At 34.7% G+C, this 66,818-nt stretch overlaps 3 protein-coding genes across 3 annotated transcripts; 1 reads left to right on the top strand and 2 right to left on the bottom strand.

The window, feature by feature from the left end:
* Window positions 1-37,981: 37,981 nt before the first annotated feature.
* On the bottom strand, window positions 37,982-40,015 carry vrtn (vertebrae development associated). The gene has a single exon (XM_056445562.1). It carries the CDS (start codon window positions 40,013-40,015, stop codon window positions 37,982-37,984), a length of 2,034 nt encoding a protein of 677 aa, XP_056301537.1.
* Window positions 40,016-55,752: 15,737 nt separating this feature from the next.
* On the bottom strand, window positions 55,753-60,770 carry LOC130247369 (uncharacterized). Its single transcript, XM_056480598.1, has 8 exons — window positions 60,716-60,770; window positions 60,599-60,625; window positions 60,093-60,401; window positions 59,978-59,998; window positions 59,670-59,720; window positions 56,833-56,928; window positions 56,061-56,131; window positions 55,753-55,981 (listed from the first exon to the last, which is right to left on the bottom strand). Exons 1-8 carry the CDS (start codon window positions 60,768-60,770, stop codon window positions 55,868-55,870), a joined length of 744 nt encoding a protein of 247 aa, XP_056336573.1. The 3' UTR covers window positions 55,753-55,867.
* Window positions 60,771-62,905: 2,135 nt separating this feature from the next.
* On the top strand, window positions 62,906-65,746 carry zgc:153157 (uncharacterized protein LOC751674 homolog). The gene has a single exon (XM_056481321.1). It carries the CDS (start codon window positions 63,248-63,250, stop codon window positions 64,037-64,039), a length of 792 nt encoding a protein of 263 aa, XP_056337296.1. The 5' UTR covers window positions 62,906-63,247; the 3' UTR covers window positions 64,040-65,746.
* The last annotated feature ends 1,072 nt before the right edge of the window (window positions 65,747-66,818 follow it).

Here is a 66,818-nt window from a genome sequence, read left to right as displayed (position 1 = left end):
TTAAGGAGAGACAGCTGGAGAGCCACATATTTTTGGTCAAAGAGCCATATGTGGCTCCCGAGCCACAGGTTCCCTACCCCTGTTCTATGGGCTCATAGAAAATTCTCCAGCCTCTCTTCCTGCATTCCTCCACCATTTCCTGGTACTTTTTCCTCCCATTGGCTTCCACAATATGCTCTTCCCAAGGCACTGTAAGCTTCAGAATGATTAGCTGTTTTAAAGCTTCAGAGGTAACTATCATATCTTTTTTATCATATATGACTTGTTGCAATGTGATGCAATGTAACATATCACCATCAAACGTCTTGGCTTTGTAAAAGCATGTGAAGTTCTTGACACTGCTGACAACAGAATGTGTCGCTCTGGAATTAATGATTTATTTGTTTGATGCCAATGACACTAACATTTTACACACAACTAAACACAACTCTGAAAAATGAACTGCGATTGGTTACTTATTATGTCAGTCAGAAGACATTGGGGCGATCATTGGACAATGAAAGCTATAATGAAGTCCAGACCTTCTTTATTATGGAAGCCTTCAGACAGCTGACATGATGATTGATGATGAGACATACAGTACAATCACAACTGTACTTATTATTCATAATTCCTCAGCCGTCATGCTGTTTTGTTTTGAATTTATGAAGAAAGCCTGTGATGAGTAGTACTCTGACTGATTATTGTGCTGGTTTTGTTTCTGACTGCTGTACGACAAGGGTATGATGTAAAACATCTTTCAACAGAAACTAAAATCAACCTTCTCAAGCAGCAACAGCGCATTACGCCTTTCAAACTTTGAGTCTTTGTGCAATGATGGAGTGAGCTGTAATTGCCTTTTATTTGTTCCTTCTTTTATCATTGTCTTGCTTTCATGGATAACTTCAAACTAATTAATCAAGCAATGAGAATGATGGAAATGGTCATTGTTTTGTCCTATCTTGTCTTTTCCCCTGAACGTCCCTTGCAGTGCTGACAAAGGCCTTTTGAAAGACACTCTGTTATGAGCAGATAATATTTTTTGAAAAAGGAAGGAATATTCTATAAACATATCTTTAGGGAAGTGTGTTTATTTCCACAACCTCGATTACATTCACTTTGCCTTGCACCAAATTTGTTTTCATATCATCTCATCCAGGCCCCAAGCTGTCTCACAGTGAGGCCCCATTTTCAAAGCGCTTGAATTTCTTATCCAAAAATTTAAATAAATGAATAAATGAGTCTCACTTTGCACATCAAAATTGCATTTAGATGTTTTATATGTAAATTCGAAACACTGTGGACTTAATGCTTCATATTGTCAGTGCAAACGCAAGGAAACAAAACATAACGATGTGCCTCTCTCCATCTTTTTGCCCATTCGATTGGAGAACATAATTTTAGTGTGATTATAAACTTGCGTCCCAATTAAGCTGCCTTTGGAGATAAGATTTGCGCTCCTCCTCAACCCCTCTATTAAGAAAGCATAATATTGAAAAATAAATGTGTTATGCAATATCATAATAAATATGCGGTGTTTGATTGGCTTTGATTGATCTATGGGTAATCTGGAACTTACCCATGCCACATACCTACTATTCACAGTGTTTCTTTCAGTGTCAAATTTAAGACTTTTAAAGACCTTTTTAAGACCAATATAAATGAAATTTCATACTTAAACAGGGCTAAACACTACGGATTTCTTCTAATGGACCAATTGGGCCATCAGAAAATATTTTTACTCCCAAATTAATAATTTCTTAGCCACGTTTTAAATAATGTGTCAAAACAAGCTAACCCTGGTTTAAAAAATGATTGACAAGCTTTAAAAACTAATAAGCTAAATGTGCAACAGTCTAAATACATGGAGACCTTTAAACAAATGTTATTGTAAAGAATATAATTAAACCATATTGTTAAGTAGTTTAAAATAGAGTTTTGTTTTATTAGGAAGGATTGCTGGTGGTTGGATGGGTGTTGGCCTTATCGGGTAGCTTTACATGGACATAGAAAAATTAAGACCAGTTTAAAATCATTTAAGACCTACAAGACAATGGGGCCTATCATACACCCGGCACAATAAGGCGCAAGACATGTTTGCCCCAACGTGTTGCTATTTTCAGATCAACGCAACCTTAATTTTCCCGTTTTCTGTCACGTTGTAAAAATAGCAAATCCATTTGCGCCACTTTGTGAACTCACGGGAGTTTTGGTCTAGATAAGAGGTGTGTTAATGTGCATTGATGGCAAGTTGCTATTTTGAGGAACTAAAATAGACTGCACAATTGACTAGCTGAAAGCAGGTCTAAAGTCTAGCGCAGAGCGTGTTAGTTGTGCGCCTCGCTTACACATTGCTTAAAACACGAAGGATGTATAGCAATACACAAATATCTTTAAATGAAAAATAAATAAAGGAATCAAATATTACAAAAACTATTACTTTCTGCATAAATATAAAAACCACTGCCTCTATGTCTTCTTCATCGCAGTTTTTTTTTTTAGTTTATTCATGACAGTTTGCTTTTATATAATGTTATCATAGTAGTATTTATTATATTTATATTTGTTTTATTAAAAACAAGTTTATATTTGTCCACCTGTCGGGTTTTGGACCATATGGGGCATAGCATGTGTATTTGGATATAACTCCATTTTTTTTACTTCAGTTTTTTGAACACACTTCGTTATTATTGTTCATCTATTCGTTTGCTGGAAATTAGAACTAAATTTAAAAATAGTTTTGAAACAAAACTTTGCGCTTAACAAATAAAAATATTTATGTAGGCTAATGGATGTCTGTGCGTAGCCTACAACACAGTTTCCTTAATCCAGGAAAGAGTGAAAGTAAAGGCCGATTGGAGGAGGCTCATTCTCTATCCTTGCACCGCAGATGGTCTGTTTAACTGTTTTCTCAATAGTGAAGCATTCGGTTTTTCCACTTACAAAGTTCGCCATGTAAATAGCAAAAGCGTTCACCGCCTCCCGGTGGCTTTAGGATAACAGAGACCAGCGTACAATATTAATTTATAAATTAATTAAGATATATATAAAAAAAAACTGAGAAAATCATAGATTTATGCCCAACTTCCTTCTGTCAGCAGGTGGTGCCATAACTGTGTCTCAATATTGGCATGTAGATGTCTTAAGGAGAGAAATCTCATCTAACCAGTGGATTTTCAGGCAGATCGAACATTGTTTGGCTGAGTTACAAGTAATTTCCTGTTGCCAACAGGTGGCGCTATGACTGTGACTTAATATTGGCATGTAGATGTCTTAAGGAGAGGAATCTTATCGATCCTGTGAGTTTTTTAGGCAGATCAGACATTGGCTGCGTTTGAAACCACGTACTTCTTTACTATTAGGTACAGAAAAAGCAGTAGGCGAGTGTATGTTTGAATCCCCAATGTTAAAAAAAAGAATAGGCGAGAATAACTTTAATCTTCGCGAGATTCGGCCGTACATATACTCAATTTGCCTAGATATGTGCATACTCACCTTCAACATAATAGGAAAAAACAGTACGTGAAGAAAGAAGTACATTTGAAACTTCAGTAATCAATAAAGTGTAGGTGGGAAATCCCCGGATGCCCTACTGCTTCAGCCCAGATACCGGAAAGCATTCGGCATGGAGAAGAAAAAGCAGGAGAAGAAGAAACGTCATAATATTGAGGAAAAACAGGATGCGGACACTTTGAAACGTAAGTTATTGGAACGCAAAGAGACGCCCATCTTCAGAATCAGTTTTTCAGGCATGGACAGCTTCATGTCTCAACCCTGTTTTAGTCTGACTGCAGCAGTGTTGATGCTGATGATGATGACAAACACAGATGAAGACCTGCTGAACATCTGCAGAACCAGCCCCGCTGTGTGGAGATGCAGCAGAACATGCAGTTCTACATGATTGTAGAACAAGTTTGAATAAAGCTTTGTTTCATGTGTTGTGGACTTATTTGTCTTGGTTGTTTTTATTAATTATTTAATCATATATTAATGTTTCCTTTTATGGTCAATAAATGAAATAATAATTTTTCAATAATGTATAGATTATTTAATAGTTTTTGTCTAAAAATTACGATATACTCAAATTTGCTACATTTGTCTAGTGACTATTAATGCATAGCTGTGGCATAGAAAACAAATGTTAATTTGTATTTTGTTTCATTTATATATATGATTTGTTTGATTTATATAGATATCCTTCATTATTGAAATTAAAATTATATATTTTAAGGTTTTGAATAAATTAAAATGTTAATTCCCTGCCTCAGACTAAAGCACTACTGTACACAAAATGAACATCTTGGATACCCTAAAATAAGTAACAGCACACTATTGATGCCAATATAATAAAATATTACAAGAATTCTCCAAATCTTCAGGTGTATATATATATGAAGAGTGCAGATTCAAAAACCTTTAAATGCCATCTGTTCTAAAAATTTGCAAGCTCCAATGTGTATGTTCATTAAATCCACTTTTATGGCAAAAAATAGGTCCTTTGCATTGCCTTTAAAGTGAAATGACTACAAAAATATTGGAGGCTGAGAAAAATGCTCATTTTAGAAGAAAATTTCAGATGGCACAAGGTTTTTGCATCTGAACACTATATATGTTTAATATATATAGGCGTTGAAAACTATTAGGTAGATTTGTCACATTACTGATGCAAGATGCTTCTGTTCCTGTTGTCTTATTTTTTATATTATTATTATTGTTTTAATTATTATTAATAATTAAAGAACTTATCATGAAACAAGTAAATGTAATGGGTTTCTTGTGTCATATGAGATTAAATGCACAATGAGAAGGTTAAATATATCTGCGTTGAATAATCAAACAAGTCAGGAAAACAAACAAAATTTAAGCAGGTTACTTGTGGATAAATAATGTTTTACAAACAATAAAAGACAACAACAAATTCATGTGAACTTTTTAAAAAATAAATATATTATTTTAAATTAAGATTCATTAAACCTGCAATTTCTTTAAAGTTGTTGCGCTTCTAATGTCAGTCACATGATAACGTAAACGTGGCGGATGAGGTACGATCCTACTCATTCTTAACAAGATTTGGTTGTCGAGTGCCTACTCTTTTAGTCCTCGTTAAGTAAGTACTTCTTGAAATTGAGTACCTACTAATTGAGTATGCGGTTTCAAACGCTTACTTAGTTATAAGCCAAATTTATAATATATATATATATATATATATATATATATACACACACATACACATATACCGCATGTCTTTGGACGGTGGGGCAAACCAAAGCACCTGGAGGAAACCCACGCGAAGGCAGGGAGAACATGCAAACTCCACACAGAGACGCCAACTGACCCAGCCGAGGCTCGAACCAGCGACCTTCTTGCTGTGAGGCGACAGCACTACCTACTGCACCACTGCATCGCCCGGTCTAATTCAAATGCTTTTAGTCATACAGAAGTAGCGCATGTTAGCATAATATCTTAATACGTGAATTCAACTGACATGACAAATTTACCAATTCTGTGGGATTTTATTGTGCACAAAACATTCAGTGTACTCTAAATGGCATGTGCTGTAACCATAAAAACATTTAAAACAGACTCACATTATAATCATACACACAAAAACAATTGAAATTTTCCAGAAAATTAAGACTTTAAATGTCAACTAAATTTAAAACCGCGAGAAAAGAAAGTTTAAACCTCAGGTATTGTGGAAGACATTTTGATTTCTCTGATCTGAGTGAATGGTGGTCTCTTAAATGAGGCCTCCTGCTAACTGTCAAACACTTAAAGTGGATCTACGTGGGCTAACATCAACGATTTAAAAATCCCAGACAAAAGTTGTCATTATCACAGCATAAATCTCTCATTTGATGCAGTCGCAGCAGGCTTTGAGACATAATGACTGCTGCTGGATTTACAGGCACTGCATGCTGCCACTGTAAAGTGGCTTAACTGTCGACTACTTTTATAGCCCCAATGGTTTATTTTAGCAGGATGTTAAGGTACCCAGGAAGGCACACAGGTCTAAAGCAATAACTCTAAGTTTATAGCAGCGGACCATGACCACATAACCTGTAAGATGCCAGAACAGGTCTTTTTCACAAATCCAGTGAGGGTCGAAAAGGATTTCATTTGTGTCCTCAACAGCATGTTATTCCATACACCTTATCATTTACAAAGCAGGGATGCTGATAAAAATAGAATTACAAATTATTTTAAAAAATCTGGAGTATTGATTTCTCCCAGAGCATGTGTGAGAACTGACCCATTTATTATGTGGTCTGAAATAGCCAGAAGGAAAGTGGTAACTGCAAAGAAACGTTTTTCCTGCTTTCCCCGAGCTTTAATTTAGTGAAACAACTCTAGAGAGCGACTAAATGTGCTGCTTTTTACCAAGCTATACTTTTTCAATGGGTCTAAGACTGAGTAGCAATACTTTCAAGATCTCAGCAAAACGTCTTGATTTCTTGCTAGTAAAAGCAGTTTTTGGTTCCAGAATGCATAGCGCAGCTCATGTGGCCACTAAAAAAATGGCAAAAAACATGAATCCAAAAAACTCTCTATTTGCACGTTTAATTTTTAATTAACAATCTTGCCTAAATAGCAAAACGGACTGCAAAAAAACTGATTGTTGTTATGTGCATTACTACATAGAATAATGCTACAATAGTAAGGGTAGGGTCAGTGATGAAACCGATTTCATGCATCCAAAAAAGTAAAATTGTATTACCATAATACAATTTAGTCTAGATGTCCAGAAGACTCATGCTCATATGTCATTCAGTGTAACAATAGTTCACTTAAATCAGGGGTCACCAAACTTGTTCCTGGAGGGCCGGTGTCCTGCAGATTTTAGTTCCAACCCTAATCAAACACACCTCAACAAGCTAATCAAGGTCTTGCAGGTATACCTGAAACCCCCAGGCAGGTGTGTTAAGGCAAGTTGGAGCTAAACCCTGCAGGGACTCTGGCCCTCCAGGACAGAGATTGGTGACCCTCTAATATAAATAAATAAATAAATAAATAAATAAATAAATAAATAAATAAAAAACTTGTCAGGAATATTTCGAACAAGAATCGCAGTAAAGCATTGTACCGGAGCTTGATTCGTTTTGCCATCATCACGTGATCAGCAAAGTCCGAAGCTTCATTTTCACCTATACCCAACGTGACTGCTGCGCATTATGATCCAAAGGTTTAACACCCTCATAGGTTAATAAAGTGTATAACGAGACATTAGGTGGCGATTACATATGTTTCTACTGTTTCAAAGCACTGCACCGGTCCCATGCACCAGTAATTCAACTAAAATACAAAAGTAATTTATAAAAGTTTTTGCACCATACTAAAGTGTATTATTTACAACTATTTTTAAAGAAGTAAAACAAATAAGACTTTCTCCAAGAGAAAAAAATATTATGAGACATACTGTGAAAATTTCCTTGCTCTGTTAAACATCATTTGGGAAATATAAAAAAAATAAAATAAAAAAAGAAGAAAAATTCAAAGGGGGGCTAATAATTTTGACTTCAACTGTATAGTCCTGGTAATTAGTTAATCATGAGCACCCAGCTGTGTGTGAGTAATCATGGGAATCAGGAACTGGTGTGTGTGAGATGCATGATAATATTTGTAGTCCAGTTCATTGACAGAAGTGTAGTTCTTTAACAATCTGCAAGGATTAGATTGCTGGTGATCATGACAGTCGGGATCATTTTAAAAATGACAGCATTTTGTATAATAAATATGGTTTTATATTTTTATTAACTACCTATCAGAATAAGTGTATTCAGTTTTACATAAATCAATTTCTCTGAATAGCTATTAGATAACCAAAAGCAATTGTACTTTTGTATTGTGTTTGTATTGTGTTGTATTGAATTTTACTGAATGGATCATCTTAATGATAGTTTTTCTGTCAAATCCTAGTTGATTGACTAGATTATTAGTAAATTATTAGATTGTAAATTAACATTACATGGTAAATTAATAGCAAGATTATTAGATGTGTTATTTTGTGTGTATTTTCTTAAACATTAACACAATTTTATTTAATGAAAATAATACATTTCTAAAACTGCTAAAATGTTCATTTAGACATCATATCACTACACAATATACTATATATATTGCTTTTAGAACACTGTTAACATTGTTACAAATTCAGTAATTATAATTAATAATAATTAACATTAGGTTAGTTCTGGATGACTAGCAAAGGTAATCTAAATGTAAAAATATAGGAAATTATCACCCCATTTAAATATCCAATTTAACTCCTACTCCAGCTGATAAACAATTTAATACTTCAAATGATTAACAATCGATCAACCATTTATTTTAGTTCACAGACAAGTGATTCCTAAAAGTAGCATTACAGAAATTAATCAAAGAATGCCTTATATAGTACATCGGTGGCTTGTTCAGTGTAAATGTTGTGATAAGCATTACAATTATTCTCTGTGTGATCAGACAGGAGAACTAATCAGGAGGGCCTGTCATGCTTAATCTCTGAACTGCCTCTCGACTGCTTCTGGCTCAGTGGTCTAAGAAGCATCTGCTTCCCAAAATAATAAAACAAAAGTGAATAGGGAAACCAAGTAAACACGCATCCGAGAGAAAGAAATTTCGAATTCCTTATCGATGGGCCTATAACTGGCAACGTATCCTCGGTTTAACCTTCTGTCTGCAGGATACAGCATCTGGTGTTCAACCAGAAACATGTAACAAAACTACATTTAGGAAACGCACTTCCGCTAGACAGTCCCCAGGGAAACGATCCCAGGGGTCTCATTAGTTTGGGCTTATCGAGAGCTGAATATATCTGGGAAGGTCTGTGCTGTAGCCCACTTACCATTGAGTCTCACGGAAATTGAGGTCGGAGCCTGCGAGAGGCAAGGAAATGCTTTTTATTAGAGTGCTTATGAATGCTTGCCAATGCGAAAGCTTAACTGTTTACAACAGCAAATCCTTATGTTCTGAAATATGACTAGGCGTGCGTGCATTCAGACGCTTTCTATAAAACAATTCCCTCTCCATTCATTCCCTTTTGTTTCATCTGTGATTCCTGTGGCCAAACCTCAGGGGACAATTAGCACTAGGCTAACATTAAAATGTAATTATCACGGCAATAAATTATGATTAACTGCAGGGCTGTCATATTCTCGACGGAGCCACTGCCGTCTCAGAGTGGAGCTGGAGGTACACACTCGTCCCTCAGGGGCTTCAGTCAGCACTGCAAAGGGCAAAACAGCGTTCACTCAACCTTAGCCAACCACTTTCTGCGTAATGTAACCGGGCGATGGAAGTTTATGAGTTGTGAAAAGGGCTGTAAAGTTGACCCCTGAGAGAACAGCAACAGTTGCAGACGTTTGGGCATCTTTTTTTCCAGGGCTGGGTAAGAAAAAAGACTTTATTTATTTAAACTTTCGGACTTTTGATTAATAAAAAACACAATCTTTTACTCCTGGAAGAATTGAATATGTTTTCAAATGATAAAGATGTGGGGTTAGTTCCAAAATTGCTTAACTGCATAGATTAGAGTACTGATATTAATTATTTACATTAATAATTTTACAATTTATCTTTTTATCTGTTGTTAAATTTACAATTTCTTTGTTAAATCTAAAAATAAAAATCTCCAAATTCAAAATCTCCAAACTCTCTCTGAGGAACACACCAAATTTGCATAATTTTTTGGGATTGTTGTTTATATATTAGGGTGAACTCGTTAAATGCTTAATGTAATCAGACTTGAAATTATCTAATTAATAATTATATTCATATGCCATATATTGGTTATCACTTTCTAAATATTTATCAGTTTTGAAAAAAATATCCATATACAGTGCATCCAGAAAGTGTTCGTAGTGCTTTTTCCACATTTTTTATGTTATAGCCTTATATCCAAAATGGATTAAATTCATTTATTTCCTCAAAATTCTATACACAATACCCCATAATGACAATGTGAAAAAATAAGTGGCTTCACAACAACTCTGTGAGTGTCCTTGAGTGGTCCAGCCAGAGCCCAGACCTAAATCATATTGTACATTTCTGGAGAGATCTGAAAGTAGTTGTACACTGTCGCTTCCCATCCAACCTGATAGAGCTTGAGAGGTACTGCAAAGGCAAAGAGGAATGGGCAAAATTTCCCAAAGACAGGCATGCCAAGCTTGTGGCATCATATTCAAAAAGACTTGTAGCTGTAATTGCTGCCAAAGGTGCATCAATAAACTATTGAGCCAAGGCTGTGAATACTTATGTACATGTGATTTTTCAGGTTTTTTATTTTTAATAAATTTGCAACAATTTCAAACAATCTTTTTTCATATTGTCATTACGGGGTATTGTGTGTAGAATTTTGAGGAAATAAATTAATTGAATTCATTTTGGAATAAGGCTGTAACAAAAAAATTTGTAAAAACTGAAGCGCTATGAATACTTTCAGGATGCACTGTAGCTGTATCCCTTGTCAATTTGGTTGTTCATTTTTTAACGCTCAATCCTGTTCTGTACAAACAGGCAGTGACTTAAGAAAATTCGTAGTAGTGATATCCATATTAACAAAACCTCTATACAGGATGTTTAATAAACCAACAAGATAAGCATTTGTGTATCCAAATGAATAATTAACTAAATTATCAGTGGGGTAAGTGAAATAATTGTGTGTTCTCTTTAGTAGAACCAAGACAAACACACACCAAAAAGACTTTTTTTGCATAAATCATATAAATTCTGTATAAATACAGTGATTAAATACAATTCTGTAGCTCCTACTGAACTAAAATTCAGACTCAACATTGCATATCTTTGAAATGTGACTATTGCGGATGCGCACATTGCAATATCAATGCTAAAATTATATATTGTGCAGCCCTGGCACAAAATGGCTCATAATAAGTTGACATGGAAAGGTCAAACGTCTTCCAAGCATAGTGCCACATCACAACTCCCTCTATTGTTATTTAGTTAGAAAAAAAATAGACTATAATGAGTTTGTGGTCACTATGGGTATCGGTAAGGTTTTAACGGTAATACTACTTTTATTACCACTTATTGGTTCGGTACTTTAACGGTTCTCTTATCAGTACTTTTAGTAGGGTTTTTTTTAATGAAAAAAAAAAACAAAACAAAAAACGAACTGAACAGAATTAACAACACTGTTTTATTATTACGTTTTTTAATGTAAAATAATACAAAACCAACAATTGTAAAACAAATAATAATTTTTTTTTCCTGTAAAAGAATGGACAATGGTTTGAAGGAAAATGACTCAGTTTTTAACCATTCTTCTGGAGAAAAATCAACATGTTTTCCTTTTCTGGCAGAAGTCGGGAACTTTCTAGGTTTATTGTACTCCCTGCAGTTGAAAATGTCTTCTTTGAGTTGCAAAATGCAGTTAAATAATCAGATAATGTTTAAGATTTTTCAGTAACACATTCACATAAATGAGTTAACAAGCCGAGAAATGTGAAGGCTTTTGTACTTCATGCACTCGCCGTTGTACTATTGGGCAAAAACAGAAGCATTTCTCATGTGAGATTGCCAACTGTGCTTACAAAAATCAAATATCGCAAATTAGAAAAGGTTGGTCAGTTAAATTATGCAACTGTAAGTAATGTTTATTCAGCAATAACTACTCAGTACCGATAGCAGAACCGTTAATATCAGAGCACTGATACCGATAAAGTTCAGAGTTTTGGTACCCATCCCTAGTGGTCACTGTAATATTAATTTGGTCTTAAATAGTTGATGCCAACACAAGGAACGTTGAGACATCGCCAATATAGTAACCATCATAGCACATTCTCACATTCTAATATGCAGATTTGGTGCTCAGCAAGATCTCATCAAAATTTAAAAGACTTGTGCTTTTTAATGTATTTTTCTGTAAAATGTTATCATGTTTTTCAGGATTCTTTGATTAACAAAGAAACATTTACTTGAAGTAGAAATCTTTTGCAACATTATAAATATCTTCATTGCAACTTTTAAATTAATGCTATATATGTAGCCCAGTGACTCAAACCAATAGAAACTGAATCAAATCAAAATGAAAACTCATGAATAAGAATCAAATCAGGAAATCGGATTCAACACCCATCCCTACCCTTTTGTCACAAACCAATCAAACACATGCACATCTAAGCCTTTAGGAAATGGCTTCAATGGCAGGATGTTTGGATCCAGACTTGCCACACCTAACATCACCCAAAATTCTATTGCTCATTAGGAACAAAGGACCCAGCAGGAGCTACAGCAACAAGCTCTCTTTTAATCCAAGGTGTACAGATGCTCTAGACTAGCAGGCCCACCTGATCAGCTACCTACATCCGCAATGGCTTCCCCCCAGACGTGTAGTCCTCTCTCCCTAAAGAATCAGTCCCATCCCCAAGAATCAGATGCTGTGTCGCCTGCCAGTGCTGCCAGGCATTGAAACCCAAGCGCACAGCTCCAAATGAAGATGTGAAAAGCCAATCTACGTTCCAGCAGGAGAGGGAAGTAATTTTCTCTTCCCGCCTCTCCATTGATCTCAGCATGGCTGATTCAGAGCCCTGCTGCTTTCTGGCCACAGAAACTAGAAAGAAATGCCCTCATTGGGAGGAGAAAGCAAACAATTGAAGAGAGACATATTTGTCTTACCTTCATGACATATTTAAAATCCTGCAGAGGACAAACAAGCCTTGATATGTATTGCATTGTGAACTATCTCTTGTATTTCATGGTTCCCCTCATCGAGGGATCACCTCTCTGGCATTGATACTCCATGATATATGACTTCCTGTTTCAGAGAATATCCTTGGTTACTCTCTCTTAGGCATATACAAAGGTGTTTGGTTATTTGATAAAGCATAATGCATGAGTTTACACATCCTTAAGGAAATTTCTACTCCTAATATTTTTTCTGACCTTATCATACATATAATAGACAAAAAACCCAAGGCCAGAGCAACAGGTATTTGAATTAAATAGTCTGTTTTTCAAGTTTGGAAAAGACTTGCTAACTTTCCTCCCAGAGATGACTGGAAGCGCACAAACAGTCATCAAATATCAATGTGTGGCAGTAAATCTTCAGCTCAGTGCCCAGAGGAAAACGGCACCTTACCTCGGTGACAGATGTGTTGCTGAATAACTTTGGCAAGATGAGGAGTAAACAGCCAATGGGCTGGTGCCACATTAGAGACAGATTATCAAGATGCCATGCTGCAGGGAAGTTGGTCCTCCTTGAGAACCTGTTGATCCAGCCATAAGGGTTTAGTCAGTCTGCATGCGTAAGAATAAAAGCTACAATCTTTAGTTATTGCCACTCAACCAGATTTAGGAAAATTGGCATTTATTACAGTAACTCTGGAACAACAAAGGTGAAGTGTTTTGCTTGATTGCACAGGACTGATGGCTCATGGTATTATTTGTATGTTAATTGACAAAGCAATTTTACAGTAATGTGCCTTGAGCTTTAAAGATGAAGTAGTGTGTAATTTCACCAGCATAGCCACACTGAACTGAAAAAATCATGTATATTCAAACAGGTTTGCTCGAGAGCAGGCTTATTTCATATAAATAGGATTATATCAGGTCTTATTACGCAAAGGTAATATTGAAAGTATGTATCGAGTGCTGATATTTTCTTACAGTAGTAGCTGTACTTGGGAAAATAGTAAATAGTTTTTAAAAATTCTATACTCTAAAGGTTCTCCTTCAGAGTTTCAAAGAGAACATTTATTATTATGGACTTTTTGGACACAAACGCCTATTATTTTAATATACCAGTTTAGTATAATCTGTGTATGATAATAGACATGCACAATATTCGAAAGGTGCAGACACCTTTACCGATATCAAAATGCTTGTTGATACAAAATTTATTTAAACGGCCTTACGACAATTAAGGGTGATTTTACACTTGGTTCTTTTGCCTGGGCTGAACCCAAGTTCGATTGCCCCCCCCTTGCCACTTTCTCGGCTGGTTTGTGTTCACACTTTCTTTTTTCCTTCTGAACCCTAGAACACTTGCATCATCAAGCTGCTGTTTTGTGTACAGCTGTTACTAGGTGACGGCCATGAAAGCAAGCAGCAAAATGGAGACGTCCGCATCATCCTGGCCAGTGCTTTTACTGAATGTTTTGGTTTTGTTACCAAAACCAAAATACAGAGAGCCACTTGCGACTATCTGCCACAAAACAGAACATCACGCAATGTCTGCAGAAGTCGTTTTTGGTGGAGACAAGCAGACATTATCACTGTTTGCACTGGGTAAGTCCCGCTTGTCACCAAGGTAGGTGATACACAGACGAATGAACGTTATGAAAACTAAAGTTTGTTGTACAAGTGGTAGTTCACTTCCGATATTTGGTACAATTGCATTCATATCAGAAGTGAACCGTACCAGAGTTTGCGCGAACCATACCCCAGACCACCTCTTTCATGCGGACTCAGGTACGGTTGACGTGTACGCACCAGAGTTCACACTAGCTAAACGCACCGTACTTTGACGTCAAACGAATCTGGGTGCTAGTGTGAAAAGTGTTAGTGTGATGACACCCTAAGAAACTTGAATAGGCCTAGGCTACTATAATAATGAACATCCATGCTAAAAGTAAAAGTTAATAAACTGCTAAATACTCCTGGCACGTGAAAGTGTTGTTCCACAACAAAGGTGGAAAGTTATTGCAAATCATATTTAACAAACCGTTTACTACAATTTTATGTAATTTTGCTGACATGGATAATTAAATATTAATTAGATGATGTCATTCCGATGCTGTGCCGTCAGCCAATCATTGCATTGCTGGTCATGATTTTGTGGATCCTTCACAACACATACAACAATCTGAGATCAGTTGATCCAGGCATTTTAATCTGATTCGCGAACTTGTTTGAAGAACCAAATTAGCCAGAGATCAGTTAACAAGATTAACAGATCCAGGATCTGTCAAATCATATTGGACCATTTAAGCGAGGTACAAAGAACGGACCCCTGGTGTTTTTTTTGTGTCTTTTTTGATCTTTTGATCCAATATTACCAAAAAAAAGCTTGTGCGATTTATCTTAGAACTGTGAGAGAACACTCTGCTTTTGGCCTGAAAGAGTTGGGAAGTGGTCAAAATCAAAATGTTGTTATTGTAAAAGAGGGTCATTGAAGTACTGACTCTTTCCGTAAGACAACAATCCTACAAAATTTCTTCATACTTGGGAAAGTGGTTGAGAAGAAATGTAGTTTTAGATTTATATATTTGGAGTCTCCTTCAAGAAATTTTGATATTTGATGTGTAACCCTTAACAGAACTTCGTATGGCAGGTTCTGATCAAACAAATACTTATGAACGTAAATAAGATTGTATCCGGTGACCTTGGTACTTTTATTGTATGTCTTTTTCCTTTCTTTATATTGTCATCTGAAAGTGTTTTTTGTTCCGATTAATACTTGTTCATCCTTGTCCACTTGGGACCAGATCAACAAAAACATATCTTACATCCAGGTGTAACTGTATTGTATAAGGGTACATTTCCATGACATCAATGCAAACATAAAAGTTCTTATGCATCTGTATTTCAGCATTGTATAGCAAGAGGATTTATCCTGAAAATCATATTCTTAGCACGAGCAAGCAGCTTTGATCAAGTACTGTACTGAAGTACACAGACATTTGACTCTGCAGTTCTCTGCCATCCTACTCACTCTCCATAAGAATAAAAGCGTGTTGGAGAGTCCATTTGTATACATGATCCATTAAATTATACATGATGCCCCCATTGAGCCAGGCAAAGTTAAGGTTTGTATATCACCGCCCTCAGGGTCTGTAAAAGGCTCTGATGGAGGTGAGGAAAGGGCTTATTGTGCCGCCTGAAGAACTGTGAGATAGACTGCACTCATTTGCAGCTACTCTTCAGCGGACACCGTCGACTACATGCCAAGTGGAGCTGTGCATAGGAGGTGTCAATGTGAGCTTCCATATGGTGACAGGCGCCTCTCCACTCCTTACTCTCTTTCTACCTCACACGTTCAGAAACTTTCCCAACCTGCACTAAAGGAGCGAGTGTCAAACAGTGAAGCATGACCAACTGTGAAATTGTAACAGCACATATTGATCTGAGAGCTTAGACTGACCCAAAGTTTCGCAGGACTCGATGAGTCTTTCATTCTGCCTTAATGGTGCCTTTGGGTTTGTCTGCACTTTTAAATTAAAATGTTCACTGCCAACAAATACACCTGTACAGTGCTTGTCGATATTTAAAATGGACTTTTCCCAAAGTGTAACCTTCGGACTGGAAGAGCTTAAACAGGTCTAGCAACAAATAAATGCTTCTTTTTCTATGTCTTTCATTTCATCAGATAAAAAAAAATAAATAATAGAGTGTAAGGATGGGTATTGTTTAAATTTGAAATGATATCACTTATCAATACTGGTTCTTATCAATATTTTTATCAATATTATTGTTTGAAGTGTGACGCAAAAAGATAAATAGGGATGCACCGATCCCGACCCTACCGATAACCGATCAGATATCGGTTCGATACCGCATATTTTTGCTGGATCAGGTATCGGCCAGCTGGTACCAATCCAAATCCGATCTTGTGCGTGCAATATATTCTGTGTTTATAAGCCAACTAAGATATAAAAGAAGCCTATTATAAGGCACTAGAACGTTGTAATGAAGACCTACTATATCCCAAATGTTCTGAAGCCATTCTACAGTTTAATGTGAAGTACAGATGGATATTCACGTGGTTAAATTCATGTTCACTTTAGCGCTTCGCCCCTCTGCGCCTGTCAATCATTCTCCATTCATTCACAATTCAAACTGCTTGTCGCATTTATGACAACAGGAAAAACTTTCTCCAAGACTATTTGTTCATGTTAGTTTAAATAATTAGTGGAGAAATACATTAGTTTTGCATTAAACAGGCTCATTTTGACCTGCAGCAGGAGTTTTTTTTTCATTGCTGTTGCGCTGTGTCTGTTAAATCAGATCGCATTCGCAATACTGGAGTGGAGGGTTATTACCTGCTCTTTACACACAAAGTAGGCCTACCTGAAATGTTTAATTAGAAAAACCTCAATAATACATTGGACAGATTCTCAATGCACTTATTTTTTCCATTTGAGCAAAAGTTTTGCAAAAGTCTGCAGATACCGAAGCGCTGTGCGCTTTGTCTCCAATGCATCAAGCGCTTTCATTCACGTGCCGGCTGCATGCGCAGAGGCGACGTGAACCGCTCCATAAGATTATTCTTACAATGAGTTTGTTCTTCCATCCTTCAGATTGAGTTTATTCTTCCAAGGGGAATATTTTAAGTGCTGCAAATAGTTTTAAAGCCTGGCCCATTGTGGTCAAAGTAGTTGATTAAATTAATAAAAGTGAAACTGACAGGCGGAATATGGAATGTCATTAACAGAAAATTATTTAGCCTAATATAGGCTACTCTGAAACTGAATACTTCACTGTAATTTTAGATATGAACATTTTATTTAACAGACCAGTTTGTCTTTTGGCGCTAAAGCATATAAGCGGACCTTGTTTTGAACTTTCTCCGTCTCACTCACGGTGAGTTTTGCAGAGGGATTATTAAGTAAAACGGGCATCAGATGGTTTAGGTTAGTCTGCATCAACCCTGCAGAAAAATATCAGGCTTTCATTTAATAAAATTAGGAAATTTAATAAAAGGCTGATTATTTTACCAACGATGTCAATAGTAGCCTATTGCAAATTTTAAAGAAAAATCTTAATATTAAATATCACAATATCACAACAAATGCTCAAAGAATGCTCAAACAGCAAGCATGTTTTAGTTAGATTGTGCTGTCTGTCATGTATACCCAGGGGTGTGTCAGACATTTTAAAAGTGGGGGGGACGGCTGTATGAGATCAGATGTTCATATAATTATTAATCACCTGTTTCTAAATGGTCTGTCTCTAAAAGTGAGGGGGACGCATCCCCCCCGTCCCCCCCGGTTGCTACGCCCCTGTGTATACCTATAGGTCTGTTATTTTTACTAAAGAAGATATATATTATTTGAGTTTAACACCAGAGCTATAGAAACTGCTCATTTTGGTTAATTTTGCCAAATGACAACCGCTGCTCGTTAACCGTTAACAGATTAATATTAAAATATTATTGAATTTTAAAAATTTGACGTGCCTATTTTGTGTGACACATTAAATATTGCCTTTTTAAAATACTGATTTATTTTAACATGCAAACAGCATAAAGAGCATAACAGAGCATCTTCACGCACCTCCAGTGTTTTCAGCAGCATAGAAAGACAGAAATACCTAAACAAATAAATAATAATAAATACTACTCTAGATCTTATTCACTTAAATGACAAATTTGGATTACAAAACTAAAAACACTGACTGAATCTTTTTTTAAGAACCGGCATAGGCTGTTTATCCAATCACGTTTTTTTCTTCCGTCAAATAAAAATATCAGGCTACCTCAAATAGATTGCTCCACGGAAAATATGCATTTAATTAATCCTCCGCTGTTAGTATTATATTACTAAACATCTTTTAACATTTTAAATAGAATTTAAAGATTGTCTTAATTATGATTTTGACTTATTTCCTCTATCGTACTCGTGGTTCATGCATGCGCGCACAGCGTGTAATGAAAGACAATAAACCTTAAGGCTCTATGTTAACTTTTTGTAAAGTATTGGCTATTACAGAGCATATAACAATTCTGTTGTTTACATATGATATTGCATTAATTTGCATACATGTTTATTATCCAAGTTAATTATGCAAAAATCAAGAAAAACTTTGGATTTGTTTGATTGGTAGATTAGGCTTTGTAGGCTATTTAAAAATGTATATTATACAAGAACTATTAATAACTATCATTTTCCAAATGGAAAAATAGGTTGGTTTGTTGGTTGAACACTAAATCATCAATAGCCTGTTTATTAAGTTTCTGACGTGATGTTACAAGGAAACAACTGAATCAGCTAAGCCTTATTGTGCGCAAATGTTGCTGTCAATGTTGTTATAATTGTAATTTTTAATAACATTGTGATATTCAAGATTTGTAAAGTCATACAGCTTTGAATGACTTGAAACAGCGACCACAAGTCTCTCCTCCATCATTAAAAGCTTGCTGTAGTCATCTTGACAACACAAACACTGCTGTCACCTCAAAGGAAACCCCGCTTCTGGTTTCATTTGATTGAAGATTGAAAAAGAGCGACTGAGGTAACAAGCTTTTTCCACTCGAGTGCACATAGCGCACAACGGCAAAACGTTAGTAAATCAATCAACAGATGCGCCTCTCAGTCTCTACGCAAAAAACGGCACAGTATCGGGATCGGAATCGATCGATACTCAGAATTTTGGTATAGAAATCGGATCCAAAAAAATTGTATTGTTGCATCCCTAAAGATAAAAGATGTAAAGTCTCTATGGCTGCATTCGAAATCGCATACTTTCATACTATATAATATGCTAAGAACAGTATGCAAGCCGAGTAGTATGCCTGAATTCATAGAATTCATGCGAGAAGTACCCGATGACCTACTACTTCCGGCGAGATTCTAAAATGAACATCCAATGCACGCTGCGCTATCCAATGATGCACAATGAGAGGATTCAGATTGAAGTGTCGCAACTGACGCTGTTAGGTCACATGATCACAAAAAAATAGCAGATGTAGTATGTCCGAGTTCCATTCATACTGCTCACATTCATACTGTAAAGCAGTGTTTCCCAACCCTGTTGCTGAAGGCACACCAGCAGTACACATTTTCAACCTCTCCCTAATCAAACACACTTGAATCAACTCAGCAGAACATTAAAAATGACCCCAAAACCTGACACGAATGGGTCAGATAAGGGAGACATACAAACTATGTACTGTTGGTGTGCCTCCAGGAACAGGGTTGAGAAACACTGCTGTAAAGAACGAACTTTTCTGACAGCTGAGTATTACATTTAGATTCAAATTCAGTACCTACTGAGTAGTAGGCAGTTTCAGATGCAACCAATAAGACCTACAAGCTGCTATGTGCAAGGATACGTACAAGGATACGTACATGGGCTACATCATATTGGAAAAATCTAACATTGTGATATTTTTTATTCTGCGATATATTTTGCAATATGAATACAAGATGAGTTAGATATTATAAGCTGACTAGCTTGGAAAGAATTGATAATTTTAGATTGATTGGGATGATTTTGTAGGGGCCTGTATAAAATATAATAAGCAATCTACAAGCATAGATAAATTCAATAAACATTCATTCATTCATTTTCCTTCGGCTTAGTCTCTTTATTAATCAAGGGTCGCTACAGCGGAATGAACGGCCAATTAAGCCAGCATGTGTTTTACACAGCGAATGCCCTTCCAGCTGCAACCTAGTTCTGGGAAACATCCATACGCACTCATTTACACACATACACTACAGCCAATTTAGTTTATTCAATTCACCTATAGCGCATGTCTGTACTGTGTAGAAAACAGGAGGACCTAGAGGATACCCACGCGAACACGGGGAGAACATGCAAATTCAGAAATGGTAACTGACCCAGCTGGGACTCGAACCAGCAACCTTCTTGCTGTGAAGCGACAGTGCTACCCACTGAGCCACCGTGTTGCCCATACAATAAACACAAAGGTGCAAATTAAATAAACAGTGTTTTATTGTTTTCCTGAGGAGTCAAACTGTATTCAGATACACAGTAATTAAATAATTTAATGTAAAATAATACTGCATAGGCTTCGTTTTATAAACAATTTAATAAAATTAATCATTGTTAATTTGTTGTTAAGTTACAAATGGTACAATTTATTATGCATGAATGGTTTTAAAACCATCATACAGTCACAGGCCTCAAAATGATAAATTATAATCCAGACTCAACATTGCGTATACTCGCGATTTGACTATTGCGAATAATACCATTGTGATATTGATGCTGAAACGATATACTGTGCAGCCCTAATATGCACATCAAACAAACGTCAGCCACATGATGATGTCATTCAGGCAGATAAAATGTTACACAGCAGCTTCTAGTTCACTATTACCACTGAAGTATATGTAGACAAAGCAGTATCGTCAACAGTACCATTTGTTCATTAAGGCTACTGACCCAATTACGTACCCATCCCTAAAAGAGAGAAACAGAAAAAAAACTAGATCTAATAAGAAAGAAAGAGATCAAAATATCTGCCATTATGTACAACATAAATAGACTAATCATTTTAAGTATCATTAAGTAATCTGTTAAATTTATTCAGTCAGATTATTCGTTTACTCAAATTAACTCCTTTATCATCTGTGCAAATGTACTATTAAATGTATGTTATGTGTTTGTCTGATAGGTCTAATTTATTATAAAATATTGTAATGTGTTGTACACAATACAGTAGTTTCAATAATACAAGCATTCATAATACAGCATAAGAGACCATTAAAATATATATAAATATATGATACATAACATCACCCAACATATTATATTTGTGTGTAATTGATAATTCTGCTGTCAGACAATGGTGCAACTTCTGTGAATGATACATATTAAATATAATTTCCCTCAAAAGACAAACATTATGCCAATTATGTAAAAAGTCTGACACCTTGTAACGAGAATACTGTACAGTTTGTATTCAGTAAAGGGTTTTGACACTTTAAGAAGTGAAAGGCTCATTTAGACATCTCCACAGTCATTTTGCTGAAGTCAGTATTTTTGGAGATACAGTTCTGTATCCTCCCACATCCCCTGCTCCCTCAGGCCAGCAGCACACAGATAGAAGAGGTTGTAGAAGTTGATTAAAAAGCCGTAAACCCAGAGAGAGTAGTGTGACTGCACTGTGACCCCTAGAGCTCAAACACAGCAAATTGAAAGCTGATAAACGCGAGAGGAGCCCCTCCACAATAACCAGCGATGGAAAAAGAGGGTCAGCGGTTATGATGGAGCCTGAAGAGGAATTAACTCAAAGTCCAGGTGGGTGTGTACAGAGGCGTATACGCGAGAGATGCCACAGTTCACCTTACTTCTGCTGCCACTGGAAATGTATTCTTTTAGCTCCAGATCTCAGTGGACCACTGACTGCCAACTGTGCGACAAATGGAATGAGTTCTAAAATACTTCTATAATACAATTTCCTGAAATCACAAGCAAAGGTGGGTGATAAAATGCACTTAAAGGTGCCCTATAATGAAAATCTGGGTATACCAGGTATAGTAGAATAATAAGAGATCAATATATGGAAATGGGCATACTGTGAGCCTCAGACACCACTCCAAGGTTTGAACCTTCCCACTTCCCAGCTGTTTTTTTTTTTTTTCTCCATATTGTGGTAATTTGCACGTTGTGTCAAAACGCTATTTGTCTAGATAACACCTGTATACTCTCCGTTTGACTAGTGTACAATAATTTGTCCTCCAAATGCGATAATTTTGAGGTTCTGGTACGATAATTTGACATTTCCAATTTGGCAACACTGGTGCCAGTAATTGCACTATTTTTGCAGCGAAATCTGGACACAGAAAAAAATCTGGCCTGTTACGATTTAAGATTTAAGAAATAGCTTCATCAGTCTCAGGAAAGTTCAAGTCTCGCCTTGATGAGCACAACATTTAATGTGTGATAGACTGCATCGATACCAATTGAAATTGTTCTCTGATATCTAAATAGAAGGTATGTGCCTCTCCAGAAATAGTTTAACAGGTCCATTTCAAATGATTCTGAAATAGAAAATTATGGCACAACACGAATGCTGTGACCTCATCAATTGCTCTTTATTTTAAAACCACTGTCAGTAACACTACACTCTGAAAAGTGATGTTTTTTCAACTTAAATTTGGGTCAAACACAGGCAACCTTTGTTTTAAAAATAGGGATGCACCAATCCCGATACTTGGATCGTATATCAGTTTGATACCGCATATTTTTGCTGGATCGGATATGCGCCAGCTGGTACTGATCCAAATCCGATCTTAGGCATGCACTATATTCTGTGTAATTTATAAGCCAACGAAAGCCATGAAGGTAGCCTATTATAAGGCACTAGAAAGTTGTCATGTAGGCCTACTATATCCTAAATATTTTGAAGCCAAAATATTTCCAATTCAAGTGCTTAAATTCATGTTTAATTGAATTTAACATTAATTGAATTTAACATTACATGTCAACAATTTGATTTCAATGCTTAACTACTCTTTAGAAAAAGCAAAGTGAAAGTTCAAATCAAAAGTTATAAGACTTCAAGGAGAACATGTAACTCCCTTGACAGAAACTACACGCTCACCGAGTGCCAACTGGTTTGGCAACAAACTAATATAACATGTGGCTGTACACTATGAAAGATGACAGGTGGAAAGGGAATGACAGGGTAATAATTCACCAAGGACAGGGGCAATTCTGTACTTACCTCATGCACACTGTATAAACAGTCTGCTTCTGTGCGAGACTCTACATTGCATGCTAAAGGCACAATACGAGAGTGTCAAAACAGCAAAATGTGAGGCTAACGAATAAATGAGACTTAATTTACTCCTTCTACATCTGATATGCATTTATAAAAGAGTCTTCCATTCGCTGGGTCAAAATGCCAGTAAAGTTGCTGTGAGATCATTATCGGCTGAACAGCTTGAGAAATAACTCAAGTGATGTGAGTGAATAATAGAGGTGAAAGGTGAATAATGGACTTCAGTCATGGCTAATTTACCTACTGTGGCCTTAATCATTACCATAGCTACCACCTAAAAATCTAATTTAATAGTCAGATGAAATCACCATTGGCCATTCCTACTCATGCCTGGTGCAGAAATGTAGCAGAAACCCAGACAACACAATGTATGTTATATCATAAAGTATTTAAATTGCATATTAAAGGTCCCATGAAATTAAAATGAAACATTTTTAGATTAGTTTCAGTCTGTTAGTTTTAAGTACATCTATTAGCTTGTGTGCTCCAAAGCAGTGACAAAATTCACGTTTTGAAACATCCAAAACTTCAATGATTTTTTCAACCCATACTAGGGATGCACAGATACCATTTTTTTTGGAACCGATCCAATCTCGATACCAAAATTCAACTGATACAGATCTGATCCCAATACTGTGCCTTTTTTTTAATTAACATAATACAGTTTCTAAAGTTCTGGTGATAAACTCAAATAATATATCTTCTTTAGTAAAAAAATAACAGACCTACAGGGCTCTGTATATGATAGATGGCACAATCTAACTAAACATGATGCTTGCTATAATCCAGAGGCTACATTATTTGAGCATTCATTTTGACATTGATATGATCTGTTGGGGTCCAGCTTATGTTTCCTCTTTAATATTAAGATATTTCTTAAATCGTTGGTAAAATAGCAAGCCTTTAAGGAAAGCCTGATATTTTCCTGCAGGTTTGACGCAGACTAAACCATTTAAGGCATTTACTTATTAAATTTTTTTTGCCTAAACTCACTGCGAGTGAGACGGAGAAACTGAAAGCATGTCTTAAAAAATTCTTTTTTGTTTGAAACAAATTTCGTTGGGTATAATTTGTTGGTTATTTTAATGTATTTTTGTTGGTCAGTTATCTACAAAATAAACAAGAATATTTCAGGTGAAGTTCAAAACAAGGTCCGCTTATAGGCCTACATTATAGGCCTACACTTGGTCTACATTTTAATAAAAATAAAAGGCCATAATTGATTAAAATGTAGGCTAATATGATTATAATTTTGATGGATCAAGCAAGAACAAGTTTGTATTTATATTGTATTTATTTTCAAATAAATGAAAAATAAAAATATTGTCTGTAGTATAGACTGATGTAATGAGCCTTTTTTAAATTAGGCATTTTGGTGGTTTTTAAATAAACGAAAAACATAAAATTGTTGTAGTTTTCAACTAAACCACACAGTAAACCATTCACTTTAATTAATCTTATCAGTATTGTATTTCAATTAAATTTACTTATTTAAATATATATCTTCTGTAAGATAAAGGTTCCATTCATGAAACTCTCCTCAGTCACTGTCATTAGTTGTCATAACTTTATTATTAATTTAAAAAAAAAAAATTAAGTTAATATATGCACATTTCAGAGGGGGTGCAATTTACAGCAGGGGTGGATTCCTTGGCACAACACTGGTTCATCTGCTATTTCTCTCTATAATGCGAGTCTATAATGCATAATTCTAGCCAACTTTTTTTTTTTAGTAGATTGATTAATTCAATAGATGGGCTTTGAATGAGAAAGTCTGACCTCTCTGATTTATATGTCTGTGGGTGTCAAAATTTAATTTTAGCTTATAATATATACACAGTAAAAAAATCTTTTATTTGCCAATTTTTTTCTGGCAGCTGGGGTGCAGAAAAATAAAGGCACTTAAATTACAGACATTTACCATAAAATAACAGACATTAACTTACAGATATTTCCTGAATTGAAATTTCTGGTAAACTTTTGTAATTTACCGTCTGTTATTTTACCTTTTTTTTTCCCCGGCACCCCACCTGCCGAAAGAAAGAAAGACAGAAAGACAGAAAGAAAGAAAGAAAGAAAGAAAGAAAGAAAGAAAGAAAGAAAGAAAGAAAGAAAGAAAGAAAGAAAGAAAGAAAAAAGAAGAAAGAAAGAAAGAAAGAAAGAAAGAAAGAAAGAAAGAAAGAAAGAAAGAAAGAAAGAAAGACAGAAAGATATATATATATATGCTGAATAAAAAGTGCATGTATATAATTATACTTTTGACATTTATTTAAAATATGTGGCTAAGAAATAGCTATTAACTTTTTTCTTTTTTTAGTAGGGCCAGTGAAAATTTTGGCAGGGCAAGTGAAAATCTGAACCAGTAGAACAAAATCCTTAGCGTTGAACCCTGATTGTGTTCAAATGGTGAAAAAGTTTTAGTTTTAACTAAACATTTAAAAAGAATATATTTTAGAGCAGTAATCACAACACAGTGAAACCGTGTTATCTTTATCCAAGGTTATCATACCGTCAGAATCTTATACTGGCTTAGGGCTGGGCGATTTGGCCTAAAATCTAAATCTCAATTAATTGAACACTAACTCAGTTGCGATGATTTTATTTAAATTTTTTTGCGCTCATTGTTCACTGACAAGTTTTGTACAGTAAATACTGTATATTCACATATTGCCAGTGAGAGATTTTTAAAAGAAGGGTACATTACTTGATTTTAAAATAATTGAAAGGAACACACACTATCTACTGTCTATGATTACTTATTGAACATCAATGCTGAACTATTGAATATAATCTGTGCTGCCTACGCTTGTCACCGATATCAAATTGACCAATCACAAAACCTCCGCTACAAGTCGTCACATACGCGTGTGTAGTTAAATTTTTTAAGAGGACGAAGGCTGTGCCGCACCATACACGTGCGCTCGATGCAGAAGTATAAATCAGTCTTAACAGAGTGGGGTCACGCAACTCCACACACGGTAGGGAAAGTATTTTGAAAAAAAAAATGTTTTTAAATAAATAAATCGACCTAGAAAATTTTGATCGATTTTAGGTTATGAATGTCGATTTCGAGTACTTTTAGATTTATCGCCCAGCCCTATACTGGCCCATGCCTAATAGAAAGCTATCATTTTAAACCCTTTTTTTAAATTTCATTCACTCGCTTCATCAAACCCCTCTCTTAAGACAGAACACATGGAAGACTGAAAACCAACAGACAAAAAACAGACTATCCACCCATTTCAGAAGCAAAAAAAAAAAATAGCCCAACTAATGCATCATGCATTTAAACTGGGATAGTCCTCCTTTTACATAGCTTTTGGCTCTCGGGCCAGTGAAGATGTGCCAACACTGAGAATTTATTCAATTTAATGAATTTCTGCTCCATAAATTGCTCATAAATTCCAGCGTTGTGTGAAATACCTGCCAGCGATACACTGACCCCTTTCCTAGTGAGTGCTTCCCAGGTTTGCTTTCCTTAGAGGAAAGAATCGATCCGAAAACAGTCAGAGTTAATTATAAATAAAAACCAGCAGACACTGGCAGGGATACTGACGAAAATCTCCCACAGTAGAGTGCAAGTCTGTCTCAGACACCTTACTTTCACTTAGAAATGTTGCTCAAACACATAACAGCTCTCTTAGAATAGACGCTGTACAAGAAAAAGAGAAAGGAAATGCTTAAAACCGAACCAGGTCTTTGCTTTAAAGAATCTTCACTGTAAGAAATCCAGGGTTCCACACAATTCATTAAGCCCCAACACAAATCGATTAAGTTAGCATAACAGATTTAAGTGAATTGAACATGAAGCATTAAGTTTCCCCAAAAAATCTCCAAAATTTTTTTAAGCTCGTTTTACATTAGTAGTTTTAACAAGCAGCAAAAAATTGCGTTTTTTGTGTTCACAAACTTTCATTTTCTTTTGTTTATTTATTAATTCATTCATTCCATCCTAAACTAAAATGCTAAAATCTACAACAAGGTTACATTAAAAAGCAGAAGCTGAATCTAAATTTAGAGCATCACAGCTAGAGAGGGTGACCTTCAAAAGCTAAACATCAATACAACTGCCATTCTAAAAAAAAGTATATTCTCTTCATCAGGTATAACACTAACGACAAAAGGAAAAAAAATCTAACTATGTCTATATAATCAGATATACCTGGCAAGGAATAAGGTTAATTAAATGTTGACTAATATAAGACAACTCTGCATTTCTTCTGCAGTTTAGTTCAAAAATGCTACTAAATCAAAAGGCATACTTACACAAGAGATAAAGATTATAAATGAATATCATTTATAAATAAATACTACTTATTGGTGTGTAACCTTGTGAACTCATTACTACGAATACTGTACATTCTAAAGGCATATTTGAGATGAAGTTTGAGCATGGGAATATTCCAACTGAAATATCCAAATTCTGACCTCAGCAAGTTCCAGTCAACCACACTTCACATTCATATGTTGACCACATGGTGTCACCATGACGAAAGTAGAGAATTCACATTTTTTGTCCATTACGGCACAAACAGAACCAAAATATGATGCAATGTTGCTATTCGTACAGTGAAAAGCATACTTTAAAGTATTGTTATACTTATTGTCTGTTAAAGTGTTTAACATCTGACATAAGCTATGTTCTCAGAAATTATTTTGTGTGGTGCACCATATATTATTTCAACCAGAAGGTAAAATTAAAACAAAAAAAGTCTTAGCTGAACACAAAAACCTACGTCAAGAAGTTATATTTTTTACCTCACTGAAAGGTTTAAAACTTTCACAAAAAGAATTCTCTCTCACTTAGGTATAAAGAACTGAGTGATTTCACTGTAGTGGTGGGTCAGGCCTCTAGTGATGGGGGGGTCAAGCTGTATATGTTGCTGAGATGAGGTCTGTGCTAATGGATATTGATTGTGCTATTTATGGGGATTGTCTGTAATCATTTCACTCTATAATACATTTAATTTTATCTTTATTATTATTACCTTTGCTGCCACTACTCACTTCCATACACCCACTATTAATAATCAATTTTATTTCTATTCTTATTTATTTAATTTTTTTTTTACTTGACTTACCTATGTACCCAATGTATATACCACATAAACACACTGTTAAAAATGCTAGGGTCTACGCAATTCCTTCATGTTGTCCCAACACAAATCGATAAAGTTAACTTTTACAAATTTGCAAGAATTGAACATAAAATAATTAAGTTGTATCCCAAAAAACTTAGGAATTGTTGTTTCAGGTCATTTTAATTAAGTAGTTTGAACAAGCAGCAAAATTCATTTTTTGAGTGTACACAGGGTTCTCACACTTACATGGACATCAGATTCAAGGACTTTTTGAAGCACCATTAATTTAAAATGAAGCACCTTTAATTCATACCCCAGCATATGAAGCGCTTTAAAAGGTATTATGGGACTTAACATTTACTGTACAGCTAATATTTGCATTAAAAATGTCAGAGCAAAATTCAAACACATTTTAAACAGTCATGTTCAAAGAACTTAATATAAAATAATAATAAATAATAAAATGAGTTGGATTCAATACTGGTAAATTCAAGTGCGGTTTACATTTCAAATGCCTGAAATAGTAATAAAATACGCATTGTTTGACAGTGTTATTGTACATCAGATTTAAATTTAAGTTTTTTAATTTAAGAATTTCAATTTTTTTTCTTTCTGTTATTGACAATTCAGTACAATTGTTGAAATAATTCCATAAACTAATTTAATTTCAAATTTAAATCAAGCACTTTCAAGGCTGTTTTTAGGTTCCAGGCCATGAATTCATAAGTCTGAAATTCAAGTACTTTTAAGTACTTTCGAGAAGTGTGGAGACCCTATTTACATCCTTATTGTATGTGCCCACTGTGTCTTTGTTCTGTTTGGATTTGCTTGAATTTTTACTTTTTTTTTTGCAAAATTTAATTTTAGCTTATAATATATACACTGTAAAAAAAATCTGTTATTTTCCAATTTTTTTCGGCAGCTGGGGTGCCGAAAAAAAGGCACTTAAATTACAGACATTTACCATAAAATAACGGACATTAACTTACAGATATTTCCTTGAATTAAAATTTCTGGTAAACTTTTGTAATATATCGTCTGTTTACCCTATTTCCATCCTTATTGTATGTGCGCACTGTGTCTTTGTTCTGTTTGGATTTGCTTGAATTTTAACTTTTTTTTTGTTTGTTTGTTTATTTTTTTGGTTTGTTTTAGGACGACAGTATCTCAAGCAGAAATCTTACGTCAGATATGTTGATGCTTTGCACAATAAAAATTAACAAAAAATGTTTTTTTTTAATTACAACGAAATTTTAGAGCTGTGAACCTACACTGGTCTCACGGTTCGGTTCGGTTCCGATTATTATGCCGTCGATTCAGTTCAATTCGATATTATGGTGCATTGATGATGCATTGCATACACAATTAGATTTTTTTCCTTCACAACACAAGAAATTACAATCTATTAATGTACTTATATCTTATTTGAAATACAATTTTGTCTTTTAAGCAGCCAGATATGAACTGTACCTTGAATTTGACCTGCTCAAAGAAAACACTCTTTTTGAATGTTTTAAACAAAACTCAAATACATGCACAAAAGGCTACATGAGCATTTATAGCAAATAAATAAACTAATAAAAAATATATATTATGCAGCTTTCTTTTTGAGCACTGTCGAGCAAGTTCTTAAACTCATATGATTGGACATTGTTTTCACCTGCTCAACAGAAAACGCTGCTATTGGCCCTAATGGCCCGTTTACATTGAGTGGTACAGTACGGTACGGGTTGGTACGGCTCACCTGTATCACCTGGCTTGCGTTTCTACTTCCTAAAAGGGTACCAATGGCGTGGTGTACAGCAGAAAGTTTCGGTCGACGTCATTCTCGCTAAAGGAAATGTCAAAGTAAAGCTGCAAGGGTCGTTCACATAGCGTATGAGAAGCACTTCTCACAAAACTGATGCTTTATACACATAAATACTTGTGTATAAAGTATTTATATTTATAAACATTTAGACCTTATCTGGGTTTAAAAACAGCATGCAACATATAGCCCACAGTCAGAGCAAACCTCTCATCTGTATCTTTAATCTTCACCAACACATGTAAACTCTTGTTAGAGAGTAATTCCGTCATAACGAGTTCATAATAGTGCAAAAGCATGGCAGTTTGTTCATCTTTTAGGCTGCTGAAACAATCATATGCTCCTTTGTTTTTCTTGGCTTCTCCTTAGTTTTTTCACGCATCACTCTCACAGTTGTCAGTGTCTGAAAGGATCGCGTGTCAAAAGCACTTCAATAATCACGCGCACATTATTATCATCATCATTTCAAATATAGACGCGTGGCGAGCACAAGCAAAAAAATGGAAACCGCTCACGCTTTAGACAGCCTTGTAAACAACTATGGGGCACAGGGTAGTTTTGCTCTTCTTCTTGGCTTTGTGGCTGTTCATCAAGACGATGACAAGATTTGTTTAAGCTTGGGTCAACCATGGCTCGTTATTATATGTATACATTATTACGGTGTAATGTCTCAGCTGTGTTTTTAAAAACAGCTTCATTCTCCTGGCTTGTTGCACGAGTAAGTGACGCATCACTGTAAACCAATAGCATTCAGCTGCGCGTCTAGCTCCGCCTTTTGGTACCCTTTTGTTGTTGTATGTACCCTTCCGAAAGGGTACCCAAAAAGTGGTATGGTACGATTCGCTTTTAGGTACCGTGGAAACGGCTATAAAATCGTACCGTACCGAATCGAACCGTACCATACCGTATCACTCAGTGGAAATGGGCCATAAAACTGTCAGCATTGTTCACCGATGAGTGACACAGGAAAAACAGATACGGAGAGAAAGAGAGAGAGAGAGAGAGAGAGAGAGAGAGAGAGAGAGAGAGAGAGAGAGAGAGAGAGAGAGAGAGAGAGAGAGGGAGAGAAAGAGAGAGGCAGAGATGGAGTTTAACAGCTTTCATTTTCTCCCTAGTAGTAAAATAGCGGCTTGTGTGCTGTACTTTTTTCAGTGTCAATGAAAGACTGTCACAAGTAGCAAGCAACTCACAAGCAGTGAATTGTGCACAATTATCTGCTTTTAAGTAGTTGGAGCGTTTTGTTTACTCCTTCGCCATAGTATTCTAACGCAACATAGCGCATAGGAGATAAATGGCGTAATGAAATAAAATGAACAGTAAAACCGGTAATGATTATTACTGAACCAATATCAAATTGTCCGCGTCTGCATCGCATCGAAGAAACAATTAATTCTGACACCTCTACTAAACTTGTTGTAAAATCTAATTTACATTTAAAATGAAATGTCACACAAATAACAAGAATAAAAATTAACAAACATGATAAAAGAAAAAAAATCTAACACTCTCATTAACTGTCTCCAGGCAATCCTATTTACAGAAAGGCATTTAGAATAATTACGCGTTTGCATTGCAGGTTTTCGTGATGGTTCTCTAGTGATTACTTATAACCACAATTATCCTTTGTCCTTCTCTTTCACCTCCTCTACAGCAGACAAAAGTCGACATGGCTCGCGTCTGTGGCTGTTTGCCTCTTAATCACAGAGGAGAGAGGCCATTAGGGAGGTGCAGCAGTGAGCAGGATTCCACAATGGAAGTCATTTGGTCATTATCAGGGATGAGGTTAAATGAGAGAGTTGGGTTTACTAATGAGGCGGCCTTATTACAGAAGAGACACTAAGCATTAGCATGCAGTGGATGGTGCTGATGTTTGCCAATTTCTCTCTTTCTTTCTCATCCACAATCTCATGGTTTATCCTGCTATGACGACCCATGCGGCCTCAAAGCAATCTCAGTGGGGTGTTATCAAATTTCTGTAATGGAAATGCTTTTAATGCCATGAAGCATTATATTTGTGATACGTACAACTACGCACAGGAGGCAAACAATTACTGCAACGGTTAGTAAATGGTAAATTCAGCTGCAGTGCTGTCTTTGTGGATTATTTCGCCGTAAGTGCCTCTGAATGAAAGCCGGCAGCAAATTGACTATCAAATGAGTTAATTAGACACAGCAGTGATGAAAAATATTGAGTGGAGAAATTAGACAAATTTGTGGAAAAAGTTTGTCAAAGCTTCAGAAAAGCATTTAGGGCATCTGCGGGGATTTTCTCACGTATATGCACCTCACGCATTGTGAGCATTACAACTAATTAGTCAAAATGAGCAGGAGCAAAGCGCCATGTCTAATCTAGCAAAAGAGTGTACAATTAGTCAGAGCTGACTGATCACCTCAAACAAATTAAACAATCGTACACACGCAGTTAACAAAATCTACAGTCACTGTTTGAACCCACTGCCATAATATTGTCCAGCTGATCCAATCATTGACGTATCTGATGATAAATAAATGGGATAGCCATGATGAACTGATTTAGTTCATGATCTGTCTAATATTTTACCATAGTTTTAATCAACTTATTAATATACAATTTCTGTAAAGCTATTTTCCGAATAACTAGGGATGTCCAGATTCGATCACGTGATCGGAAATTGGGCCCGATCAGGCAGTTTCAGACTCGATCGGAATTGGACGTTACCTCCTGATCAGGACTCAAATATTCATACTGTTGAAATCAGAATTATTAAACCCCCTTTGAATTTTTTTTCTTTTTTAAATATTTCCCAAATTATGTTTTAGGGCCGACTCGCACTGTGTGATTTTTTTTATAATCCTGAACGATTGTAGCATGTCAGACTGCATGAAAATGGCTCCTATGTCACACTCTAAGATCTCAGCTGTCTTAAAGTCAGACCGAACGACAACGAAGACGACACGCCAAACATGAGGGAAAACGCCCCTGGAGTTTGACGTCATCCACCTGTCACACTTTAGCTATCACGCATTCTGAAATGATTCCTCACAGCAAACGAAAAAAATCTGTAGTGGCAATTTTGCACACAGCATGTCTCAATAATAAAACCAGGAAGAAAAAAACTGTTTTGACATTTCCCAGCGATCATTTGAATTGTCACATGAATCGCATCCTCAAATTCGGAGTTCCTATTGGTTCCTGAATTGACGCTCATCGCAGCTGTTGTCACACTGCAGGAAAGTGTCTGAAATCTTCTGACACTGCCAGAACTTCATCATAGAGAAAATCTGATCGCAACGGGCACTAAGCGGCTTTCTGTGAACATGTCAAACTGATGATCAAAGATCACCGATTTTAGCAGAGAATTTCAGGAATCTTTTAGGATTTCCCAAATTTGTCTCAGATGACAAAATCGTGGCTGAAATCTCACAGTGTAAGCAGGGCTTTACAGAGCAAGGAGATTTTCAGTTTGTCGGATAATATTTTTTCTTCTGGAGAAAGTCTTTTTTGTTTTATTTCGACTAAAACCATTTTAAGGTCAAAATTATTAGCCCCTTTAAGCTTTATTTTTTTCCATAGTCTACAGAACAAACCATCGTTATACAATAGCCTGCCTCATTACCCTAACCTGCCTAATTAACCTAATTAACCTAGTTAAGCCTTTAAATGTCACTTTAAGCTGTATAGAAGCGTCTTGAAAAATATCTAGTCAAATATTATTTACTGTCATCGTGCCAAAGATAAAATAAATCAGTTACTAGAAATGAGTTATTAAAGCTATTATGTTTAGAAATGTTTTGAAAAAAATCTTCTCTCCATTAAACAGAATTTGGGGGAAAAAAATAAAAGGGGGGGGGCTAATAATTCTGACTTCAACTGTATATATTCTCATTATTTTTTAACACATCTATAGTTGTATGTGGTGGCACAGTTAGACCTCTTTCTTGACTTAACACAGAAACAGCAACGCGTGCAGCATGACATCACTTTATTGCAGAGACGCTATTGGTTAAATGCTGGCAAAGTTGAACACAGAAGCAGCTTGATGAGGAAAAGGGCAAGTATGGCTGTGGTCTGGAGGTATTATAAAGTTGATGACGTCAACATTGCCATAGCAAACTGCGAGATCTGTAAACTTAGGATTGCCAGCCGGGTATTTTAAGTTCAGGTGCTTTTTGTTTTTGTATTAGATTTTTTTATATATTTACAGCTGCACTAAAGTCCAAAAATAAAGAATTGATGCTATTTATTACTTGATTGTTCAAGCTACCTCACAGAAGTGCTCTGTTTGTTAACAGAGTTGTTGAATGTTAAAATGAGGTGAATTAAATGTAAAATAAGGAACATCCTGTATCTGTTTCTTCGCCCTTCTTTATTTTTTGTATGTATTATAGAAGTATCAGATTGGGTTTTGGTATCAGTAGATACTCAATCAAATGACTCGGACTCGAGGGCGAAAAAACCTGATCGGGACATCCCTACCTAAAAGTATTGTTTAAAATTAATTGGTCCCTATGCATCCCAATTTACTTTTTTTTTTTACTTTTAAGGCAGTAATAAAAATACAGTAAAGTTCAATTGTGTTCTTCATTTTGTTCTCAGTGGTATTTAGATTAAAATACAAATATGTATGAACATGAATACTGTAATATGTGTGTGTACTGTAGGAACACCATGGGATTTCTGTCCTTTGTCTGCACAGGCTGAACGTGCACATTTAATTTTTGTAGTAACAAGATGCCAACCATGCCTTGGGGACGTCTATTCGCAAGGTAGTCAAAGAAAAAACTGCATGAACTGAACAGACTGGAACAAGTGCAAGCTACAGCAACAAGGAATGTTTACGTAGACAAGAGATTGCAGGAAGAGGATAGAGAATACCCATTTGTACAACCGTAGCACTAAAAAATACCAAGCTCCATGAGTTATACTCATGGTGAGAGACAGGTGCCTGTAGTAAAATAAAAGTACAAGTCAAATGAAGTAAAGGTTGTGTTTGACTGAATATATGCAATAACGAAAAAATGAATACTTGCAGTAATTCAAATCAAAGTAAAAGAACCCAGAGTCCAGGCTTCCTATTACATAATCGCCTTAAACCAATATTAGCTTGAAGATGTTTTTTTCCTAAACTTTTCTTTAAAGTTTAAGATTTTGTTGGAAATTACTTCACACCAGTGCTTTCTTTGATTTCATTTGAAGTACATTGAGGCCTTTATGCTTTGTACCTTATAAAGTCGCAGAGTAACTATGAGGAATAATTACATGCATGACCAGGAACTAAGCTTTAACAAACAAAGACTGAGTGCACCTTTAAAGTTTTAAAAGTACAACCAAAAAAGATATTCAAATATTCTGAAAGAATGTATCTATTTCTAATCCGCAAACAAGTGCATTTACTATAATTGTATCCATCCACCTTCTCTGCAACACATAGTGAACCATTTTCTGTGAAAAGTCAGAGTCTGATAGCATAGTATAAGCCCTATAAGTTTTCAATATTAAAAAATTGCAACAAGCTATATTCTACAGCTAAAAATAAAAGGAACAAGATGAAACTGGAAGCCTTGCGCATTAAAATACCAAATCTACTGAAGGTTAAAACACCGTGTAATTTCATCTATAAGGACTAAACACTGTGAACATAATAACATAACTAATTTAATTATGCTTACTGCAACTGACAAGTGTTTCACTTTGCAACATACAAGTTCAGATCAGACAACAAAATTGCACCTTGACGGAAAACCAGTTAAACAGACTTTAAGCTTTAAACAGACCTTGCTGGGGAAAAAGACAGCTTAGCATTACTGGTTTTAGAGGGGTTTTGGCCATTTCCAGCCAGGTCTTAGCTGGTCAGGCTAGAAAATGACCAGCTAAAACCAGTTTGACTAGCCTATGCTGGTTTAAGCTGTTTATTTTTTTCAGCAGGAGGACTTATTAACGTTTTTATTTATTTAACCTCGCTAAATTTCCCCAAACAATAAAACAAACAATTACCTTTCTCAATGGGCAAGCCACCTGCTGAACTTCCGACTCCAATCAGTTCATTATCGCTCGGTTTCCCCGCGACGTAAAAGTGATGTCAAACTAAAAGTCTGATTAATGCGTCAATAAAAAAAAATTAAAAAAACAATGGAGTGCATACTATTCTATGACTAAAATAAAATGGCATTATTAAAAAATATTAAGACATTGCTTCATGGGCTATTTGTAAAATCATCAAAAAAATCTACTGAAGTAGTCAACAAGCAACATCGATGGGCCTACGTCTATATTGAATTAGGAGTAAAAACCATTGATCTATACAAGACACAACATGGAAAATCTCAGAAAGGAGCTGAATGCTCTCTAAATTACAAAGGATCCTAAAGCAGTTCACCACTGCCATCTAGTGCATCTGTCTCTAACAACTAATCTATTGGACTTAAATACCGAGAAGAGGTTTTTGTTTTGTTTGTTTGTTTGCTAACCCTAACCCAACTCAGAGTATTTATAACCTTGTTAAAAAATATTTAAGAGCCAGTCACACCATAAGAAATTTCATACAGATATTATGAAGGTATTTATTCAAACATGCATGCAAACATGTACTTTTAACTAGGCCAACATTGTTTAAAAAAAAAACAGCTTCCTCCATGATCCTGTTGTAATAAATGATTTATTTCTCGATTGTACAACTCTCAGTTCAAAAGCTCATTATCAACAACTTAAGTTAATACTTGATGGTTAAAGCTCATTGCATTCCATAAACGCTCACCTAAAGAGAACAGTGATTTTATTGCACAGAGGAACTGGCCTCAAACATGAGATGCTTTACATGATAACATTAACAAAGTTAATGGTGCGCTTATTAAATTCACCAAAAGAAGCACATTGTAAACTCATCATTTTTTGGACAAATTAAACTGAGTTACAGAACACCATAACAGTGAAAGTGAAAAATCAGCTAGGTAGTTGAACAATAACTTTACAATACATTTAAACAATGTCAGGATTGCAAATATTTACACCTTTAGCAGCAAGAAAAAAAGGAAATGTGAATTGAAACATGCTAAAAATAATGTGCAAAACAGCAGCAATTCTGTATCATTCAAGTTTGAGGATTCAATTTTAAATTGGCCATATTAAAGTTGCCCCAATCAGAGATCACATTCAATTGTCAGTATAAAAATATATATGTATAAAAAAGAAATAATGACACTCCAGTGTATGAATTAAAATACTATACATTAAGAAAAAGATCATAATTGTAAATTCCATAGTTTGAGCTAAAAAAGTGAATAAAATAAAACAACAAGAACTATTTAAAGAAAAAAAAAGAAAAAAAAATCTGTTAAAAGCTCTGGCTTAAGTTCATTTAAATTGTAAATATTCAGGGGGTTGGGGTCTAAGAGAGCCATTTGAAAACCTGATAATGTCTTTGAACTGCCTTTTGCCTGGGGGCCACCAGCACTTACTGTAGGAGGACACAAAGACTGTCTGATTTCACACACACGCAAATGTCCTTGAGCTAGAACCAAGTGGTCAAACAAAGGAAAGGGACAGATAATTAAGATGCATGAACTGCAATTATGTAGGTGACTCAAAAAAAAAAGATGAAAAAAAGAAACAGTCAGATTCAAATAAACATTGCATTGTGAACCACAAAAACTAGTAGTGTCAAATATGGATTTAATAACTGGATTTTACAGTGGTGATGAAAGCATTCAGGCATGAATTAAAGGCACCCCGTGATGCAGAGCCCTTTTCCACATGTAGTAGGTGGAACGAGGAGTGAGAGGAAAGTAGGACCGGAACTCTTTGAATGTAGGAAAGGCCTTTTCTTCAAAGCGCTGTTGCAAAAACAGCTTTGCTTTGGCCTTGAAGTTGGCCAGCGCCACAACATCCATTACAAACATATGGTCATTACTGGACTGGTCAGGCGGAGAGTACTCAGGCATTGTGAATTCTGTCTGTCCATTCAGGCAATCGATGTTCCCATCAAAAGAAAACATTCCTTGAGTTTTTATCTTTTGGAAGACGTCTGGCAAAACGGCCAAGCTCTTGGATTCCTCAGAGTTAGACATCACAGCAGGCTTTTCAGGTTTTCTTTTCAAAGAAGCTCTCCAGAGCCAGTAGAAAGAGGAGGAAACCGAAGGGAACTTGAGCTTGAATTTGATGAAGGACATCTTTGACCTTCGAATGTGCATTTTGGCTTCTTCCCTTAACATTTTCCTGTGGTGGTACGCCAGCCTCAGGCTTCTGTGTTTGCGTCTGGAGATCCTCACTCTTGGTGACAATTTCTGTCTGTCAAACTTAGCAGGGGACACTTGACTTCTGGGACTCTGGGATTTGTCAGCATCCGAGCCTTCTTCACTGCTACCAGAGTGCTCCTTGAAAGGCATAAACAGCATGGCTTCCCTCCTCCAGTTGTAGTATGTGGATCTAGAGATGCCCGGAAACTTTCTTTTGAAAATTCTGTAAGGGAACGAGGTGTTGGCAACAATACAGTCCTGCAGACTCTTCTTCGCCTCTTGCATTAAGGTCACATTTTGGGTACGTTCTCCTTCCAGTTTTTCATATTTGAATGCCAACATGTTAGCAAAGCTCCCTTGGCCTGGCGTCTTCTTGACTTCTGGTGAGGACCAGTAGTCTTGTTCAGTGCTCTCTCCAGGACTCAACTCCCCCGTAGAGCCGCCTGAGAGGCTACAACAGGAAACAAGCTCTTGCTTCCATGCGTAGTACGTGGACCTTGGAATTTCTGGGAAAAGTTCTTTAAACTGGCTGAGGGGAATGACCTTTCCTTGTTTGTAGGACATCAGGAAAAAGTGTTTGGCCTCATACCTTGCCACTGATTTCTTGTGGTACTCGATGCTTTGCCTCTTCCAGCGGTAAAAGGTGCTTTTGGTGATGTTGAACTTGTCTTTGAGGTTGGAGTAAGACAGCTGAGCATCTTGATTCTGAAGCTCCAGGGACTTCACCAAGGGCATACGCTGCTCGCTATTGGGACTCCCAATCTTGAGGTCACTTGCATGAATTAGGGCCACAAAGTTGTGGGGTTTGAAAACGGAGCCTGCCTCTAGGTCACCAGACCACATGATGTGAAGGGTCAACGGCTCTGTATCTTTCGACCATATCCTTGGACGAATGAGCCTGTTGAAATAGGGCCGAATCTTTAAATTGTACATGGGATAAACCGAATAAATGTTGCACTGCAGGACAGAGGCCAGAGCATACACATGCCACATGTTTGCAAATGACCCGTGAAAGCATGAGGCCTTGACATCGGCATCGAAGATGGCCTCCAGCACCTGAATGGGCAGATTGAGCATATCCTGAGATTCCTCAGCACACAGGGAAAATCTGGCAGCTTGCAGCATCACTTTCGAGTCGATCATTCCACACAGGTAGTACCTCTTCCAAATCAGCATCTCCACCACCGTCCTGACCTGCAGCTCCAGACTCAAACTAGTAGAGCCCACCAGAAGCATGCTAGCTGCATCAAACAGCAGGTTTCCTTCTCCTTTGCAGACCAGAGGCAGCAGACCTGTGGGTGCATCTCCTGGGTAAAGCCTGTGAGCCACTGCGTCAATGCCCTGCCATGAGGAGATCTCAGAGCAGGGTGTTGTAGGAAGTTGGAAAGGGGCCAGGACCTGCTCCACCTCCACTGCAACTTTAGTAAGGGCATCAAGACCCACACACTCCGTGGCCTCCTGCAGCTCCCCCAGGACCGAGAGCACCGCCTCTGTCCTCTGAATCATAACTACACAAACATACAAAAAAGAAAGAAATATGACTGACATAAATAGATTTAAACATACTGAAGTACTGAGGGACTAAAAGAGTGTATTTAAATTTATGCTAAAAGATATGTTTTAGTATTAAATGTTTAGAATGCATAATAGGGATGGGCGATTAATCAAAAAGTAATTAAAATCGACATTCAGAACCAATAATTCATAAAATTTTTCCAGGTCAATTTTTTCAATTACTTTTCCTACCGCATGTGGAGTCAAGTGACCCCGTTTTGTTAAGGCTGTTTTTACTTCTGTTTTTACGAACTGATATGGTCGGGTGCAACCTTTGTGCGGTCACATACCCACACACCTCTCGAAAAATGTAACTACACGTCGCACCTTTGCACTACATTGATGACGATTGGAAGCTACACCAGAGATGCCTTGAGACGGTAAATTTTTTACATTACATTAAAATAATTATTTACATTAAAATATTTGTTTAAAGAAGATTGAAGAAATGAACTGTTTAAAAGATTATTTACAGCAGCGGTTTCCAACGGGGGTCCCGGCCACAAGGGGGCCTCAGCGAGCTCTGTGGGGGGTTGCGTCATATTTTAAAACATTTTTAGCAGTGGACAAATAGGAGAACGATCATGTTGCCTTAGTTCATTTTATCCCCTAGCTGACCACAAAAAAAAAAAAAAAAAAAAAAAAAAAGGACAAATTTGTAATTCGTACTCCACAAACGATTGAGTCTCACTGATTCACCTTCAGCAGCTAATAGTAATGACCCAAGCATTCTGGACCCAGGTGAGAAAGCTCCACACAATTCGGGTCACATTGCTACCAATACACGAAACGCAGGAAATACCAATAAAGTTACCTGAACTATGGTTTTGTTCCATTTTCTCAAATCAAAGAGTCCCTGACCCAGCCACAGTGCATTATCTGCACCAAAGTTATTGCTAACAAATGCATGAGGCCGTCCATAACAAAACATTTGCAGATGACTCATCCCCAATTCTGCAAGTTGTACCCAATACAAATGGCTTACTGATGTTTTGCTTTTATATTTTACATTAGGCTATTATTTGTGCATAAACACATATTGATACAGTAATAAACATACCGTTTGTTTGCAAACAACCTTATTTTTGTCATCCTTACTGCAAACTTATATGAGTGTCAATATCATTAAATGTGGAGGGGGGCATTACAAAAAGAAAAGGGCGTCTCAGGCAAAATAAAGGTTGAGAACCACTAATTTACAGCATATACACAAGTTATTTTATTTAGAAGAGATACTGCGGATTTTCTACTTTTGAAAACATTAAAAATAATTAAATTTGTTTCCAAATATGCAAGTTATTTCTTTTCATTTCTGTATAAGAAAAAAAGTGACTGTTCGTTTTAGTTAATGTGTATTTTAATTTCAGTTGTTCAACGCTGATGTTCAATAAATAATCATAGACAGTAGATAGTGTTTGTTTCCTTCAATTATTTTAAAATAGAGTAATGCACTCTACATTTAAGAATCTCTCAGTTGTAATGTGTGAGCATATTTACTGTACAAAACCTGCCAGTGAACTATAAAGGCAAAAAAATAAATAAATAAACAAATAAAACAATCGTTCATTAATCGTAATAGAATTCAAATGTTCAATCAATTGAGATTTTAGGCCAAATCGCCCATTTAAAAAAATAAAATGCCCTTTAATTCATCAACCAATTTCTGTGCCCAAAGTTGACTTTTTTTTTGTTTATTCTACTCAAGTGTCTAAAAGGCTTATGGATGTGTTGTAAACTCAGTTGGTAATAAATATACAAGTTAAAGAATTAATTTCATATGAGCATATTTACATAAATTTAATTTAGTTCATTCCCCTGAAGAGATGCAAAGCTCCCAAAAAGAATATCAAATTTATTATAGAGTATTTGCTTGATCTTTCGTAGAAATAAAGATCAAAACACGTATAAATCAGTGGTCACAATTAAAACCTGATTGATTCATATTGTAAAAGATAGATAATTAAATGTAAATTTAAATATGAAACAACGCAAATGTGCATTTACTCTTAACTTCTGCAGCATACTTTACCAAAGCTATGAGGCAAATGTAAGGTACTGAAGAATTTTCATTGGAATTTTGGTCTTGGCCATTAGGTCAAACTAGACAATTTGACTCTAGATCCCCATTCTCGCGCTTTCTTTTTTAAATCTTATTTTATTATACATAAACTAAAACGTTGTTTTTTTGGCCGGTCTAAAGAGTAAAACGTAGCATATTAGTCTGAAACAAAACGCAAAAACAAAAGGCATATGGGAAAGAGTGATTAGAAGATTGCACTAATGTAACGGACAGTGAAGTAAACAAAACACGCAAAGGGTCTCCATTGCACGCGCGGAAATCACAACTCGGTTTTACCAAAAGTAAGCAATTCGTCCAATTTTAGTGTGTAGTGATTATCGTTTTTGTTCTAAATTGAGGTTACTAAACACAATATAACCGAGAAAATACACGCAATCTGATAAGTCACCTTACTCTCCATGACCAAATTATTTCAAAGAAAAAAAATGACAAACGGTATCGTGCAAAGTAAACAAACCTCACAATACATACTTAGCTAACCTACCTGGTTTGTTGTGTTTTCCACCTCTGAGATTTAAATCAGTTTCGTAAAGTAGTCAGGTATGGCGAAACTGAGAACTTCTCACAACTCCAAGTTTAATCCATTGTGTGCGTTGAACCAGCGTGCTCATCACAGACGACTGAACGCGAGAAGTGGACATTTCACATGATAAGAGAGACCCTCCTCCAGGAAATTGTCAATCAATGAGCCCCTACACTCACTCACACACCTTTATCAATGGAAGCTGTTTTTGTGAGGACTACTGATAGACACAAAAGTTTATTATTATTATTATTATTATTATTATTATTATTATTATTATTATTATTATTATTATTATCATGCAGACTAACCCAAAATGTAAGCATCCATCACATGCTAGTTAATAGTACATTCAAATTAAAACCCAGTTGACTCGTTTATGAGACCCTCAAACAGGGAGGGCCACTTCAATACAGGCAACAGTTAGTTTGATATTTTTAATCATTTCAGCAGTCTTGTGAACACACTAGCTTCAGGTCACTTCTAATTTATATTTAAGAGTATATTCAGTGAACAATGATGAACTTTTATCAGTTTAACCTTATCACAAAATTCTCAATCATCAGACAGTAGCCTATATAAAATTTGATGTAGCAGGTCAGTCAGACCAATAATACAAAATAATTTTTTTTTTTTGCATATATGTAATTGTTTGCTTGCTTGTTTTTTGCAACACCTTCTCGTTTTCAGCCTGCAGTGATTTAAAACCCTGCGGTGTTATGTAATATGTACAGTTAATTATTAATGTAAATAATGGTGCTGAAAATTGACCAGCAATTTTAAGAGTACACCAGCTGCACATAAAATAAATAAATAAAACAAATAAAACAAGTAGTAATAATAATAAATGAAGAAAGAAGTAAGTAAAGAAAGTAGAATTCATTCATTAATTTTCTTTTCAGATTAGTCCCTTTATTAATCTGGGGTTGCCGCAGCAGAATAAACTGCCAATTTATCCAGCATATGTTTTACGCAGTGGACACACACACATATTAGCCTACCCAGTTCACCTTTAGCACATGTCTTTGGACTTGTGGGGGAAATCAGAGCACACAGAGGAAACCCACGTTAACACGGGGAGAATATGCAAACTCCTCACGGAAATGCCAACTGACCCAGCGACCTTCTTGCTGTGAGGCAAACGTGCTATCCACTGCGCCACCATGCAGCCAAGAAAGTAGTAATTTCAGCTTCAACTACCATCTGAGGGTACTTACTTTTGTGTATTGGTAAATAAATAAATAAATAAATAAATAAATAAATAAAGTTAAAGTCAGAATTATTAGCCCTCCTTTGAATTTTTTTTCTTATTTGAATATTTCCTAAATTATGTTTAACAGAGTAAAAAAATTTTCCCATTATGTCTGATAATATTTTTTTCTTCTGGAGAAAGTCTTATTTGTTTTATTTCGGCTAGAATAAAAGTAGTTTTTAATTTAAAAAAAAAACATTTTAAGGTCAAAATGATTAGCCCCTTTAAGCTATATATTTTTCGACTGTCTACAGAACAAAGCATCGTTATACAATAACTTGCCTAATTACCCTAACCTGCCTAGTTAACCTAATTAACCTAGTTAAGCATTTAAATGTCACTTTAAGCTGTATAGAAGTGTCTTGAAAAAATATATAGTTAAATATTATTTACTGTCATCATGGCAAAGATAAAATAAATCAGTTATTAGAAATGAGTTATTAAAACTATTATGTTTAGAAATGTGTTGAAAAAATCTGCCTTCCCCTAAACAGAAATTGGGGGGAAAAATAAACAGGGTGGCTGATAATTCAGGTAGGCTAATAATTCTGAAATTAACTGTAGGTTCAATACTGTTTAGAATGTTTTAAAAAAGACATACATTTTTATTTTGAAAATAATATGATCATGTTTATTTTTTATTTGTAATGTCTGAAATGTATTCATGTTAAAAGTTTACACTTATTTACTTGTTCCTTTATTTATTTTCCGATGTGGGATATTTGGTGTATCACGTTCAGACACGTAATATAAAGTAAGAATCTTTAGATAATCACTGCAAATATATAGTAATACATCAATTATATTATGGGCTCAAACTGATGGGCATTTCTCATTTGAGGATGGCACATAAATTAATAAGAGAAAATACACACCTGCTAAATAATTATTTTGAGTGGATGCCCATTGGGCCGACTGGATCAGAATCAGAATCAGAATCAGAAAGAGCTTTATTGCCAGGTATGTTCACACATACGAGGTATTTGTTTTCGTGGCAGAGCTTCTACAGTGCAACAGGATTACAGAAACAGGACAAAAACAGATAATAAATATATTTAAAAAAAAATAGAAGTAGTGAGTGCAAATATACAGATTTACAAGTGTATGTACGTGTTTATTACTATATACAACGTTATATGTGCAGCTGTTATGTGCAAGTTGGCATGTAAAGTGTGTGGTTAAATAAGTGTATATGTGTATAAAAGTGTATGGCAAGTAGAAATCATTATAAATGTACTTTTGTGGCCTAAAGCAATACAGATTTGTAATACATTTAGATGTTACTTGTTACATTTTTTAATCTATTTAATTTTATTTAGTATTAGTATTCTTGTTTTGTATTTTAGTGGTATTAGTTATATATTTGTGAAGCACCACAGAAGTCTGAATTTATTGCCCCAAGGGGATTTTTTTTAAATGAATAACCTAAATACAACATAACTTGCCAACATTGTCACCAGTTAATAAGGATATTCATTGTTCGTTTTAGTGTTAGTGTAATCTTTACAGTGATGTGACTTTATTTAGAAAGAGCCTTAACTGAAAACAAACAAGCCGTCTTTCTACGTGGAGGTTTGAAAAGAACTTTTGATGCATGGTTCCCTTATATGTTTGTATTTTTGTATTAGCAGCACCACAACAAAACAAAACAAAAAAAAAAGACCTTAAACCGACAACAAAGTCTAAATAGGCTCTGCAGCTTCCTTAGTAATTAAAGATAAGCTTGGCTGCACTTTTGCAGTTGGCTAATTATCATTGAGGAATGCTGCAAATTTCCATTTCCATAGCTCAAAGTGAACTCCCTCACACAATGGCTTTGAAGTGTTTTCTTTCCATGCCAAAGCCCGGGCTCCAGTTTCAATCAGATGTAGATAGATTTTTCAGTATACCTGGGGATGTTTAGTGTAATGCCCTCTTTTATCGGATTAAGCCCTTGTTTTTCACCCCCACACCCCCATTTTCACCCCCACACGCAACTTGTGTCCTTCTTAGGGTTCAGTAAATGCTACAGGTACGCAAACGTTGACTTATATCACTGTGTATGTTCTCAAACTCTACTTATCTCAGACCGCACAAGGTCAAGCTCAGTGTTTGTTGATTGGAGTTGTGCTGAGGCAGACAGTGTGTGCAAATGGCAAAGAGAGGTGCATATATCTGCCTCTTGTTTCTTCAGGGTATCACTTTTAACACCTCTGCACGTCCACCTTTTGCAGGCTTTTCACAAGACCTTTTGTTTCAACCCCTCCACCACTCCACAATAACACAAGCCTGACCTCATCCACCCTTCACTCCCTCTCAGTTCATCCTTTACAGATTTGGTGTCAGGCTTAAAACAACTGAGAAGCATGTTTTATTTAGATTTACAGCTAAATCTACTTTTATATGGTGTAATTGATTTGAAAAGCCAGTCCCAAAGAAACTCCAAATTAACCAACTTGTTTATGGTACATAATCAGACATTTGAGGAGCCTGGAATGTAAAATCCCACTTAATAAGTGTGATCTGTCGATTTTACGGGTCTGTATGTTCAATCCCATCTCCTGATATACAGAGAATTAAAATGGGGTGAAGAGTTAATTACTAATATTGATGAGGAAACATGGGATAATATTTGGTCTAATGCTAAAAAAATATCTGTTTGTACATGTACAAGAGAAATATAATATAAAATAATACACAGACTCCATATCTCCCCGCAGACTAACTGCAGACATCTTTTTAGCCTTTCTAATTCGCCTATGTGTTTAAAATGTAAAGCTGATGTAGGTACTTTAACACATTGTATGTGGTCATGTAACAGACTGCAAAAGTTATTGGTTTTGGTGCTGAGGGAAATGGAAAAGATCTTGAACATGCCGTTGGATTTTCACCCAGTTTCATTGATTTTGGGTATATCTAATGGATGCATTTTTTCATCAGCTAATAAGAAATTGAAGAAAACGTTGCCGTCAGAAAATTTTTTTCACTTAATTGGATTAGTGATAAATCTCCATCTACAAATAATTGTTGACTTAATACCCCTGGAACATCTTACCCATGTTTTACACAAAAAAAACTGAAGTTTGGACTCCATATTTGGATTATTTAAAATCTAGTCTTTACCCTATCATGCTAAAAGTAATATTGTAACCGTATTATTATCTGAAAATAAGCAATGTTTTTAGCCCTTTTTTCTGATCTGTTTTATTTGAGGTAGTCCGGTTTTATATATATTATCTTTTATATATATATATATATATATATATATATATATATATATATATATATATATATATATATATATATATATTTTTTTTTTTTTTTTTTTTTTTTTTTTTTTTTTTCTCCATTGTTTTGTGTTGATATTTTTCTATGCTTGTCTTTTGAAGATGTACTGTTATTTCTGTATTATTGTGAAAATCCAATAAACATAATTATAAAAAAAAATAAAATAAGTGTGATTTACACAGTTAAAAATGTCCGTTAATTAACAGTTTTCATATTTCGTCATCCAAAGGTGTTTTTCATGTATTTATTTCAGTTATGAATTACATTATGGAACTTGTTGAAGTCAGAATTATTAGCCCCCTGAATTATTAGCCCCCCTGTTTATTTTTTTCTCTCCCAAATTTCTGTTTAAAAGAGAGAAGATTTTTTTCAACACATTTCTAAACATAATAGTTTTAATAACTCATCATTAGCAATATCTGATTTATTTTATCTTTGCCATGATGACAGTAAATAATATTTGACTAGATATTTTTCAAGACACTTCTATACAGCCTAAAGTGACATTTAAATGCTTAACTAGGTTAATTAGGTTAACTAGGCAGGTTAGGGTAATTAGGCAAGTTATTGTATAATGATGGTTTGTTAAAAAACAATTGCTTAAAGGGGCTAATAATTTTGACTTTAAAATGGTTATTAAAAAATTAAAAACTGCTTTTATTCTAGCTGAAATAAAACAAATAAGACTTTCTACAGAAGAAAAAAATATTATCAGACATACTGTGAAAATTTCCTTGCTCTGTTAAACATCAATTGGGAAATAATTAAACAAGAAAAAAAATTAAAAGGGGGTTTATAATTATGACTTCAACTTTAGGAATAAGTCTGTAAATTAACAGCAAAAGCACTGGCAGTTTATTACCAGGTTTTTGTACCCTAATTTACAATGCCAATACAAAAAATAATAATAATTTCAAACTATTAAAAATGTCAATAAAAGTCACACTTATTTTTACTGATCCTCCAACCAGAAAGATCAAGGTCCCATAATGCAATTCAAAAGCATACATATATTATTACATATTAGCAATTACAATAATAACAGAATGCAGAAATCTGTTATTATTTATAGATATTTTATAGTAAATTTAAAAAAAATTAAGGATCCAAAAGAGAAAGATTCACAGTAATGTCATAGAAGAACCATTTTTGGTTCCCTCAAAAAATGTTGCAGTGTTTTTAAAAGAACATTTAATAATATAAAAAGAACCATTTGTGGAATAACAATGATCCATGGACATTAATGTTAAATGGTCATTATGGAACCATCAGTAAATCAGTTTTTAAGGATGTTGAAAAATAATTGAACATATTTACTTTATTACTCTACACATTAAAAATGATATGATCAAAATTACCAAAAAACGTTCGTCAGCCAAAGGTGTTTTTCACGTATTTATTTCAGTTATGAATTGCATTATGGAACTTTGATGATGAAACAAGAATCTCATTCACACTTTATATTTCATCACCTTAGAATTATAAGGTTCTATCTGACATTTTTGTCAAAATTGAGTTATTCACGTATTCTCATGAAATGACATCTTATTTACATTATGTGATGTTTTTGTATAAGCTATTTACATTTTAAGACTTTTTATTTAAAAAACAAAAACAGTTTATCTACAAAGTTGAACTCTAGCTTGGCTCTATAAGGTTATTTCTGTGAGCCAATCAGCATTTTGAATACATGCACGAGGACCAATCAGGATCAGCTTTCTTTACCATTTCGCCAGGCTGCTCTATTGACAGCAGGAAAGACCAGAAAGACAAAATCACACAAAATCAGAGTCGACTAAATAATACTGCACCACACAAAATTGAGAAGTGTGTAAATATGATGATTTAGAAGCATTTTTTGACATTGAGATGAAATGTTAAATTTGACATTGTTGAAAAAGAAACAAATATTTTTAAAAAATCTAAATTAAATGTGAAATATTTTTATTTGTGTATATATGCTAAGTGAAACATTTTAAGGTGTTCATTAAACTCATTTGCGTATTGTCTGTTTTCTTTTAAAGTCTTTAAATTTAATATTAGGCCTTGAAGGGTAAATACTTAATTTAATCAATGTAATTCAATAATTCATATAAAGCATAAAATGTTACACATATTAACATATTAATTAGATAAAATTAACATCTGCACAGGACAAAATATTTAGCAGAGCCTTGTTTCCTTAATTTAAACAAGAAAACAAATATTCATCCTTAAACATGAAATAAATGTTATAGAAAGCAAAACTGTAACTTTCTCAAGCATCAACATATTGTTACAACACCATATTATATATATATATTTTTTTGTATTTCTTGAAAATTAATGCTTCAATGAATGATCTGCCAGATAGAACCTTATAATTCCAAGTGGAAAATGACTTTTTAGAATTAGAATGTTCTATCTGCATTTACCCGTTTTTTTTTACTCCAATTTGCAAATATAAGAGAACTTTGATAATTTACATTTAGAGAGCATTTAGGGCCTCTCTCATGTTAATGTATGAAACAGAACTGTTATATACATATTGTTTGCTATATGGAATTCAAAAACTTTGAAGCTTAATATCTCAGAAGCATGTAGAACGCAGATAGAACCTTATAATTCTAAGGTGACGATTTGTATTTATGCATTTGGCAGACACTTTTTTGCAAAACAGCTGGCTATAAACATTTCTTGCTTTCCTTTTTTTATAATGTAGAATCTTGTTGCTAGTACCAAAATCTACAATTTCAGCTTTCTGGTTTTAATTTAAACAAGTTATTTTTAATTTGTATATATTTAAAAGAGATTCTTCACCCCAAAATGAAAAATCTGTCATCATTTACTCACCTATGAGGTTCTTTTTTTTATTGAAAACAAAAAAATGCTTTAATCTGGTGGAAATGGACTTATATATATATAACTAATGTTTCTACTATTTATTTCTACTAATTATTTCCACTACAGTCACTTGCTACAGATTACCAAACATTTTGGGGTTCAACATCAAAAATATACAATATACAATGCAAAAAATGGTTTCCTATATAGTATTTTATCTTGTTTTTACACTCAAAAAATATTTTTGCAGCTTAAAGTACTTATTTGTTTATAACATTTTTTAAATGCCAATGATCTGGCATTGGTTTCCTGCAAATTAACAGCTCCTTATATTTTACATTACATTTTAATATTGGAAAAAACAAGAGTTATGTCTGGGGAGTCAAACAAGAGTAGCAGATACTACATTCATTATAAATGAAAAAATAGTGGAGCAGGTCTCAAACTTTAAGTATTTAGGCACAATTATTGACAATAAACTGAATTTTGATTGTAATGTAAAGGCTGTTCATAAGAAGGCAAGTCAGCGTCTCCTGCACGAGTTGAGAAGTTTTAATGTTAGTACACAGACTCACATATAATATTGTTTCATGGTTTGGCAACACAACACTTAAACAATTTGCAATAATTTCTTCTTCTATCAATCAGGCAAATAAGATAACTGTTAGAAACAACATTCCCTGCAGGTTTTATTTGACTCCTATGGAAAAAACTGCATTTGTGATTTTTAAAGACAATACACATCCCACTCACTCAGTTTTTGAAATGTTACCATCAGGACGCAGGCTCAAAAAATCCTAGAGCCTGAAGAAATGTTTATAAAAGTTCCCAATTGCAGTCCTATTAAATTGGATCAATGTTTAATGTGAATGGTGTGGTTGTTAAGAATGATCTGCAGTAATATGTATGGGGCTAATACGTTTTTAAGTTTTAAATTCATGTCATTGTCTTGATGAGTGTTGCTATGATGTGATTGTTGTATGGCTGTATGTATGCTACCACTGTTAAAGACCAATTTCCTTTCTGTGCCAGAAGGGACAATAACGTTGAAACCAAATTATTTAACATGAGCTGAAACAACGCAATTCTTGAGATTTTTTTGTAAAGATTGTTTTATGTTCAAACTACTTAATTATTAGTACTTAACTTACTCGATCTGTGTTGGGACTCCATGAATGAATTGTGTGGAACCCTGCATGCTTTACAGCGTAGTCCAAATATAAAAAAAAAATCCTTCAATTGTGAAATGATTAAGATAAAAAAAGATAAGCTAAAATATTGTTTTGTTTTCAGAAATAACAGATCAAAATTACATTTTTTCCCTAAAATCAAACAATCAGCCAGTGGTTTAAGTAAAATAAGGTTGTTTTCAGCTTGAAAACTTCCTCAGTTCTGACTATTTTTTACGTGTCTAGAAAATTCTTCTATATTTAAGAGTAATTAGATATTTGTCCTAGAAACAAGACAATTACTTCACATTATATTGAATAAATGCTAGAAAAATGATAACTTTTGAGGGAATTAAGTACAGTTTAAACGAATATTTTACATTTACTCACGTTTTATTTGAGTAAAATTCAGTATCAGTAATTCAACATAATTTTCAGCACTTTTTTACACTCCTGGATCTTTCTGAACTGTGTAGCTGAAACACTGATGAGCCGTTGTGCTCTACAACACCTCCAGTGTTTTCTCTCCATCCTGTGCTTAAAATGCTAATAGTGCAGCATTGGCCCGGCTCCGGCGGTCTGCCTCATGCTGGGCTTGTGTGTATGTGCTGGTCAATGGGCCGTGCTTGTGTATGTTAAGGCGTTTGAGGGGGGTCGTCAGAGATCTGTGGGACACAGACAAGGACAGTCTTGTGGCCTTTTGTTCTTGAGCTTGGCCGTGTGGAGTCAAGAGCAGGACCTTCACACCTACTGCCTCAACTCAACATGAAACATCGCTTCACCTCATTAACCACCAAACACTAGCCAGAGGTGCAGAGAGATAAGGAAACGCTTTTCAGATCACACTTTTCCTCATTTTCCGTGCTAAAAAGTCTCACCCTGGTGAGGTGGATGTGCATTTGTTTGGTTGTTGGTTTATTTCCATGGCTGTCACAATTTCTTTGTTTTTTTTTTCTTTTTTTTCTTTTTACACTCTGAAAAAAAATCAGTTTTTTTTACTTAAATTGAAATTTCCAGTATTTTTTTGTAATTTACTATCTGTTATTTTACGGTAAATGTCTGTAATTTAACAGCTGTTATTTTATGGGTTTTTTCCGGCACCCCAATTTTTTTTTTACAGCTATTCATTTCTTTTATAATTCTAACAATCAATTATTTGATCAAATAAGAGATAATGCAATTAAGAAAATAAATATTTCCTGATATTAACAATGAATTAATTTGAATAATTAAAAAAAAGCATTAACTACATTCAACTGACATTACTTTAAAAGAACACACACTTGAATTGCTTTGAGACAACATGAATAAATTAAGTTAGCTTATTAGTTTTTACAAATTCAAGTGGATTAAACAATTAAGTTGTCCTCCCCTCCCAACCCCTGCCTCCTCCAAAAAAAAACAACAACAATAATTGTGCAGTTTCAGCTCATTTTAAACAAGTAGTTTGAACAAACAGCAAACTGCATTTTTTGAGTGAACTATATATGCTTGAGCTGCATGGTGGCGTAGTGGGTAACACAATCGCCTCACAGCAAGAAGGTCGCTGGTTTGAGCTTCGGCTGGGTCAGTTGGCATTTCTGTGTGCATGTTCTCCCTGTGTTCGTGTGGTATTCCTCCGGGTGCTCCGGTTCAAAGAAGAGTCCAAAGCAGTGTTATAGGTGAATTGGGTAAGCTAAATTATACGTAGTGTATGTGTGTGAATGAGAGCGTATGGGTGTTTCCTTGTGATGGGTAGCAGCTGGAAGGACATCCGCTGCATGTGGCAACCCATGATTAATAAAGGGACTAAGCCGAAAAGAAAATGAATGAATGAACTATATATGCTGCACACTGTGGGACAAGTTCATTTAAAGTCCCCATGATATCAATATTATGTTTTTTATTTAATTTTAGTATCATTATGAGGATATTGATAATCTAGTGTGCTCTAAAACAGTGACTTAATTTGAATTAAGCATCCAAACTTGCAGCTTGTCACTTCCGCTAAAATGGAAATCTTCTGACAGATTAAATGCTTTCTATCTGATATGTCCCAACACCTTGAAGATGCTATCGCTATATGTGCTTAAAGTCTCCAAGAAATCAAAACTAACCATATGATTTTGTTAGCTCACATTACTAGTTTTGTGGTGAACAATTCACCTGTGTATGTCATAAAAAATTGTTTGCCATACTAATCTGAAAATCTGAAAATGCACTTTCTGTTTGTTTTATTCTCAGATTACGTAATTTTGAGGTAATGGGCATGGCCAACATATTTAACCGCGCTGGTTCAACTGTCAATTTTGACAACAAACAGAAATGGTAAGCATGAGGAGTCTATTAGGCTGTAATAACTCTTCTAAAACCCTTTTCCTGATCTTTCTGAATGCATCCATTCAGCTCGCAGTGGAAAAATTCAGTTTCTCCAGGAACTGCATCACAATACGAAAATAAACAAATAAATAAACAACGATCGCAGCTTCTGGTTCATTGGGACTTTAAGCTAACCCACTCTCATTGTAAAGCTGTACAATATGCTATTGGCTGTTTTTTTTTAAAGGGGAGGGGATACTCTATGTCCTGCCCTGTCTTCATGTTTCGGTTCAAATTAGAGTCACATCACTATTTATTTATTCGTTTATTAATTTATTAGTTATGTTATTTAACATACACATGAAATTTGATTGTTTAGAATGTCACTTAGTAAATTTGATGAAATTTTTTTAGGTATTATTTAGTATATATGTAATTCCTTTCTTGTGATGTCCTTGTGGTTGAGCTCAGTGATTACATCACAGTTTCACCATGACAAAAACAGCGGTCCACAATTGCAACATATAATGAATTTATGTGTTTGAGGAAATGAAAGTCTATCTGAGAGCAACTTTTGTGGAAAAAATAGACACGTCTGTATAGCTATCTATAATTTTTTTCCCACAGACATAATGATTTTTCATACTGTACAAAATGTATATTTTGTAAATATAACTCTGCTTATTACCCCTAAACACAACCCTCACAGAAAAAAAATATTCTGCATTTTTACATTTTTAAAAACAGTTTATTCTGTAGTCAGTCAGTACTATTTCAGTTGTAATAATAGTTGTATATATGGCCTTCAAAGGTATAGCTAAACTTTTTAATGAAGTTTATATGACAATTACATGACAAACTCATTTATGCAAAAATGTAACCCAGCCACTAAGAAACAAAATATAGCAGACTATATGAACATGTACAGTATGAAAAAGATTAGATATTACTGTAAAAAAGGAAAGTTAGAAAATGCAATGAGATTGTGTTGAGTTCCAGTATTTTGAATTATGTATTGCATGTCATTAAATTGGGTTTCAGAGTTAAAGGATACAATACAAATTTGTCAATTTAACAAAATATGCACCAGTAAGTTATTTTTTGTTTGTTTCTGTGTTTTTTGGTGCTGTGGCTTTAAATTTCACATCTAATGTATAGACCGACTGTAAAATGTGAACAGTTCCTCAAAACACCATAATTACTGAACTGTTATTCACATAAAAATGTGACCTACAGTTTGCCATCCTGACTCATTGGATTTATAGGAAGCATAACAAACCACTGATGACTAAAGCAAGGATGGGTGTAGCTTTTAAAAACTCTGTTCTCAGATAGACAAACTTCTCTGTCCTCAGATTTCACACGCTTCATTGTGACTTGCAGTTTTATAAAATTAATAATCAGGTAATTAAAACACAATAGAGGATTCATTGATTTTCATCATAAAATTCAACTTCAATTCATTCATTCATTTTCTTTTTTCGGCTTAGTTCCTTTATTAATCTGGGGTCACCACAGTGGAATGAACCGCCAACTTATCCAGCATGTTTTTACGCAACGGATGCCCTTCCAGCCGCAAGCCATCACTGGGAAGCATCCATTTACACTCATTTACACTCATACATTACGAACAATTTAGCTTACGCAATTCACCTGTACCGCATGTCTTTGGACGGTGGGGGAAACCGGAGCAACTTCAATTCAATAAAATGTATTTCTTTTACTGCTTTTACCTTCAACTACCACTCTACATTTTATTTTACAAAATATATTCACGTTCCTTTCAGATGAATATTTTAAGAAACTAATTCAATAGTAAGACATGTAGAATAAGACAGAAAGACAAGAAACAAGAAAATACATTATTATTACAGTTTCAACAATTTATATTATGATTATTAAAAACAAATTACAAATCACAGTCCCAAAATTTGGAATACTGTCCTAATGTATATACACTGTACACAAATGCCTGGTTTCACACAATCAATTTGTATTGGGACAACATGAAAGAATTAAGTTAAATTATTAGTTTTTACAAATGTAAGTGAATGGAAAATAAAACAATTAAGTATTATGAAAACAAAATGTCAAAAATCCTGTTGTTTTAGCTCATTTTAAATAGTAGTAGTTTAAACAGACAGCAGACATAATTTAAGAGGATTTAATAAATGAAGAGACTTTATGTTTACATGAAAAATTTATTAAAATTCATGATTTTACAATGATTTTGAATATTTCAATAAAGGATTAAACACACTGACAATGACCTGATGGGATCTTTATACTCAAATGAGAAATTTACTTCTACACACGACTCATTTTCTCCATGAAAGCAACACATTTTATTTTATTATGTACAATTCAGGTTCATTTATCACAGTTCGAGCAATTAGGGCATTTTTATCATTGCATATTCAGTTTTTTGATATTGATTGTCTACGTCTGCTTCACTTGGTTTCAGTACATTGTGGTTTAATTCAATGTAAGTCACCACATCTTCACCCTGTTCAAGCAATCAGAATTATGTCAAATTAATTAATGAAAAGATAAAACGAACATTCTGAATAATACCATTTACCCACTTTGTGGAATTCGTGTGTAGTAGTTTTGGTTTCAGGTTTCAGTGTGTTTTGTTTTTTACTTGATGTTGTCACTAAAAAGAAAAAGTAGTAAGACTGTTAAATGACGTTTAATAAACAGCAAAAATATTTGTTAAAATTCCAACACAATCTCACGGCAATTCGTAACTTTTTGATTTAGTGGCTAATTCGTATGAATTCGTACGGTCTAATTCGTACAGTTTAGTACGATTTGCTCATCCCCCAATGACGGTTGGGTTTAGGGGTGGGGTTAGGTGTCACGCCTCCTTTTTAAAATCGTACAATTTAGTACAACTGAACTCGTACGAATTCGTACGAATTAGCCACTAAACTGACAAAACGTAAAATACTTACGTTTTCTTGTGAGATCAGGCTGTAAAATTCTTAAAATTATGAATAATGGTCATGGCCTGACTGCTATTTTGCTGGCAGTATACATGTGCATGAAAATACAGCTATTTTTTTCCTCTGAGAGCAGGTTTTGCTCTCAGTTCCTACAATGTGATACAATTTTGACATCACTTTCTCAAAATGTGCAATACGTTCACCACAAAAGTGAACCCGTGATTTTTACAAAAATAAGACTCTTGAGTCAGAATCTTCTTTTTATGTTTTAACTGAAAAAAACATCTAAAATACTGTTTTAAATTCATTTTTTTTTATATATATATATAATTGTTAGAATGAAAGTATGCACAGATCTTGAGATGCGACGGAGACTGTGAGGTGAACATGACCTGAGGTGACCACTTACTTTGTGCTTTCCTGTGATTTCTGAGCCAAGCAATAACAAGTGCAGCCACTGAAAAAGCACCAACCACAAGCACTAATGGGATTATAATGAACGGTTCTGTAAAATAATAACAAAAAACATATATTAGTTTAAATCTTTTAGTTAATTAATTCATTAGTTTATTTATTTACATTCTCTTGCTTTTTTTAATGTAAGAATACAATCTGTAGATAATGTCCTTGTGCAAAATGCCTTTTTGTTAAACTTATGCACTGTAAAACCCAACAGTCAACTTTATCAAATGAAAGGAGTGTAGTTAACTCAAAATTGACTGAAAGTTAATTCTACTCATTTGAAAAGAGTTTTGAACTCAGTGTTAAAGGTAATGAGATAATTAAATACCTCATTACTTCAACTTAAATGGAGTAAGTTCACAGTCCTCATAAAGATTAGTTTTTTACTCAAATGGTTTGTAGCAATCGGTTTCCTCAAATGGTTTAAGTTCTCTTTATTTATTGAGTTTTACTGTGCTTAATTTGCTTCGTTTACTCAAATGGATAAAGTTCACAGTACTCATTAGGATTAGCTTTTGAACTTAAATGGTTTGTTGCAATCAGTTTCCTCAAATGGTTTGGATACCTTGAATTATTGGGTTTTTAATTATTTGGGATTTCTTTTAACACTTTAAATACTACACAATTTGACAGTACAAATTATATTACTTCATAATCTAAACATGGTACATTGGATTGTGTTTTTACATATTTGTCTTGTCATGCTGGAAGTTCAGTATAACGTTATACACAGCAGATGTTGAGATGTTTTTTTTTCCTACACTGTAAAAAAATTGCTATTTAATATTTGCCCGTAAGCTCATGGTGTTTTACATTTATTTTTGCTTTCAAACTGCAATGTGGGACCTTGATCCTCTGCTCCGCCAACATTTGGTGTTGGATATTTACTTAGCCTTTTAAAACTACAAATTTTAGTAGTTTGAAACAATGTATATATAGTATAAGATATACTATCACATATAGAAAAAGATGTTTTTACTGTTCAGTTCGACAAACAGTTGAAGTCAGAATTATTAGCCCCCCTTTGAATTTTTTTTTCTCGTTTTTTTAATTGTTCCTAAATGCTGTTTAACAGAGCAAGGAAATTTTTACAGTATGTCTGATAATATTTTTTCTTCTGGAGAAAGTCTTATTTGTTTTATTGCGGCTAGAATAAAAGCAGTTTTAAATTTTTTAAAAACCATTTTAGGGTCAAAATTATTAGCCCCTTTAAGCTATATTTTTTTGATAGTCTACAGAACAAACCATCATTATACAATAACTTGCCTAATTACCCCGACCTGCCTAGTTAACCTAATTAACCTAGTTAAGCATTTAAATGTCACTTTAAGCTGTAGAGAAGTGTCTTGAAAAATATCTAGTCAAATATTATTTACTGTCATCATGGCAAAGATAAAATAAATCAGTTATTAGAAATAAGTTATTAAAACTATTATGTTTAGAAGTGTGTTGAAAAAATCTTCTTCAACAGAAATTGGGGGGAAAAAAATAAACAGGGGGGCTAATAATTCAGGGGGGCAAATAATTCTGACTTCAACTGTTTCTACCTTGCATTTGAAAGATTCCAGGGAGAAAGATCTAGGCATTCAAATTACCAATGAGGACTGGTAAAAGTCAATCAAGGTCATAAATACATGTTCTATCAACTCAAGACACCAACTAATCCAATATAAAGTAGTACGTCAGCTTCATTATTCTAGGTTAAGCTTAACAAATTCTACCCGTCCATCTCCTCTAAATGTAAAAAATGTGAATCTGTGGAAGGCTCCTTAGGACATCTTTTTTGGTCATGCCCAAAACATTTTGAGTTTTGGACTGAAATTATTAGATTCCAAGGCTTAAAAAAAAAGACCTTGTTTTTGGTTGGTCTGAATCACTTTGTGAGTTCAGACATCAAATTTAAAAAGCTGTCCAATATGGAATGGTGATGGCTAAAAAAATATTCTTTGTCTATGGAAAAAGGCATCAAAACCACTTTTTAAATCTTGGCTTTCAGAATTCTTTAACACTTTACATTTAGAGAGACTTAGACACAATCTTTCTGATTGCATTGCTGGCTTAGAAGCCACCAGGAAACCCTTGTTTATTATTTGTCAAATGTCAAGGATAAGTTTAACAGTATGACCCTATCATTGTTTGCAAGATCACTATATATGCCCATTGGCCTAGATATATATATAACATTGTTAGCCTATGTATAAAACTGGATGAATTGATGTAATAATGGTTTTAAAATAATGGTCTTTTTTTGTTGTTTTGCTTGCCTTTTCTTTTCTATCTTTTAAGTGGTTGTTGCTTTTTTTATTGCTCTATGTTGCTTTAAGGTCAAAATAAAAATATAATATTCAAGTCTACAAAAATAGAAGACATGCTGTCATGTCATTACATTTTTTTGCACTGTAAATACTGTAAAAACCAACCTAGAAAATTTATCATTTCAAAATGTAAAAACTCAATATCTTTGTTGAACTTTTCAACATCAAATGTTGTCGGAGTGGTAATCAAGGTCCCACAATGCAATTCAATTCATTCTAATTCTAATAAGTGGAAAACAGCGATGATTCACAAGTTAATGGATAAATATCGTACATTTTTAACATTGCAATAATTCACATTAAGTAAAGGTGTAAAAATCCATCCGTCAACTCATTTTGAACTACTTGTAACTGAGAACAACATGCCGATGACAGATGCAAATATAAGACGTTGAACAATGCACAGTATGAAATTCTCAAGGTTAAATAAACAGATAATTAGAAATATTTAGACAAATGGTTTACTTACTGTCATCTGTGCTGTCTGATAAACTAATATTATTGTCCACAGAAGTTGTATCTGAAAAAATAAATGGGGGAAACCTATTAATCATATCAGGGGGAAATGTTTGGGAGGACTTGGGTTGCATTTTGCTAAAAGATTTACAATAATATGATCTATTAATGTTAAGAAAGAATCAACAGTTTGACATAAAGATGGCAATAGCATTACAGAGTGGGTATAATCAGTTACAATAGCAAAAAGTACACTATAGCAGAAATATAATGTTATTTCACTTTCACTGTAAAATTTGTATTTAATCTTAAGCAAATTACCATAGCTTTGTGTAGTAGTGTCTGAAAAAAAAGGCACACACTGATAAATAGATCATTTAGACTGGATAAAGGTTAATGAATATGAGCATTCACAATTAAACAGTGTTTGCTTTACCTTTTTTAATACACAAGCAAATTCTGGCATCCTCTTCAATTTGTGTTCCACCCAGACCTGAAAACTGTCGACAGGTGAAGCATCCAAGATCTTCAGGCTTTACATGACTGAAGTGTAAAGCGCAGTCGGTCAACAGACTCACTCTGTCTTTTCTATCTAACCGGTCTGATTTGCGTATGCCAAGAGTGACCAGTTCAACAGTAGGACTCTTATTAGACAGCCATGTCACTTTACTGCAAGAATTCTGTTTCACCTTATTAAGACAAGGCAAACTCACAGGCTTTCCGATTTCTACAGGCAACTCAACACCTTCAAATCAAGACATCATCTTTACATTAGAAAAAAACATGACAAAAGGGACAGACTAAATATTAAATAAACCAGACAAATGTGTCAAAGAAGATTACATAAAAACTAACCTAATCAAACTTAATCTTAAACTTTTTAAAATGATTGTATTCATTATTTATTTATATTAAGTTAGAGATTTTTCTATTTTTACTTACCTGCTTTAATTTCATCAAGCTCTATATCTACAACAACAATAATACTAATCATAATCATAATCATAAAAATAATAACATAAAGCATTTCTAAAGTCTGACTGCCATTTTCTGTATTACCTGCATAAACAAAGCAGAACAGCAATCCAAGACATGGGCACAAGAACACATGCATTTTTCTTCTTTTGGTAACAGCTTTTGCTCTCGGTTCCCACAGTCTTATGTACTTTGACTATGGCATCACTTCCTCTGAATGTGTAATACTTTCACCAAATAGTGAACCTCTGCTTTAAAAAAAGACTAAACCCACTCACTTCCCTTTGGCTCAGATGTATCAGGGGACGCCACAGTGGAATGAACCGCCAATTACTCTGACATATGTTTTATGTGGCAAATGCCCTTCCAGCCCGCAGCCCACCACTGAGAGTACATGAACTTGTGAACTTCCAGTGCTGGGAAACAAAAGACTAAACCTTTAAAGCAAAATAATGTATCATGAACATCCTAATGTTCAATTTTCATATTATCTAAAATAATTTATTTTGTTTCAACACCAATAAACCAAAAAGCGTTGTTGTTTTTGTTTGAATACTCATTAGTATTATTAGTTAAAGTTTGTGTGATTGTTGTCTTTCGTGTATAGCCGATAGACAAAACAAAGCAACCCAGCATATACAGTATAGATTAAAAACTTCTGTCATTTTTATTCTGATAAAACGAACTGGATAAAATACAATGGACATATGGACATAGAAAACCATATCACAAATAAGCTCAAGATGCAAGTTGCTTCTATATGATTATTGGTCATGATTTTTATTGTCATAATACAATATGTAAACTATATGGTCCTAAATATCTGTATGCCAAACCCTCCCCTTAAAGTGTTTATGTTTGTCCGACACTGCCAAAACTTGTCATCAAAAATTGTATGTTCTGGTCAAAGATTAATCTGAGGAAAACTGACTAAGTAAATATACAGCTCACTTTAGAAAAATAGAGAATTAACATTAACTCTCTTCTCCCTAACTCAAAACCACTTTAAGATATTGAGTTCATTTTTATTTATTTTTTACAATAACCAAAAGCAATATTTTACTAGTACCATTCAGACCATTCAGTTAATGTCAAATTGTTACAGGAGCAAAATAGTATAGTAATAAAGTATAGTATAGTATAGTATAGTATAGTATAGTATAGTATAGTATAGTATAGTATAGTATAGTAATAAAAATATACATGCTTGCTGACTGTTATAAATTAAGCATTTATTAAAGTTTACGCTTAATTTCACGTTGGTTTTTCCTTTAGTTGTAGTGTAGCTATTTGCCCAGCTGGTGGCATCCATGTACTTGACAAATATGTCAAAACATAGGAACTTCACATACAGCATATTAATGCCAAACATTCCATGGTATAACAAATACATCACTCAAAAAGGAAAGAAAATGTTCTACATCTAAAAAGGGCTTTTACACAGATCTAGTTAAAATCTTTAATTGTTTTGTCTGTGACCATATCTGAGACTGAACTAGATCAAAATGATACTGAACTAAATGCAACAAATTACTATGAATACACTAAATATAACATATATTTAAAAGTAGCAAATGGAAACTAGTTTTGGTGCAAAATAGCATGTAAAAACAATTAAGCTTATTTAAGACTTTTGACAAAAAAAAAATGCCACCATTATGAAACAATATTTCATTTTCATCATTCGGTGTAGCTGTTTAGGTTAAATGAAACAACATACTCATTCTGCCTGCATTTATAAAATATAGGCCATATGCCTAAAAGAATAAAAGGTTAAAACAATGTTATATTTTTCAATTATGCTATATTTTACATAACAAAAAAATCTGATTGCTGCCAAACGTAAAATTTTATGATCTGAATGATATGGTGGCAAAGTATGCAGATTTATAATAAATTGTGTTGTGCAGCTGCACGTGCGAGGCGCTTTACATTTCTTTTATATGCCTGTTTAATTTACCATCAAATTATGTTTGTTTTAAACATGCCTGACAAAACGACATTCTGCATATGCTGATGATTATTTTTCTTATAGACAATTTCATTCCTTCTAATGCACCAGGACTCGATGGATTGCATTTTCTAAGATAATATTAATTAGTTCGCGTTCAAATGCGTTTGAGGGCAGATGTGGAACAGTTTCCCTTTAAATGTGTTATATGTCAAGGACCCCAGCACAGTCAGGGGGAATTCTGACACGATGACGTTTAGCTGTGGGCAGCGACTTGTTAGTGCGCACTAAGACCCGCCTCCCTTCATTTTCCATCGGTCCCTTCACCGCAAAACACATCTGTTCTCTATATGTCCTTTCACGTGTCCTTCTGCATATCAATCTCATCTCAGCTCTGCTTTTGCTCATCGCTATAAAACCCACCGGTCACTCAGGCGCTCAGGACGCGTCTCTGCTTGAATAACCTCCACTCGCCGCTGTCATGCTGGAAACACACTGCTGCTGTGGATTTGCAAAATTGGAGGAATGATGAATGAATAAACACAGCGTGGATACTCGACAAACCCTGTGCATTAAACCGTCTGCAGTTTTCTTCAATCAGCCGTCAATAACAAGCGTTCAAGACGGAGAGCGCAGAGGAGCACAGAGGGAGAATCCGCGCCAACATGAAGGAACGGGACTTTATGCCAAACATGGAAAGGGGCAAACCGGCGACATACACAGGAGACAAAAAAGCTAAAATGGCTGCTAAAACCAATAAAAAGTGGGTGAGACTGGCTACTGTATTCGCATATGTCTTGTCGGTGTCGTTGGCTGCTATAATACTGGCTATTTATTACAGTTTGATATGGAAACCAACGTCTGCTTCAGTGTCTGGACGGTCCGATGTTTTAATGACGACTACAGTTTTGGCTATAAGCACAAGTAACATCTCAGTAAGTGACGTGTCTACTACTAACAAGGTGAATAATATATCACTGGTTAGCCCGAAATCAACACAAACAACATACGACCTGTCTACTTCTCAAATGCATTGGGGTGATAAAAAAGGTCATGAAGGCCTTCTTGATAACCCCACAACAAAAATGAAGAACACTGACCAAGCAGAGACATCTGCCTCAACGCACATTCACAGTAAATCAGGACTTTTCAGTACAGCTAAAGTTAGCCATGTGTCAAAAACTAGCGTTCTAGTAGCAGGAGAGTCAAGTGAACCTTCTTTGGCACATGGTGCCACATCATTTTCCAAACAAACCGTCTATGGCAGTTCTGAACATGATGCCAGGAAGAATTGGGGTTTAGCCTCTCCCACAACTGATCAGGCATCCTGGACAAGCTACAGTGCAGAACCTGATGTCTCCTCTTTGACAGAACGTGGTCTGGAATTAATGGAGGGCTCGTCTCCGTTGCAGGAGGAGTTGGTTACCAAGGACACAGAGAATCCAATTGGTGTGTGACACCAGATTATTTGTGTGGCACGTAATTATATGACATTAGAGGCGATGACTGGGCAGAGAAGAAAAAAACAGCAACAGCGAATGTGATTCTTCATGCAGTTTCTATTTGTTTTGTTTCTTTTTCAAGGACAGAAACTGAGTTGACCCTGCCTGTTATGGAAAGCTCTTATACATTATAGAGTGCAATAGTTTGGGTTCCAGAAGTAAATATCCCATTATTTTCTGAGTAGTAGGATTTATTTTGAATGTGTAAACCTTTCATTGAAAAAGATAGATCTACTGTGAGCTAAAAGGTTGTGTGTATTTTATTGCAGCATTATTGCATTATTGTTAACCGATTCTTTAGGCTGTGTACACACTGTGGCTTAATTCCTTTGTCAGTTCAGCTTTTAGTGCTGAATTGTCTTCTGTACATACAGTTCAGATATTTACAAGAGTAACAACTGCATTCTACAATCAAATTAACTCCAGAAAACTGCAGGTAAAGTATATCACTACACTTCGTTTACAAACATTCTGTGTAGTCCACCAGAACACAGTGTAAAAAGTCACATCTCAACACACCAGGAAACAAGGTATTATCTTGTCTCATTAATGTTGCCAGACATTGCTTAAAAATGTATAAAATATGAACAAGGATACACTAAACTTCAACCTAAACTGTTTATCATGGAAATAAGCCACATATACAAAATATCAGAATCTGCACCTGCCTACTTTTTTAATCAGCACATGAAGCTCTTTAGTGCTCAATTCAATCGTGGATATCATAGTTTCCCTATATAATCTCAAATGACTTAAACATTGAATATATTTATATAAATATATTTATTTTTATTTTAAATCAAAGTACATGAAGTCATGATTCTTTTCAAAGCTGTTTGGATTGGTTTCTTTAATTTAAATGTTCCTTTTAAATAATTGGGAAAATACTTCTGGAACCAAGGCCAGAAAAAATTGGATTAGCAGTATAGGACTCTATTTGATTACAAGTAATCTCAGCCACTTTCTGTATATAAATTCTATTTATATCCGGTAGCTTACATTTAGGCAAAATTTGCTAGTTAGTTTGTATTTTCCAATTTAATTAGATCCAAAAGAAGCTAAAGCATTCTATGTTGTGAATTGCTGCAGACACTAAACAGTGGTCTGGGGCAGATCATAGGGAGAGCAGTGACAGAGATTACTTCCTAGCTCGACATTCACTATTAATTTTACAAACAGAGAATATATTGACATAAGTTAGCCAACATAGGAAATATAAAGTCTTGAAAAACTGCTTGGCCAATCGCATTTGAGGACAAATACTGACTGCTGTATAACCCAATTGAAAAAAGTGACAGCATTTTGGTTCTTGGAGAAACAGGAAAACGAGCCATTGTTATTGCCAATGTTGGATAGCCTTCCTTCAGTAGCGTTTATTTCATTGTGTAGTAATTGTGTCCAAGTTAAACACTGTTTTAAAGCAAGTTTGGTAATAGAGATGCTGATGCTCAGGAATGGAATACAAAGGAGGAAAAATACACTGTGCAAAATTTCCCATGTTGACATTTTAATCATTAAGTGTCTTTTATAAATCAGTGTGGGCTGAGCAAGATGTATAATTAGCTCAATATAATGTACGAATAAACAAGTATTTTCCAATCAGTGCACTGAGTTATTAAACTAGCACCATATTTTGATTAGAACTTTTTAACGGTTAGTTAGATGAGGCAAAATGGGTTAGGATGATAAAAATATCAAATACTTCAACTGTAGTTTACGCATTATGAAATGTTTTTGACCTACACTGTAAAAAATGCTGGGTTCCACACAATACCTTCATGTTGCCCCAATACAAATCAATTAAGTTAACTTAATTATTTGGACAAATGTAAATGGATTAAACATAAAACAATTAAGTTGTCCTTTAAGAATTGTGTTGATTCAGCTAATTTAAAGTAGTTTAAAATTTTTGCGTGTACTAGCTACATTTAACCCTTATGGGATAGTTCACCCAAAAAAGAATTTGAAAAAAAAAAATATATTTTTTCTGTTGAGCACAAAAGAAGATATTTCAAAGAATGATGTTTGTTTACACCCACTGACATCCGTGGCAGGAAAAAAAATGCTATGGACATCGATGGGTCCCAGCAACCAACATGTCCAACAGAGGAAAGATACTCAAATATAGTTTTTTGGGTGAGTAAAGAATGACAGAATTAATTAGAATTGGGTGACACGAATGTAAAAGAGTTTGTTAGTACAAACTACTAAGCTAATATGAACTTGATTGCACAGTTACATTTATTTAAATGTAATATTTAACCACCATTTTGTCACAAAGTCATCCCTATGCAAAAATACATTAATATAATGAAACAACAATACTAACAATAATAATACTTATATTATTATTATTGTTTTGTAGGCATGCTTTCTTAGTTAGACTCAGCTTAAAAGTATTTTAAGTTGAGTACAATGTAAGGTTTTGCATATCAGTATCTCATGGAATTGTTGGATTCATCACTTTACAATAAGGGTAAATTATTACTAATTTGTAATTACTAATACTATTTGTACTAATAAATGCATTAACAGTTAGTCTAGCATGAACTAATGGTGAATGAAAGAATCCAGCAATCAGGAATTAATGAAGGACTAAATTTAGCGAATGAAGTCATGAGGATTCATGTGCTAACAAGCCACCTTAATATGTATTAGCACATGTTCGTTAGTTGACATGTTAATTAACAACAAATGGTCAGCTTCATTAAGTGGAATAAAGAAAGAGATGTTG

Source organism: Danio aesculapii, chromosome 20 (assembly GCF_903798145.1).
Source record: "Danio aesculapii chromosome 20, fDanAes4.1, whole genome shotgun sequence".
Classification (NCBI taxonomy): domain Eukaryota; kingdom Metazoa; phylum Chordata; class Actinopteri; order Cypriniformes; family Danionidae; genus Danio; species Danio aesculapii.
The sequence above is the reverse complement of the archived record's forward strand: the minus strand, read 5'-3'. Positions and strand labels throughout refer to the sequence as shown.

Coding starts and splice junctions, on each gene's coding strand:
- vrtn (XM_056445562.1), bottom strand. CDS start 40,015: ATGATTCAGAGGACAGAGGCGGTGCTCTCGGTCCTGGGGGAGCTGCAG.
- LOC130247369 (XM_056480598.1), bottom strand. CDS start 60,770: ATGCATGTGTTCTTGTGCCCATGTCTTGGATTGCTGTTCTGCTTTGTT. Junction 59,999..60,092: donor TTGCTTGTGTATTAAAAAAG/GTAAAGCAAACA, acceptor CTTTTTTTTCAG/ACACTACTACACAAAGCTAT. Junction 59,721..59,977: donor CACTACTACACAAAGCTATG/GTAATTTGCTTA, acceptor TTATTTTTTCAG/ATACAACTTCTGTGGACAAT.
- zgc:153157 (XM_056481321.1), top strand. CDS start 63,248: ATGAAGGAACGGGACTTTATGCCAAACATGGAAAGGGGCAAACCGGCG.